The 72,089-nt window shown below is 35.6% G+C and overlaps 2 protein-coding genes and 1 long non-coding RNA gene across 4 annotated transcripts; 1 reads left to right on the forward strand and 2 right to left on the reverse strand.

Annotated features, from left to right (window-relative positions):
- Positions 1–6,345: 6,345 nt before the first annotated feature.
- Positions 6,346–20,017, reverse strand: LOC115986609 (golgin candidate 4-like). 2 transcript variants are annotated; one of them, XM_031109805.1, is made up of 15 exons: positions 19,592–20,017; positions 17,265–17,363; positions 17,024–17,152; positions 14,613–14,759; positions 14,264–14,396; positions 14,118–14,182; positions 13,191–13,358; positions 12,945–13,058; positions 12,563–12,709; positions 11,549–11,845; positions 11,337–11,402; positions 8,304–8,506; positions 8,095–8,149; positions 7,364–7,549; positions 6,346–6,809 (listed from the first exon to the last, which is right to left on the reverse strand). In XM_031109805.1, the coding sequence occupies exons 1-15, from the start codon at positions 19,790–19,792 to the stop codon at positions 6,471–6,473; spliced, it is 2,349 nt and encodes a 782-aa protein (XP_030965665.1). In that variant the 5' UTR covers positions 19,793–20,017; the 3' UTR covers positions 6,346–6,470. The 2 variants fall into 2 exon arrangements, with proteins under 2 accessions (XP_030965665.1, XP_030965666.1); XM_031109806.1 differs by lacking the exon at positions 19,592–20,017 and having other exon boundaries at positions 17,024–17,181; positions 17,265–17,334.
- Positions 20,018–29,471: 9,454 nt separating this feature from the next.
- On the forward strand, positions 29,472–30,673 carry LOC115986968. Its single transcript, XR_004090949.1, has 3 exons — positions 29,472–29,617; positions 30,045–30,383; positions 30,522–30,673. It is a non-coding gene; the product is annotated as an uncharacterized LOC115986968 (long non-coding RNA).
- A 1,511-nt stretch (positions 30,674–32,184) lies between these two features.
- LOC115986967 (mitochondrial adenine nucleotide transporter ADNT1) lies at positions 32,185–47,507 on the reverse strand. The gene is made up of 8 exons (XM_031110400.1): positions 47,045–47,507; positions 46,062–46,110; positions 45,763–45,926; positions 44,518–44,555; positions 35,431–35,543; positions 35,151–35,264; positions 33,603–33,947; positions 32,185–32,609 (listed from the first exon to the last, which is right to left on the reverse strand). The coding sequence occupies exons 1-8, from the start codon at positions 47,203–47,205 to the stop codon at positions 32,526–32,528; spliced, it is 1,068 nt and encodes a 355-aa protein (XP_030966260.1). The 5' UTR covers positions 47,206–47,507; the 3' UTR covers positions 32,185–32,525.
- Between the last annotated feature and the right edge of the window lie 24,582 nt (positions 47,508–72,089).

A 72,089-nucleotide genomic window follows, 5' to 3' on the forward strand; every position in this document is an offset into this window, starting at 1 on the left:
GTTCAGCACCACTTTCTCTTTTTCTTGCCAACTTCCAAGGCCAAAAATATTCTCTTTAGATGCTTCACATTTCTTTTATTTGAATAGATCTTTATTTTCTTCAAATCTGGAGTAAAATTTAAATAACAAAAATCAAGTCTAAAATCAACAAAATAAATAAAATTAGACTAAAGTTTAAAGTTGAGAAGTGATAAATTACACTCAATTATGCAAGTCATCAAGCTCATTCAAGAACTCACTCCAAGGAGTCAAAGATTGCAATAAACCTACTTCAAGTTATCTTGTGGATGCAACATCTCCATCAATCAATATGAGACACTTATGTTAGACATGAGAATAGACAATTAAAAGGATGCATGAGGCCACTCTATTGGAGGAGGGCCTAGGTATTTCCAATTTTGTCGGATCTTCTTAGGACCAAGATTCCCTACTAACTTCAGTCTTTTGAATTTCCTTTTCAAGAATTGGCTTCGGCCTATCAAGTATCCAGAGAGGCATAACCTGAGTTGCCTACTCCAATGAATTCTACCCAATTTCCTTCAAGGAAACCACCAAGGGCTCTAAATTCCCTATCTCAAACATGATCAACAACCAATTCTATTAAAGTATTAACAACATGATTGATGAGATCAGTGATCCATAAGACGTCCATATGGATTGGAAGAAGGCCAAGCCTTTAAGGGCTCTTAATATGATATTGGAGCAGATTTTAAGTGGTCTCATTCCCATTAGACTAGTAAAAAATCCATCTTGTGCAACCTCCACATCATCCACGAAAGGCTCGATATTGTAAGTTTAGGAGCAAAATTCAGTTAAAAGTGGGATTCGACTCGGACAGCTTACAAGCTCTTCTGTCAAAGCATCTCTAAAGGGTGAAAAGACCCCAACATCTCTCAGTCAAGATCAGCCAACTCAAAATTGGTTTTCTTTAGCTTGCCTTAGTAGGCTTTTCCTTCGGGTCTTCAAAAACTCTCCTTGCCTTTGGGTAGTCTAAGTGTTTCGCTCGAGTATCCCCTAAGACAAAATCCCCTTTCTCCTTCGGGTAGATTGGGAAGTTCCTTTAAAAAAAAATAAAAAAAAAAAAAAATGATCTTTTTTTGCCTTCTGGTAGTCTAAGTGTTTCCTTTGGGTATTTTCTAGATAAAATCTTCACTCACCTTTGGGTAGACAAAGCAGTTCCTTCGGGTCTTCTTAAAAAAAAATTATTTCACCTTCGGGTCTTTTTGAACAAAGTCCTCCCTTTCTCCAAGTGTCTTGATGTCTTTGGTTTCTTGATACCTGAATCCCCACACCCTTTAGTTAAAAATTTCACCAAGTTGTGAAAGTGATTGAGAGACCATGGAAAACGCCACATAGAGGCAAGTTTTTTTTTTTTTTTTTTTTTTTTTTTTTTTTTTTTTTTTTTTTTTTTTTTTTCACACAATCTCTCCCCCTTGAAAGGACTTCTTTACAATAGCCTCGACAACATCTTGAGCTTTAGCAAGGGCCAAAGTCACAATTTCTTTGCAAGGCCATCAGAAGATCTTGTAACTCACTCGAAGCATTCCTTGGAAGCCAAACTTCCGCATTGACAATAGAAAAGGGCAAACCAAGCCTACATTCGGGGAGAATTATGAACTATCTCCAATTTTATTAGATCCTGCCATGAGCAAAGCCTTCATCTAACCTGGACCACTTCCGTCTCAAGAACATCCAAATAGTATTGGGACCACCTTAGTCATGGTTATTCACTTGACAAATCTCAAATCCATGAGAAATCATCTCCGGCTACTTCAGCAATACAATGTCAAAACTTGCTCTTAATGAATGCCCACATGTGAACCATGGAGGAAGAGTAAAGGGATTAAATTTGGTCGAATGAGAGCTAAAATGCTTCCAATTTTATCGAGTTTGTCATAGCCCAGACATGTGACTAACTCCCTTCAATCAAGTTCCTTTTTAGGGACATGCTTTAATCAAGCCAACGAGTCGGCATCTAAGCATTTGTGATAGAACCATTCACCTGCTCAACATTTGGACGATAGTGCCCATCAAAATTTCAAGGAATTGTATTAACATCCCTTCTTGTTGTACTCATATTGCCTTTATTAGGTCTCTAATGTGGCACATTGCCTTAACAGGTCATTTTGATGATTGACATGAAAATGAAGTTTGTTACTTGTGCCTCACAAGAATCTTCACCATAGATCAGAAAAATCTTCATCCCAAGAAGTATGCAAGTGTGGAATCAATCACCTAAGGCTTATTTACAAGGGGAAGACCTCCATCCCCTAAGTAGGTCTTTGCAAAAGCTTTTGGATATTGGGAATGCCATCCATCCAAAACACTGGATTCAGATTTGGCCTGTCACTACATCCCAAACACTATCTCAACAAAACCTTCTCTCATTTCAGTTGGCTTAGGTTTGTTGCAATCTTGTACACACTTAAAAAAAAAAGGGATTTTCCAAAATAAGAACAAAGCATAAAGGTTAAAATTAAAACATCAAATCATGAAAATCTGTGTTTTGAAACGCGTGCATCTTTCAAGAGCAGAAAGTCAATGCCAAAACCCCTTTTGTTGGAAAAGAGTTGTTTAAGTGAAGTGGTTGTCCCTTACTAGGGATAAGGGGCATGTGATCCTCAAATGCTAATTTCATGATATCACATCCCAACAACTCCACATGCATAAAACATTCCCCACTTTTGCAAAGTGTACATTAAATTCTTGACAATCAACCCCCCATAGGGAGGTTCTACCCAAGATTGGTGTGGACCCTGAATCAATAAATGACCATATGTTCAAGTTTCATTGACCAACTGATTAGATTTGAAATGATAGAGGCATTTGTTTCAGCTATCCAAACAGTTATATCACTTGATAGCCCTTTTAAGCTAGAAAGAAAATGTTTTTCAAAAATCATCCCAATTTATAATTTGGCACATAAGCTCCTAAGGCTAAGGAGTAAGCGTTCAAGATGACAAAGAAAGGCATTCATTTCACTACCGTCTCGCTTGCAAAGAAATATCCCTTGTTAGCCCAATAGAGCCTGTTGAATTCTTTTCTTGATTTAACCTAGCCAAGGATTACCCCCCACACTGGGGCAGGTTAGATGGTTACAAGGATCTCATGCTAAGTGATCTCCAATTTAAGCCCATCAAATGAGTCCATAATTTATAAATTAAAAAAAAAAATGATAAAGGAGCCGAAATCAAATGACAAACGTCATGGGCCAATCAAGTCAAATGAAGCCCCAAGCAAAGAAAGGGCAAAATAAAATTCAGCTCGAAACAATCAAGAAACATGGGCTAAAGAAAATAAAATGAAAGCCCCAAAAATGAAATGGGCAAAATTCAAGAAATGGACTCAAATTGAGGATATAGCCAAGCATTAGAGGCACCCCAAAAAGATTCTCGATGAAGTGTAATCCTTGACTTTAGGAAACCCTTTAAAGAATTTCACAGCCCAAATATCCTCCCGTGAGCCTAGGAAACCCATATCCTTACATTACAATCCTGAGAAAGTCCTTCTTGATTGAGAGCGACTACTCAGTCAATGGAGCTAATGCCAAATAATCACCCACATGTGAAAGTTTTGAGTCTAATATCCTTCATTTCAAGCACCTAATTGACCCCAAGGCCACATTACAACCTAATGAAAGACCTCACTAATCACTGAGGATCGGTTGGTTGTGGCACATTGAACATTTGGTCAATCATTGATGATGAAATCATCCGCTTATGCCAAGGCGTCATGCCTCAAAAAGGATAGGGTCCTCTCCCAACCCACCCAATGAGTTCAAAAAGCCAAACACATCATTCATGTTTTCCCTATATAGCTTAAAAAGGGACACCCATGCATTTGGTAAACACAAGCACTTTGCTCAAGAAATCCTTGCTCACGAGCATGTTCCTTATTTAGGGTAAATGATATCCATCGAGCACATACACTAATAAAACACATAGGAAACATGGCCTTAACGAGCCCCTCTTGTGGTACATGCATTTAAACAGATTTTCAAGATCATAAATGAATTTCCAAAATTTTTGAACTGGGTTTTCAAAACCAATTTGTTAGGACATATATGAGACTTGTTAGAAACATATGTTAAGTAAATTGGCTAATCCTTTGATAAAACGCACTTTACTTGTAATTAGGTAGATCTATGATGAGTTTAGTACTTCAAGGAACAAGAGTTCAAGTTTAGTATTGAAGCCATGCAAATTTGTCCAAGAAACAAGTGAAGAAATGCTATTCATTAAAGCTCGACAAATCATATCTATCGAGGTTTAATGCTGATGCTCAACAGCAACTCGACAGAAGCTATATCTATCGAGAATTATGAAATTCAGATTTCCAGATCTGATTTCACGCATATCCATGTGTATTTGTGTAGTTTTTTTTTTCTCACAATTCTAGACATATATAAGGATTATTTTAAAGGTTGTCAAAGGTGATGCAACTTGATGCAAAGTCATTGTGCATGCAAATTGTGATCAAAGACAGAATTTGCCCTAGTTCATCATATTCTCATTAGAAGATACTGCGTCTTTGCGCCAAGAGTTTTGTGACCAAGGAGCTTCTTGATCTTCATTGTTAGATGAACTGAAGAACTTTACAACCGACATCTTCCTCAAGTTAGTGTGTTAGTCACGTACTGGGATCCGTGTATCATTGGTTAGTCACATATTCGGATTTGTGCATTAAAAGGAGAGATTGCCACTATATTACAAATCTAATTGGATATTGGGGTAATGGTTCAACTGTAGGTTGGTGTTAGGTATTGGGATTCCTATTACATGTAACCGTTTGTTTTGATAATAGTGGATTCTCGGAAGTGGTAACCTTAAATTCGCCCAGTGGAGTTTTGCCTCAGTGGTTTTCCTCATTCGTAAACAAATCACTTATGTCAAATTTATTTTCTGCTGCATTAACTTAATTGGTGATTTATTTGTGCTACCACGCTTATTATATGTAATTGAATCTATTAATTTCACTTGGCTAATTAATTTGATTAAGTTACCAAAGGAGTCAATACATTCTTGACCTATCAAAGTGGGCACATTCTGATTAGGTTTAATCTTTGCTGTGTGATCTATTGACCCCTATCTGTCATAGATAGCGGACAGTCACTTATTATACCTCATTTATTTGATGGTACTAATTATGCATATTGGAAAGTACGCATGAGACTTGCAGTCTTTAGATGAGAATGTGTGGCAAGCTGTGGAGATTGGCTAGACTAAGCCAAAGGAAGCATTGGCTAATTGGGATGATGCCAAGATCAAAGCTGCAAATTTCAACAACAGAGTATTGAATGTTTTATTTAGTGTGGTCACCAATGAGGAGTTCAAGAAGATATCCTCTACTGAGATTGCTAAGGAAGCATGGACTATCATCTAGACAACCTATGAAGGAACTAAGGCTGTCAAGGATTCAAAACTCCAAAGGCTCACTACTAGCTTTGAGGAGATAAAAATGAAAGAGGATGAGTCATTTGATGAGTTCTATGTCAAGCTAAAGGACATAGTCAACTCAGCCTTTAATCTTGGGAGAACCATTCTTGAACCCAAGGTTGTAAGAAAAGTGCTAAGGTCTCTGCCATTGAAGAAACAAAGGATATTGACTTCATTCCTTTGACGGAGCTGGTTGGCAACTTGCAAACCTATAAATTGGGTTTGACTAGAATCGTGAAAAGAAGCAGTAGCAAGAGCATGGTACTGAAGGCCAAAAGCAATGAGACCAATGAGTCTTCCAATGATGAAGATTCCAAGATAAAATCCTACACAATTTGAAAATCTTGTTAGTCTCCTTTTTGGATGCTTGTTTTTTAAATTACATACCCCCATTGTGACACTACATCAAGACCATTTAACTGCAAAATTCTCGAATATATAAAACTACCAATAATACATCTTTTTTTGAAACATTGATAATGAGATTAAAGTGTTACTAATTGGTGTAATGCTAATGATAATTACACTAAATATAAGTTGAACGGTTGAACCTCACACACACATGCACTGTTACTAATCGGGATCCGTGTATCATTGGTTAGTAGCACACTAGACTGCATAGCACCCACATTTTTTGTTCCAGTAAACAAAATTGAAATGAAACAATACAATGTCGCTTGAGACGCTAGAATTTTTTCAAGCCCTAAAATTTCGTCTGAGAAAGTTCAATTTGTTTATCCATGTTTGTTTATCAATGTGAAACTTTCAATTTGTTTAACCAAGTTTGTTGTCGCCTTCACCCCCACTTATAAATGAAGAGAACGTAGGGAAGGTGTTACCTGTTTTGGAAAGGAAGGGGAGCGGGTTGGTTCTCCCGAATTACACACACAGTTACATTTAAGATCCAAAAGGAACAGTCCGCACAGCTAACGGAAGTAACTCTTTATTTGAATGTAAAAGAATTGATTGAAAAAGATTGCTACAACATGAACACATAGTAATCTATACCTTTGATTAATTACATCCATTTCATTTTCAATATTTTGGAAGCAGTCTTGAGATTTGTGGGGTGTTATCTGATGATGTGAGAGGTACTGTTGAAAACTCAGAATCAAAATGTTCAGAATGCCGAAAATCTCCACGAGAGGGATAAGGACTAGAGTTCTGGTTAGGTGAGAAATTTAATCTTGAGAAACTTGATGACGCAGTACCAGCAGAATTTGTTGTATGGTTGGCCATGAATGCATCAGCAACTCCAGCATTGGAACCTCTTCCATGTGAATCTTCCTTGGATCTTCCAGCAAAATCTGCCAAATCCCTTCTCTCTCTTTCATTTTCCGTGAGAAGAAAATCAACCCACAGATCTGCAAAAGACTGGTAGAGAAAATATATGCCTTAGGCTAATTATTGCCCTTGCTTAGCGGACAGAATTCACAAATGCATACTTGATATCAGACAAGAATGTTAATGCTTGCAGTAAATGTCAGAATGGCAGTATTTTATTATTATTATTGATAAGTTACATACACCCAATGGATCTTGAACTCACCTCACCCACTATCTCATTATTATAAGAGAAGAAAGTGCCCAGTCATGCTAACCATTGCCATCAAAATGGCAATATAAACAATAGAACAATTTGATTAGCCTCAATTTCAACATTGGGGGCATGTTTCAGGTCAGCGTATTTTGTTGGTAAGTATTTTTCGGGCCATCATATCTGCACCAAATCTAGCCTAGAGTCCAGAGCATGCACTAATGACCAGATGCACACAAAAAAAAAAAAAAAACAAATGCACAAAAAAAAAAACCAACAATAACAACAACAAACAAACCCACCAACAATGGAAAGCATTAAAAGACCATGAGCAAGCAAAATACATTTTTGTAGATATGAATATCAGTCAATCTTTAGAAAAAATGATTACCTGGTTTTCAGATGCCATTGTTGCAGCTGATTCAGCCGAACCTCCTCCCAAGATACCACCAACTAGGCGGCCAGGTAGCCCTAGTACTCCACGAACAACACCTTTGCCTGCACCATGTTGAGCAACACCAATCCTTTGCTTGTCTTCATCAGAGAATCCCAGCATGCGAACCATAAGATCCAGAACCTGCCCAAATATATAATAAAAATTTCTGAGGACAACTACTTCAACCAGTATGGAAGAGTAAGCAATTAGCTTCCCCAGCAATAATAGTCAACATGAGACTGCTGTAGGCCAGTGGAATTTATGCGGCCAAACTGTCTTAAGTGGCTGCAGGAAACAACTGTCAAAGTCAAGATCATTTTCAGTGAAAGGTCCCCACCTCAATCTAGTATGTTAACAAATGTTTAACTTCTGAGTCTGGGATGTCAATCTAGTAAATGTATTTTCTCCTTTGAATAGTTCTTTATATTATCTTTTTCCGCTTTCCCCTTTACTTCCCTTCCTTCCACTATGTGCTCATTTCTTTTAGAATATTCAACTTGGAAATCCAGACCATCTAAAATGAGAACTTGATAATCATCCAAGGCCTTGGTGATATCCAGATAGAAGTCACCCAATTATATACCTCACTAACTTTGGCATGAGCAATTTTGCACATGTTGGGAATAGAGATTCATTCCCAGTGTGCATCCTGAAGGAACTATAATCTTAATATGAAATAAACATACCTCTTTGCTGTGATTTCTTTGGAAGTATGTCACCAGTAACTTGATCACAATGCGCCTGCCAACATTTACCAGTCATATTATTATGTGTATAAAGTCTCCACCTCACACAAGGCAATGTAGTAGTGAAGATAATGTGTTCATATACAATAATAAACTGATAACCAATGTTAAATGGCAATAATTTTAATTAAAAATTTAAACCTACTAACCTGTCAACAAGATAATCTGAATCCACTGACATCCGATTAAGCCTTGTCATACTCTGCTCAAGAGCACGCCGTACTTTTGCATTGTCTTCCTCAAGCTTATTTACTCTGCTTTTCCATTCTTCTAGCATCTTTTCAGATTGGGAAAGCTTGGCCAAAATTTCTTCCTTTTCCTCCTTTGATACTTCTGCCCGTTGATCTGCATCCTGAAGATGACAAAGGAAAAATCATTGTTTATAAGAATAGACCATTAAGAAAACTATAAAAATAAGTGGTTCAAGATTTAGAGATCCAACCAAAGGTTCAAGTAAAATCAAACCGTACCACCATAAATAATTTAATTAACAAACATTTCAGGCTAAAATCCTATTACATCCTCTAAGTTTGGATCACTTCTAAATTGATCCTTGGCTATGAAAACTAGCAATTTACACCATCAAATATATCAAGAATTTCAATGTGCCCCTTCCATCAACATCCGTTAAAATCTTGGACAAAGTTTAGCTACAAAATTGGTTGTAGCCTAAGGCTATAACTTTACTTAATAAAATAAACATTATTTCATATTTTGAAAATCTAATTGTTGAATTGCATGTTCTTTACATTCTTAATACACATGTTTTAAATTTTGTATCAATCGGATATTATTTACTATATGATCTATAAACTTAAATTTTATGCATAATTTTAAACTACAAAAACTTGCAATTTAAACAATTTATTGATGACATAGCTATTGATTTTTAATTTTTTATAAATTTTGCTAGCATGGAGGATATAAGAAGATGTAATCCAATGGTGAATTTGTCAAAATTTATCTCCAATAAAAAAATATTGAGTAAGGTTGTAACCTAAGACTACAACCAATTTTGTAGCTAAACTTTGGCTTACAGTTAACCACCCACAAGTGACATCATTTTAAATAGAAAATAGAAAAATGACATCATTTTCGAGTGGGTTAACAACAAAAACGTGATAGATCATAACAAAAGGAGCACATTAATAGCACAATAATAGTCAAGGGTATAAATTGCAAGTTTTGAAAGTCAAAGGACCAATTTGAAAGCAACCCCAAACTTAAAAAGTGTGAATAGTGCATTTTTGCCTTAATTAAAATGAAAGTAGAGGGACCGATTTCAAATGATCCCAAACTTAGACGTTGTATAGTACATTTTAGCCTTTATTTATTTATTTATTGATTACAAGGATTGTCAATAATGTTATTAAAATTGTATTTCACAGAAATATATGTATATATAAAGTTTTTATGTCATTAGCGAAATGGTACCAAAAATATTTCTTAAATTATATATAACTAATAAAATGACCTTGGCCAATAGTCACGCCCCCCCCCCCCCCCCCCCCAAAACCTTTATGTTCTCAGCAACCTCTGTCTCTCTCTCTTTCTCCCTCATATATTCCCCTTTTCCCTTTCTTTCTCACTTGAACAACTAAAGCTGTGAAGATAAAGGCCACCCAGGTTAAAGAGCAAACAGGCTATGAAGAACAAAGCAGTGTTAAAAGTGTGTATGAGACAGGTTAGGATCTTTTCTGAATGAGCCAGATCTTGGGGAATTCCAATTTAATTGAGAAGGGGGATGGGGTCTTTGCGGGGATGATTTGCATCTAAATGTTGCTGTTATCTGACCTTTTGCAGGTGATGAAAAAGTGAACAACAAACCACGTTTTGGACCAAATTTTAAAAGGGACAAAAGTTTTCCTCCAAATTGGTTTGGAGGAATCTCCTCCAACCCATTACATGGTGGTTCATAGGACCATCCATGTGTATTAAATTACATAATTCATTACTTCATCTAAAAGAGTTACATTGGCTATTAAATAGGTCGTGTGGCATGTATTAAATTACATGATTAATTAAATTATTTAAACAAGTCACATTGACTATTAAGTAGGTCACGTGACTAAAAGTAAGTGAATAGTCTTCTAAATTGACACGTAGTAAATAGGAGGAACTTTCCTCCATAATGGTTTGGAGGAAAACTTTGTCCTTTTAAAAATTCTACTGTGTTAGATTCTGAATTCCCATTTTTATTAATACACACACCAAAATTTTATGTTAATCAGATGTTATTTATTATTCGATCCATAATCTAATGTTTTGTGAAGAATTTTAAGTTACGAAAAACTTTTATCATTTTCTAAATAAAATAGTTATTGATCTCTAAACATGTTTATATTTTGCAGGCCAAAGTATAAGTAGACAATATAATTAATGAAGGACTGGTCAAAATACATATCCAATAAAAAACAATTGAGTGATGTACCAATACTAAAAGTTACACTAAGTGTAACTTGAAACCAACCAATATGTATAATATAATCAATATATATGTATATAGTAATTAATTTATTAGAAGAGTGTAATACGAGTGCAACCCATATACACTGGAAGTTTGCAATAGATACACCAACAACAACTAATTAAAATTTAAAAAAAAAAAAAAAATGAAATTAGCGAGTTGCATGAGCTCATTGTGGCGTCCATAGTAGAAAGTGCACACCAGCGAGCTTATAAATTAAATATAACAATGACTTTATGAAACAAAATCATAAGACTGGAAAGAAGGAATCCTTACTTCATTTTCTAAATAAAATAGTTATTGATCTCTAAACATGTTTATATTTCACAGGCACTGAAAGTATAAGGAGACAATATAGTTGATGAAAGACTTGTCAAAATACACATCCAATGAAAAAATATTGAGCAATGTACCATTACTAAAAGTTACTTGAACCCAACCAACACATATAATATAATAGATATATATATATATATATATATATAAAGTAATTAATTTATTGGAAGAGCGTTATACGAGTGCGACCCATATACACTGGAAGTATACAAAAGGTAAACCACCAAAAATCAGTTAAAACTTTAAAATAAATAACCAGTTGCATGAGCCCATTTATTGTGGCATCCATAGTAGAAAGTGCACACCAGCTAGCTTATAAAATAAATATAACAATGACTCATGAAACAAAATCATAATATAGGAAAGAAAGAAATCTTACTTTCAACAGCTTGGAAAGTTTAGCTGCTTCGTCTCTTGCCCGTGCCAAATCTCCTTCTAAATGTTCCTATACATACAATAATCAAAGCGAAATAAAAACCATGACCTAGAGACAGCATGGCTATTACCAACATGTCTGTGAGTTTCTAATGGTTACAAACCCCAAAATCACACACACACACAAAACAGAAAACAAAGTATTCATTTGTTTACCTTAGCTTCAATTTCTGCATAGTACTGGCCAAGAGCAGTTTGAAGATTAAGAAGCTCAACATTTTTGGCATCGATAATGGCTATACAGTTCGCAAGTTTTTTATTCAGGTCATCAATAATATCCTTTGACTTCAGAATTTCATTGTTGTTGGACATCTTAATTTCCTCCTGACTCGCAATGGCATGCTTCAAAGCCTTTTCCAAACGTAATATTTGAGCCCTTTGATGTTCATTATTTTCTCGGAGTTGTTCAATGATTTTGCTGTCCTCGTCCATCTTTTCAGATTCTTCAAATTCCTATATTATTTAAGCAAGAAAACTACATTTAGCTTTGGCTTTGGAAAGTTTTAAAACTAGATATATTGAGAAACAGCCAGAGTCTACTAAAGCAATGAAAAGTGAAATTGACACAGCCAGAGTAAAAGTTAAACATCCAGACAACAGAAACATTGACAGTCTATAAATGTAAATTAGAAACATTTCCATGCACACAGATAGAGGGAAATATTACACCAATGCAGTAAAAACAAGCTCAAAATAAGAAGCTTGGTCATTAAAAAATCAAATATCGAAGTCCTAGTTAAAGAAAGTATACTGAAAGGGCCAACCACTGTATCAACTGCTTATTTCTTCTAATTATTACAAGTGATGCAGCAACATATCATTGGTATTTATGAATGGTCCTTACATATGCCTCTGATCATTCAGGCCACCCAATAATATGTCATCTTAAAATAGAGATGAAATGCATGCAAGAAAGACTGAAAGAGATTGTTCCACTGCATATTATCCTCATTTTTTTCATTTTGATACCAGTGATAAGTGCTAACAGTTGAAGCTTTGTAAAGCATAATCAGTAATTAACCCCAAAAAAAAAAAATTAATATAAAGATTCACCAAAAAAATCACTACAAAGAAAAATTAGGAAATTTCACATTGCTTATAACTAACATGTTAGTGCAGTTGAAAAAATTGGGTGGATCTTGATATAATGAAAGACTTAAGGCATGTGACCTTTTCTAACAAATGCTGCTTAAGGCGGCCCAATTCTTGTAATGCTTTGTCCCTTTCACGGCGTGTTTCCTTTAAATCTTTATCCAGTTTTTGCAAACTTAGCTCCATTTCTTCCTTTCCAGGGAAACTTCTAGATGAATCTTCCATCTGTGAAGAACAACAATTAATAATAACTCATTTACAAGGAAAGGAGACAATACAAGTGCATATCAAAAATTCACAATGATGTAAAATATTTCACTTAACATCATTACAGATGGGGGCCCAGCAAACATGACCTGCCAGAAAAGGTCACAAATACTCGCCAGAGAGGGGACAGAGTGAGAACCATCTTAAGCACTAACAGAAAAGTAAGGCATTGTGTTCCCAACAATTTATATACCTCATTCACAATGGTTGGATGCTTAGTCAAAGACTCTGAAGGACCTGACAATACTTTCTCAGTTAAAGAGTTCCTGCTCATTTTCAAAGAAACCTCCAGTTCATCTTTCTCCATCTATACAATGATATATAATTTGAGTGGATTCAGGGGCTCATCATTTAATAAAAAGCAATATAAAATATTTTGAGTAATACGATACGATTCTTCACAAGTGAAACACAAGCTAATGATACACAAGCTACCAACCTTAAGACTACTGTTTTCCTTTTCCAGGCTTGCAATTACTCTTTTCAAACTCTCCAAAACGTCATCAGTACCTTCATCCTCCCGTCTATTCAGCTCCATTTGCAGTCTTTGTATTTCTGAAATTTTCTCACCCAGTTCATTACGCAATACACTCATTTCCATGGAGGTCTGCCAACAAAGAAGATTACATGCCATACCAAAAGCACAGCTTAGATGCCAAAAACAAGAGAAAATAAAATTAAGGAAATAAGAAATACTCAAATACGCCTGATTGCTCATGACATGCAAGAGGAAAACATCCCAACACTGTCAGACACTAAGACTACATTTAAAAAATGTATATATATCTAAAACCCTATTTCTATGTGTAAGCGATGCAAGAGTATGCTGACAGCAGGGGTCATTCACAAAAAATTATATCAGCATATATATGTTATACAGACCCTAAAATTACCTGTTAAAGAAACAGCCTAAATTTCTAAGTGTAAGCCCAACCAAAAAAAAGGTCCAAAATTTTGTCAAAGAAAACTGAATATAGAAATTCAATTTAACAATTTGTGCATATAAGATTGTTACATCTCTAGTTTTATAGATGCCTTTTCCAGAAATATTAATCAATTGGTAGTCAACTAGGAAATTATATTTAATCTAATGCTATTAAAAATTAGTATATTCTGACCACCCTCCCCTCTCCTCTTCCTCCATCTCTCTGTGTCCCCAACATACCCCTAGTAACTTTTAAACAAAGTAGTGTACATATTTTTCCCTTTTTAAACAAGAATTAGACAATTCCAGTACCTAATACTTAAAAACAAACTGAACATATGAAAGCAGGGGTAAATGATGAGTGCACCATAGCCTTACAAATGAAAACCAAACAAAGTCAAAAGCCTATCAAGCAAATCATAACCTGATTTCAAAACTCACTTTGTCTCTGTCTAATTTTAGTGATTTGAGTTCCTCCTGGAAAGATTCATTTAATTTGTGTTCCTCTGAGAATGGAAAAAGAAAAAATCAGACATATTAAAACAACTTGTGAATAATTTCTGAATCTTCAGAAAGCACAAATGTACCATGTAATTTTGACTGAATATATGCCAACTTATCACGTTCTTTTTCAAGTTCCATCCTCAATTGTTTTATTTCAGTATTAACTTGCACTCCTGCAGTGGACCTATTGCTCTCTTCTACTGTATCTGCAAGCAACTAGAATGCATTCATATATCTGCCGTCAAGTTCATTCATTATTAAAAATAATAAAGGGTAAAAAGTATTAAAAAGAGAAAAGAGTAGAAATGAATAGACAATTGTAGTATCAAGATCCAACCAAAACTATGGAACAGAGAACACATATAAACTAACTATGAAGTTGCTCAAACTTCCTCAGAAAACTCAAGTTTTCAGAATAAAAGGTGCAATTACCTTCTGACCATTGTGTGTCTGGTTTCCAGCATGAGTGATTCCATTGCTTATTCCATCCTGACCATTGTGTGTTTGGTTTCCAGAATATCGGTTTTTCACTTGAGTTGTGAATTTATGTTGTCGCTTTGGTGATTGATCAGGACTTCCCTGCACAAATTCAAAATAACCCAGCCTGTCAAATCATTTTTTTAACTAATAAACAAAAAATGTGATTTTTCTAACAAGGTGGAAGCACTCTATTTTTTTAGTAAATATAAGAATTCATTGATTAAAATGGGCGAGGCCCCAATACAAAGGAAGTATAAACAGGACACTCTAAAAGATTAAAAAAGTCAATGCACATGTTTAATAAATAACATGATAAATTTGAAATAATTATTTAAGGACAATATAACAGTCAAGTGATCAACTAATCATATAAAATTGAAATATAACATTTTATATAATTGTCATGTTTTACAAAATATACACAAATATGACATTCAGTAATTATGAAATGAAGTAAATGGTTGAATCACTATATATATATACAGAGAGAGAGAGAGAGAGAGAAATGGGTTCAAGTTACACATTTTCTACACAATATATTTCTAAGAGATCTAACAGTTGAGAAACATTTCTGCCCATATCATTATTAAATATTTATTACCGTCTTCCACCTCAGCTTACCAATTAATAACATGTTTTTTTCTCTCTTATTTATTAAATTTAACCGTCTAACGTTTAGAGAGAGGGGAAAAAAACCCGTGTATGACAGAATTTTGATCAAAGAAGAAGTTTTGCACTAGTATTTTGAATGGACTACGATCCACAGAACACGATTTAGTAGTGTTGGAAGGTTTATTGTGGGAAAATTAGTATTTTTCACTCCTGGAAATATTGTGGGAATATTACTGTTGAAGTGCAAACCCCCCTCCAATTTTATAACTTCAATAATAAGAGAGCTAAAGTCTTAAAACAAATGAAAATAAAACAAAAAACAAAACCAAAAACACTAAAAAGAAACTTGCACTCAATCTAATTACTGCACGCTCCTTATGATCTCTTCTTCCATATCAAATACGATAACATGCCTCTTGACATGTAGCAGTTACTGTGGAATGCCCCAGCTTTGTTAACTAATGACTTGTTGGTCTACTTATTCACATATAAGACTGTACTAAACATCAAATATGAAGTGCATATATGTGTGCATTATAGGCAAAGTTTGGGAGACCAACAACAATGGTGAATCCTTCTAATCGCTTAAACTTTGGGGGTTGTAAAAAATAAAAGAGAGAGAGAGAGAAGAAAGAACTTATCAAAAAAAAGAGAAGAAAGAGGAAGTAGTAAAAATTAATTAAAAACTAATTAGGTTGGCTGGCTAGTAATAAATGTTTAATGATGACATTGATAGTAGTGTTTTTCTAACAATTAGATCTCATAGAAATCTACAATTTAAAAAAATATGTAACTTTTGTGGAGTTACACTAGGTGTAACTTGAACCTATCTTTTATATATATACACACACACACACACACTCTTGTACAAAACTTTAAAAAAGTGTAACAAAAAAGAAAGTGTTCACTTAGTGAGCAGCCAAGTTGTAAGGTTGTTCTTTGTAATCCTCATTAAAGATACTCAATATAGTGAAATAAATCTTACTTTCTCTGTAGACATAGATAGGCATATTGTCAAACCATGTAAATTCTTATCTTTCTTCATTGTTCTCCTTATTAAAACCATTGAGTGATTACACAAAACCACTTACTGATTACACAACACCACTTGTAGTCTCCTAGAGAGGTGTGCTGGTAATGAGCAATTACCAATTAAGTGTCAAGTCCTATTGGAAAGAGACCAATCTAACCAATAGCTAATTATTTATAGCAAAAATAATAATAATAATAATAAGCCCCCCAAAAAAAAAAAAGCTGATTTCAATTTACAAGCCCTCTCCTTACTTTCACAGCAGCAATGGTCATCTTATGAAGGACATTAACAATGGCTATTATAGGCAAAATTGTAGGCACACATTCATTAAATAATGTCAAGGACTCCACTATATGTGTACATCTTAGCTAGAAACGTTAATGAATAAAGGCTCCTCTTAAGTGACTCACTTCATAAGATATCTGCTTTAAACGCTAATTTAAGGGCATGTCTAGCCCAAAAAAAAACACACAAAAAAAAAAATTTACGTGGTAAGGGTAAGGGAAGGTTATGGAGCAAAGCCATACAAACTTTCGCCTAAACATAAGGTTTGGTGAACTACAAAGCTGACCGGCTTCTCTTTAAGTCATAGTGTGTCAAACACCTTTAACATACAAACAAAGATTTCCAAAATAGTGTAAAATAGCACAACATTGTCTTAAAAGCATATTAAATGCACAAATACACAATAGACTTCATTTTACTATAAATCAAGTACCTCATGCACATTAACACCATTTAATAATGCTTTGGCACTTTCACTTCTAGACGCATTCATAGCTGCATTTGTTGCATCCAAATTTTGTTTTAGAGAGCCATTTTCTTTACTCAATCTAGAAATCTGATCCTGTCAAATGGGGGAGGTGGAGGGAAAAACTTTAAAATGTCAAAGGGATTTAAAACAGTAGTTTAAAACATATTTGGGATAAATATTGAGATTCTTGAAATCATTAGAGTACCTCTCGTTCTTTCAACAAAGCTGCATAATTAACTGATAAAGCTTTAATTTCTGCTTCAGATTCCTGTAATCTCTTGATTTCAGCTTTGTACCCTTCAATCTACAATAAAGAAAAAAAAAAATAATGGAACAACATATCAGTTAAACCAAGTACTATGGCTAATAAACAACTCTGCCAGTGTCTGTGATTAGTGTCATATGTTTTGTTCACAGCCAATACAAAGCCCCAATAAAACAGAAGAGTTGTGATAGGTTGTCGGTTAGAGTAAAATTTAGCCACTTTTTAAATGGAAAGACTACAGGATACAATTTTTGATTGGTCTCAGTGTTGGGGTTTTACTGATTGTTCATGTTTTGTTCACAGCCAATACGAAGCCCCAAAAAAGGAGAAGAGTTGTGATAGGTTGTCGGTTAGAGTAAAATTTAGCCACTTTTTAAATGGATTGACTACAGGATACAATTTTTGATCAGTCTCAGTGTTGGGGTTTTATTGATTGTTCCTCTCTCTTTGAGTATATGTTTTTTCTTAAATTAGCTTCCTGATTTCCTTCTTTTTTCTTTGTTTGTTTTTTCCTTTTCCTGCTGTTCATCATCATGAGCAACGTGTTTTTTTTTTCCTTACTATTCTTATCAATAATATTTCTCTGATTATCTACAAAAACAAATACAATTTAGGATGTCCCCTACTGGCAAACACACTACATCAGACCCCAGATTCAATGAAAAGTGGGCCAGGTTCGCTAGGTCATTCCCTGTAAGTGACAAGCTACATCATTGCTCAGGAAATTATAAAAGTAAAAGCAAGGTACAGACAGCCTTATTTAAGTCTTAAAGAAGACATTTTTGAGATTAGGGGGATAAGGGATAGAATTTGTTAATAAAACTTTTTTAGGAGAAGAAAAAAATAATATAATCAGTGCATACACTCCTCCAATTGGTTTGGAAGAATCCATTAAGAAAACTTTTGGAAGGAAGTGGCTAGTTGTATTAAAAGAGTGACTAAAGAAGCGCTCGGATAATCTAAAGAATGTGGACAACCAACTAAGGAGACTTGGTGTTGGAATGAGGAGGTACAAACAACAGTAAGATCAAAGAGAGAGAACTATAAAAGCCAACTTAAATGTAGAGACGATGCATGCCACTCATTCAAATTATAAAGTGGCAAAGACGGAAGGAAAATTAAATGTCCAATGTCCAATGTGCTAGGTTTATGATTTATGATGAATTATTCAGAAAGTTGGGGACGAAGGATGGACAAAATCATTTTTGTAAACTTGATAAGACAAAGGAAATGAAAACAAGAGACTTGAATTATACCTAGTGGATTAAAGATGAAGATCAAAGAGTATAAGTAAAAGAAGAAGAGATTTAAGAAAGATGACTTTTTAAGGGAAGCCATACAAGAGATCGGAGTGAACTAAGTAACCCAAGTAGGGATAGATACCGTAAATTTTTTAGAAGAATTAGGATGACCAAATTAAAGGACGCATTGAGGAGAATGCAAACCAGAAAAGCCGTGGGACCTATGAAATTCCTACTGAAATTTGGAAGTGCTTGGTTTGACAAACATTTTCAATAAATACCTAACGAGTGAAGGAGAAACACTCTAAGAACTATATACAAGAACCAGATACTGAAAACTGTCCAAATTCTGTGGAATTTAGCTTATGAGTGACACTATAAAACTTCGAGAAAGAGCAATTGAACATAGATTAAGACATGAAGCAACAACATTAAAGAATCAATTTGGTTTTATGCCAACATAATTTGCCATGAAAGTTATTTCTTGTGGAAAAATAAAGAGAAAGCTATTTGGTGGGTACATAGAGAAAGTATGATTTTTTTTATTGAGCTAGAGAAAACATATGATAGGGTACCTAGAGAAAAAGAGAAGCTATATTTTACAATTAGAGAAAAAAATATTAAGTTGATTAAGCTATATTTTGGTGGTTGTTTTTTCCTTATACTCCAACTAATGAAATATTGATTTGGTAAGATAAGGCAAGGTAAACATGATTCATACAACATCAATACATGAGAAGGAACGATTTAATAATGAAGATTTGTTAATGACGCAGCTGCAGTACATTCGTTGGTTGATCCAATATCGGGATTACTCAGACTCAGTGCACATTTGCGGAGCCAAAGTTAGTACATAAGATCCAAACGTGAGAGACCCCAAAATTGGAAGTTAACTCACAAAACTTCATCTATGGAGACTTCAATCAAAAATTAGAGGTTTGCTTAGATACAAAGCAAAGAATTGAAAATGAATTGGATGAAATTCGAATCTAATTTACATAGAAAGCGAAATTCAATGTGAAATACCTCGGGATTAAACGCTGAATCGATCCCATTCGAGAGGGACTGGGAATGCGCGAAAGTGTGTGAATTGGAATACGAATCGTGGAGTCCTCCATTGCGTGAGCCATAGATCCCGAGCTCCTCCTCCTCCTCATCGCCATCGTCGTGAACTTCGAGCGCGATCTTGCTCACTTTTTCTTTGAAATTTGCATACGAAGTCCACATCTCCTATTTCACAAACTCTGCTTATTTTCTTAGATTAAGAAATCGGAGAAGAAGAAATCAAATCTCAATCGGTTATGGCTATGGCTATGGCTATGGCTATGGGAGCGAGCGAGAATTTGATTTTGCGGGAGTGGGAAACTTTTGGTAGATCTGATCTCATCTCATCTCATCTTTTGAAGAGAATGGGAATTGGCTTCCAGTTCCACGAATAAAAATAAAATAAAATAAAATAAATAGGTAAATATTTGAGGAAAGGACACGTTACGTTTCGTGACTAATCAAATTTAAGAGAAAAATATATGCTTCTCAAAAAATAAAAATTTATGAGATAAATCATAAATCTATGTTTGGCCCGTTAATGTAACTGAAATTTTAATGATTTGGATTTACTATAAAAATACAAATGTACTCCCATAAATAAATATATATATTAACTCTCAAAAAAAAAAAATTTCTGAATATATATATATATATATATATATAAAACAAAAACAACATCAAATTTGGAAATGGGGTACGCTATGAGGTAAATGGTGATGAATAAATATCTCACGCTTATCTTAAATGCCTACAGAAATGGAAGGCTAATTCGAGATGATTTTGTTCAAGAGGTATAAAATTGGTTATTGATTTTATTTATTCCTTCCGAGATGCTTTTTATACACACTTGTGTGTGTGTGTATATATATATATATATATATATATAGTATATCTTAGCCTACCAACTTCAGTGTTATTTTCATTCTTATTTTTTGGTATAAGGTCTCATCACACTTCTAGCTTTCTAGCTATATATAGGGACCGAGCCACTATTGAACTAGGGGCCATGGCCCCCTACTTTTTTTAATATATTATTATATGTGTGCACTAATTTTAACAATTTTATTTAATAAAATTATATTTTACTCTTCTTAAACAATAAAATTGATTCTTTTAAGAGTAACGCTATACTTATAAACATTTTTTAAAAACTATTTTGGTAGCAAATTTTTATTAGTTTGCATATGGACCCATTACTTACATCATTTTTTTTTACTTATTAATAGCCACTTATTACCTCAGCAATATATAATAATAAAAAATTTGTAACTCTAGCATTTTCCTCATTTTAGTGACAAAAAAAATTTATAGATCTAAAATCTAAAACAAAATATACAAGCCAAAAAAAAAAATTAGCTCAACAAAAATTACCAATAGTAAAACTAAAAAAAATTAAATCTAATCAACCAATTTTATCAAAAACAAACAACCATACCCTTTAAAAAAATTCTAAACAAAAATAATTTTTTTTCTTACCCAAAAAAAAAAAAAAAAAATCAGCGATTAAGTAATAACAAAGTCAAAGGTTGAAATCGCCGTACATAGTCAACAATAAAACCGCCCCCTCTAACTCATAGTTCTGGCTCCGTCCCTGGCTATACAGGTGACTGAAAACGCATAAATATCCATGGACAATCGCTTAAACTTTAAATTGGGATGACTAAAAAAGAATTATATTAAACCAAAAGCAATATATATGTGTGCACTAATTTTAGCAATTTTATTTAATAAAATTATATTTTACTCTCCTTAAACAATAAAATTGATTCTTTTAAGAGTAATGCTATACCCACAAGCCTTTTTTAAAAACTATTTTTGGTAGCAAATTTTTATTAGTTTGCATATGGACCCATTACTTACATAATTTTTTTTACCTATTAATAACCACTTATTACCTCAACAATTTATAAATAAAAAATAAAAAAATTGTAACACTAGCATTTTCCTCATTTTAGTGACAAAAAAAAAATTACAGATTTAAAATCTAAAACAAAATATACAAGCCAAAAATAAATAAATAAATAGCTCAACAACAAAAATTACCTATAATAAAACTAAAAAAAAAAAAAAAAATTAAACCTAATCAACCAATTTTATCAAAAACAAACAACCATACCCTTTAAAAAAATTATAAACAAAAATAATTTTTTTCTTACCCAAAAAAAAAAAAAAAATCAACAGTTAAGTAGTAGCAAAGTCAAAGGTTGAAATTGTCGTACACAGTCAATAGTAAAACCACCCCCCTAACTTAAAGTTCTGGCTTCGTCCCTGGCTATATAGGTGACTGAAAACGCATAAATATTTGTGGACAATCGCTTATACTTTAAATTGGGATGACTAAAAAAAAATTATATTAAACCAAAAGTAGTATATAGAGTTTTTGAGGAAACAGTAATACCTATTAGAATACACGAACACGAAAGTAGTATATAGAGCTATGTTGCACGGACACGGATACGGACACGGACACGACACGGACACGGACACAGGGATACGCCAATTTTTTAAAAATAAGGACACGACACGGCGGGGACACGGCGGTTAAATAATTAATTAAATTTTATATTTAGGCATATTTTTAAATATTTTTAGACATAAAATAGGTTTATGTCTAGAATTTAAATTAGGCAACTGACTGAACTGATTTTTCACTTTCAATATTCATTTTAGTAAAATCACTTATAATATTTAACTTTAATAAATAAATAAATAAATAAAATTATAGCAGGACATACAAAAACAAAAATCACTAAATTTATAATGGATTTTACTAATATGTGTCCTAAGGGTACAAAATAATAAACCAATTTTAAAAAAAAATTATTAGGAGTTGAAAAAGTTTTGACAACTATTTTAATTCTTAATAAAAATTTTTCAAAAATAGATTTGTTAACCGGACCCATTTATAATAAACATTATAATTTGAGGCAAAACAAAAGGCTGAAGGGCTGAGTAAAGAAACACAGTAACGGGACAGTGAGAGTGGGATTAAAAAAAAAAAAAAAGCGTGTTATAAGGAACCCACTAACCCATTCAGTCATTCACCCAAACCAAATGGCCGAATATCTGAAAAAAGAAAAAAGAAAAAACAGAGAGAAGCTTAAAGAGGTAGGACCTGACGCTGAGAGAGAGAGAGATCGGAAGGGACAAACACGGCGTCGACGTCGATGGAGCTCGCCGATCAGCCCGATCTAGCTCCGGCGAGGAACAGAGGGCAGCGGCAGCAGCGGGCAGATCAGAGGGTGGGTGGGTTGAGAAGTGAGAACTTGAGATGTGGGTTTCGGGACTTCTCAGGCTTGTTGTTTCACAAAATCAATGTTATTGGTAAGTCAAAATCTGTGATTTCCTTCTTTTTTTTCACCGCTGGCGTGTCGGAGAAGCGAAAAAAAAAAAAAAAAAAAAAAAAAAAAAAGAGACACTCGCCGGACACCGGAATCTAGCGAGTCGTACCTGTTCCGGTGTCCGACACGTGTCCGACACCGACATGACGCCAAAAATGGCGTGTCCGTGCAACCTAGATATAGAGTTTTTTAAATAAGCTTATAATATATTATATAACTAGAGTATCATTACAAAAGGGTCTAACATTTGTAGTAGTAGCTTGGAGTTATAAGGACTAAAACTCTAACACACACACACAACCAATGTGGGATAAACATCCCTATTTTTTTTTTTTTTAGGAAACAATAATACTTATTAGAACACATGAATACGAAAGTAGTATATAGAATTTTTTAAACAGACTTATAATATATTACATAACCAGAGTACCACTACAAAAGGGTCTAACCTTTATAGTAGTAGTCTGGGGTTAAAAAAAAAAAAATTGTATTCAATATAATATAATATTTGCAGCTTTGCTACTTGTCTTAATTATTACTCAATTAGAGAAAGTTATTAATTAGAGAAAATGAATAGTAACAATAAGATTCATAATTAGAAGTTGGAAAATTATTGAATACTCCGGAAGTACCATAAATACGTACTCTCCCCTCTCACATGAATTGTAAGTCTCACCATTTAATTAGTAGGACCCACAATTATATGAGAGGAGGAAGTATGTAGTTTTGGTACTCTAGGAGTACTCAATAATTTCACTTAGAAGTTGAGCTTTGAATTAGACTTGGACTTGGTGCTATGTCTCATCATATTATTGGTTATTTTGGTGATTGAAAAATATATAAACATAATTAAAAATGTGTATATACCTCAAATTGGGATTAATGAGAAATTTTGACAAAAAACCTATTTAAAAAAATAAAATAAAAAATCCTTTTAAGCAAGCTAATATATACATACACACAATTACACTTACCTAAATCGCATAATGTTACATTATTAAAAAATGTTATTTTTATTACATTATCAAAAATATTTTAAAATAAAATAACATTTTGAGATATATATATTAATAGCCATAACTTAGAGAAAATCTAATTAGATTTTAATTAGATTCTCAATTTTACGCCATGTGTACATTTAATTTTTATTTGGTACCAATTGAATTATTGATTGTAAAAGTCGAAGAGTCCAAATCCAATTAGATTCAAATTTGGATTTCAATTGAAGTTCAAATTCCGTCATGTATCCATCTAAATTTTTAATTTTTGTGGCAAGTGAATTATTAAGTGCAAAAATCAAAAAGTCTAAAACCAATTAAACTCTAAATCATATTGTGAGAGACATGACACTATTCTATGAACCAAAACCTATGGTTCGGGGGCTAGGTTACAAAATGGGAAGGTATTAGGCACTCATTTTACCCGGATAAATTCTGTTCTTCTAGGCTTTACATGATCATTTAAGTACCCATTAACATACAATGATGAGATGCAACATGTTTGACTGATATATCTAAAATTAAATCATGAAGTGAGCTTTATGAATCTACTCTTTTTAGAACAAGAGGAAACTTTGAAAAAGACTGCATTCTAAATATATTTTTTTATTTAGGAAGAAAACAGTAAGTTGAATGGAAAAATCCAGATCTGTCTTCATTATGAAAGGAAAGCATAAGATTTAATAAGAAAAATCCAGATATGTTTTTTATTGTTGAGAAAACATGAGTTTTGATAGAAAAATTTCAAATATGTTTTTTTATTATTTAGAAAACATGAGTTTTGATAGAGAAATTTCAGATCTGTTTTTTATTATTTAGAAAACATAAATTTTGATAGAAAATTTTCAGATCTGCATTTTATTATTTAGTAGACATAAATTTTGATAGAAAAAATTCAAATCTGTTTTTTATTATTTAGAAATAATGAGTTTTGATGAAAAATTGCAGATCTGTTTTTTTATTATTTAGAAAACATGAGTTTTGATAGAAAAATTTCAAATCTATTTTTTATTATTGTTTAGAAAACATGAATTTTGATGAAAGAGATATAGATTCACAATGGAGACTTCATAAATTATCTTAGATCTATTATGATGCATGAATCACGCAAACACATGAAAATTAGTCATAAAATATGAAAGGAAGACATGAATAATCATGGATTTATATGCAAACAAACATGTGAATTAAAAGATCATGGAATTTTTTATGATGAAGCAAAGCTTTAGAATCATATAAAAAATTACTTTTCACATATTGACATGGAAAGTATAGCTAGATACACATGCTCATAAAAGGAAAGAACACTCAAACATGCATATTAAATATTAATAAAGGAGTAAAAGTGATACATGCATCAATTACATGAACAAATTCTGTAGGGGAATTACTTTAGAGTTAGAGAGAGTGAATATCTCAAAGTCCTAAAGAATTATCACTTAACAAGAAAAAAAAAAAAAAAATCTTAAAGTCAGACTTCCAGAGTTTCTTTAATGTTAAGGGGTAGAGGGGTGTTGAATTTTAGATTTTCTCCTCTATTTATAGAGGTGTGTTTGCTTAAAAAATAAGTTAGGGTTGCTTAGAAAATCAGCAAATACGAATTAGGTTAGGTTTTATTCCTAAAAAATCGAATATGATGGGTCTAGACCTGAACTAATTGCATCTGGGCCCAATTTACAATCTATGCCAATCAGCACTATGGAAGTGCCGATTGGCACTACTTAGTGCTGGACCCAATTTCCTTTTCTTGTAAATTTTGGACTCTTTTTTGGGTGTTTTTCTGAGCCAAGAATCGTACTTGGATGTACTTTGAATTTGTATTCTTAATAAAACCCATTTAAACTTGATAATTAAATCTTTAAAAATAATTATCTTAGAGATAATTATCTGAAAAACTTAATCATATATCTAATTCAACATTATTAGATTATTCCTTTTATTTCTATGCAACCAAACTTATTTTTAATCAAAACCACCAACCAATCACATAAATTTATTTAATTAATTTTAATTATTGACAAATCAAAATTAATTTCAACTAGTCGCTAACCTGTGTGATGCACGGGATAGTTAAATAGAAATTAAATATATTTATTTTGTTCTAGGTATTGACTTGAAAATATATGAAAATAAAAACAATTTGTTCAAAATAAAAGTTCACATAAAAATAAAAATAAACACAGAACTTGTAGAAACCTAAAACAACATAATTTCAAAAGATCACAAAAGTAATACATGTAAAATTTCATAAACTTAGAAGAGTAGGTGTTATCTATGCTAATTAAACGTTACTTTTATGAACACCACCACAAATTGAATATTTCTTTTATGAACACTTAGAAAATCTATCATTGTACATGGACAATTTTCCATTTGCATAGTCCATATTTCTATGGTTTATGAACTGGTTCTAAAATTGTGCATGTGAAACTCATGAGATGTTTATCTTCTTGTCCTCATTTCCTCCATGAAAGCAGGATCATAATTTAATTATCTACTTTTTGTCAATGCTAAATCAAATCTTTCATACCTCTAGGAATATCAGCAACCCCTTCAATTAGAAAAACAATCCCAGTAATTTAAAGCAAAATCATCAACATCCTTTTAAAATGATTGGAATGTGTAAACCACTTTTAAATTAGAATCTATATTTGCTTAAAGGATTAGAAAATGGTGTTTTTTCTCCAAAAATTTGTTACATATTTTCAAAAAGTCAATTCTCAATGCATATGATGTTGTTAAGAGTCACCAGTCACCAGATATGTTAGTAGTATAGTGTAAAATTTTGAGAGAATGACCATAAGAGATCTCATTCATGCAATCTAATAATGTTGTAAAAATTTAAATATTTTTGCTTTCTTTCGCTAACAATGTAATTTATTTGAGATTCTAATTTGAACTTGATTTCCTTCAGCAACCAAATAGATTTTTTTTTTTTGGGGGGGAGGGGGAGAGAGAGAAAAAACGAAGCCCAAACAGCTATATAAAGAAGATGCCCAAATCCCAACCAAACTAAATAAAAACCTAAAACTATATGTATTCTATTGCTACACTTTCTTAGTAACCAAACAGAAATCATTATTAAAAAAATTGCAATGGCACAAAAAGAGAGAAGGTTTAAAAGAAATCTCATATAATATGTGAAGGTACTCATCAAAATCCACTGGTAGTCCATGTAGAGAATACTTGTAGTCAACAACATTGCAAGGCTGCAAGCAATCTGCTATACAGATTAAGATCATTCCCCAGGAAAAATTTTATCTAAAATGAGAGAAAGGAATGGGAAGGGACATAAATCATAAATTTGAACATCTTGTTTGGACTACATGATCTATATTATTAATTTAAAATTTCAAAGTTTCCTGGCTTTCATATGAAAGGTGTTAGAGCCACACATCAAGGAAGTTAGGATTTTAAACATAATAAAGAATTGTATCAATGTACTACCATCTCTATCAAAATTTTAAGGAGAAAATATAATAAAATATATTGATAAAAAATAATATATACATATATACATATATATATATATATATATATGTATATATATCAACTTTATAATTGATGTAACGGTTTCTCTAATGTCAAAGTAAAAAAATAATATTTAGTACTAAAACAACTCAAAGATAAGAAAAGAAAAAATCTCATTCCTAAATAGCATTTACTTAATACATTATATCATCCATACCATCTGGTCACCACTTCCATTATGGGTTATCATCTCTAACCACCCTTGAAATTTTGTGGTTGCCTATGCTTCTTGCCTAACACAGAATTTTGTTTACCACCATTAAACAAACTTCACAACTTTGCAGATAATTCTTGTCATCTTTAGAGATCTTAAACCAATAATTTTCATTGCAGAAACCAAAATACACACTTAGTTGTTCCACCACTATAAACTATACAACAAACTGAGCTATAGCAAATCTCAATAACACAAAATCTCATAAAGGATGTAAAAGCATATTCCATAAGGTAAAAAACAAAAAATTTTAGTACATGTTTTCTTAAAGAATACAATCATGAAACTTGAAAGCAAGTTCAAAGAATAGGTGTAGCAAATTTTAGTACATGTTTTCAGCATCTCCTCCCCTCTAGGGAGTTCCCTTCTTTTTATATCCCTTTTCAAGGCATCCTAGCCCTTCACTTGTACGTCAAGGGGCCTTTCCCAGGATACTTGTCCCATCAAGACTTTGCTGAAGGTGGTAGAAAGTGGTTGTTAGCTATGGAGTGACTATTCAAGGGTCATTTCCACATTAATGCAGCTGATAAGGTTGGTGTAAAGCATTGAATGCGGAGGTGGGATGTATATCCTTCAGAAAGCTTCCCCCCACCATCCCTGTTCTCATTATTGTCCTTTCTCCTCTCCTTAGGCCTTCGTAAGATACTAACTACCCTGATTCTACTTCCATCCTCGAGTAGGTGAAATCCTCGGAGCTTATTTACCCCTTCAGGCCTAGACTATGCAAGCTACTCCAAGATCTAATCCTCTTCGGTCCTTGAAAATTTGCAGATTCTGGCAACGTTTTGCAAATTCCGGAAAATTTCACCACTAACCAAATCAACCCAACCAACACCCAAACCCGAAACCAACTTAACCGATTGATGTTAGCCGTCAATTTTGAGTCCCTCCACCTTCCACTTGATGCTGGCGGGTCAAGTCTGGGTTAGGTCCAAAACCGACCCTACCCGACCTGACCTGTGGATAGGCCTAGGTACATATAATGAAATATATTTTAGGGGAATAAGTGTAAAATAAGATATAGTTTATGGGATAAAGTGTAATTTCCCCAACTATTTAAGCTTATATAAAAGGATTAATAAAATTTTTGTAAAATTTAATAAGTAATAATAAATAAATTAATAATAAAAGGATTAGATGAAGAATTTGAATCCTAATCAACTTAGGATTTTTATTAGGATTAAATGAAGAATTTAAATCCTATATCAATAATAAAATAAATGAAGAATTTGAATCCTAATCAAGTTAGGATTTTTATTATTTAAAAGACAATAACACATTATTTTTATTTTAAAAAAATTACTGCAATTTGGTGGTACAGCCACTTATGCGGCTTCTAAACCCAAATTTTATTATATAGTGTACTATATATATATATATATATATATATATAGTCATATAGATTAGAGATTATGTATCATTATTATAATATAAATTAGATATTAGATTTAACATGTAATATATTCATACATATTTTATTTATGCTTTTTTAATGCCAAAATTGAATACGTTTCTTTAACCTTAAACCCGAATAAGGAAGAATTTAACTAAATCAACGGAAAGCCCCAAGTTGCCAAAAGACTGAGTAATGCACGGTTAGTTTCTCTTCTTTGACATTACACGCAATCAACGGTCATCTAATGCTCTCAATATTTTGAACCGGATATTTCTGAACCTTCTTGGGCTTTGGCCCATTTTGAGCCTCTGTTTACCTTCTATTTATTTTCCTTTTTCTTTTCTTTTATTTTTATTTTTTAGCTCTCCTTTGGGGTAGCTCGTACTTCGTACTCTGAAAATTATGTAAATATTAATTAAGAGCACGGAAATCGTTTATTACAAAACATTTGTGCAATCTGAAGTCATTGAATTCAGCCACTTGCTTTGGTTAATCAGTGGAGTGCGATCCTTCATTCTTCACCAGGTAAGTTTTTTATTCTTTTTTTTTGTCCTCTTTGTATTATTCCAAGTTTAAAAAAAAAAAAAGTTTATTCTTAGAAACCCAAGTGATTCCCATAGAAAAATACAATCAACCTTTATAATACAATGCAACATGGATGCAAAACAGGAGCAAGAAATCATTTGCCTATTCTTCAAAGCCTTTGGTTGAATGATTAGTTTAGGCCATTTTACATACATGTGGCAAGTGGAACTTGTTGATGACACGTTGAATTTGCATGTTCATTCTGTTTCTGATTTAATATTTTCCATGAATGGACACCACTATGAAATTTTTTAGTATTGGGCTCAATTTCGTCTTGTGAATATTTTCATTCATTTCTGCAATTTCTCTTCTTCCTTGTAAATCAATGCAACAAAAGTAAACATTAATGACCATATTCATTATTCAGGTTGTTACTCACGGCATATATGGAAGAACCTGCTAAAGAAACAAATCATGAAATTGGGATGATGCAAGAAGAAGAGAGAGAAAATGATGATTGCAATCCTAAACAACGGCCGAACACATCTTTTCTATCTGAGCTGAACCTCTTAATGGTGTTATTTTCAGCATTTTCTTTACTTGATGATGAAAGATTAAATTACATGGAGAGCAAAGGCAAAAATGCAAAAGACCAAGAAGCTAAAGTTTGCATATCAAGAATACACAGCAACAGACGCGAAGTAAATGAAGTCAAGCTCATGAAGCCATCAGCACCTAGGATTCACACAACCATACGCGATTCCAGGTACAATTTTGGATGTCTTTCACAAAGATTCTACAAATTTACATCAGAGTACTTTACTCTCTGTAGCAAACAAAGCTGCAATTTTCTTGTCATCCAAAATCAAGATTTAATTATGTCTTCCTCTTGCTATATGTTCAGGCATGGCAGAAGAATGTAACAGAAAATGTCTACCAAGAAAGGAATGCCGGTCACCAGGAGAAAAAAGAATGCAAAGATCTCACTCATGATCTCTATTTGTATTGTGTATGACCATTGGTAAAAGCAAACCGCAAAATGTTATAAAATTTTTTTGCTCCATTAAGTTCTTTTGTATATTTTTAATCAAATAACTATTACATTATCCTTATTATTTTATTTTAAATAAAAAGCTTAAATGATAAATAAGTTTCAAATTCTGGAATAATAACTCCAGATTTTCACCAAAGGAGTGACACATACATGTTGGCACCAGCTAACCTCTAAACAAAAATAACTACAGGTGAAAGGTGATTGGAATCTTCCTTTTGCAATGAACAAGGGAGAATTTAGTGACCATCTTTCAGACACTTAGAATCTAGAATTAACTATAAACTCAACAGGTTTCTTGCACAGCAACTCATCAGTAGTTCTTATTCTACCTTTTAGATAGTTCAAACTCATCAAATAAAATCACACAACATACGATACCAGTTGGGAATAGTTCTCAACTTCTCATTCCATCATTCTCTGCTTGTAAACTTTTCTATTCATCTTCATCCACAATTAGGCCCCATTTGGAACATCTACATTTAAGTTACCTTTTGACTTTTGTCTACAAAAAAACTTGTTTTGCATCTGAGACCTTGCTCTTGGACTTTGGATCCTCTACAACAAAGTCATTCAGTCGAATGACACCTATTTTAATGGCTAGAAAAAATGGAACTGTGACTAGTACTTCAAAAGGTTATCTTTTTTTGTTTAACATTAATATCTGATTTTTTTTTTTTTCAACCTCTTCCTCTCTCGACCCACTCTTTGTTTCTAATTCATATCTGTCCTGTTAGTGCATTTGGTTCTGCTTCTGCTAAAGCTGTGAATAATATGTTATTAAATTTGTGAATATTGCAATTGAAAAAAAAAAAAGTTGTGAATACTGTGTTGTGTTGTATTAAATTTGCATCACAGTCGCTCTCTAAACTTCAATTCTTCTGTATGTGTATGATCATACGCATTATGTATGGTAACTTTTCAGGAACTTGGATTGTTATGTGGTGTTTGATATAATGCACATTCAAGCATTGGATAATAGCGTATGGTTGAACTTAATGACGATCTATTTGATGAGCATGCATGTAAATGAAGGAATGAGGAAGGCCCTAGTACCACTGATCCAGATGAAAATGCTTGAACGAATAGCTAACATGCTTTAGAATGCTCATCATAATTGATTTTCCCAGATGGAAAATCTTTTGTAAAATTAGTTGGACCATGAGTTAGATAAATTTCGTGAGAATTTGTAAATTATAATGTCTTCTTACAATTTTTTTTTGGCTGAAAGACTTTTCCAAGTACTATAATTATACAAACTTCAATTAGAGAATTAATTTTTTCCATCATTTTTTTTTTTTTTTTGATAAATAGAGAATTAATTTTTTCCATCATTAAACAAAATGTTATTTATAAGCATAATAACTTCACAAAAAAATAAAAACAACTTTGTAAAAAACAAAATGTCATTAAAAAGAATAACATTAAGGTAGAAGTTATAACCAAACCAGTAGAGAATCTAAATGGGGGATAAAAAACTATCTACAACTAGAATGGATCCACTTGAGAGAGAGAGAGAGAGAACCCACTCAGGAACATGTCATTGCAAATATTCTCAAGAAAAAAAAAAAAAAAAGCTCTCTTAGCTCTTATGGAAGGCATGCAAATGTGTTCTTGCATTGTCAAAACATTTATTGACACAGCATATAAATGGGAAGCTGAAAGCTACAGCATATTCATAGGAAAACATAGAAAGGAAAACAGGGGAAAACAAATTATAAACACAGGCTTAAACGTGCTTCTAACTCATTCCTGGAATAACCAGGAGGAAGAAATTACCTAGTTTACCGTCTCTCTATCCCCTTGCCTACAAAAATAGCAGACTTGTCCAATAATTATCATTGAGTTCCCTGCACTTCAGTCTGATATTCTGATCTCAACTCCCAGAATGTCCTTCACCACCTCGTATGTCACAAATGCAATTGCTATAGATGGGACTACCTAAATAAGACAGGCAGTGCATCAAACAATGTCCTTAATGCCGTGAATGATATGTTCATTAAACATTAATGGATGATTTATCATTTTTATCAACCAACTAAAGGATATGAATCTTTTTCAACAACATTTAAATGACTTGATTTGAAAGGAATAAAGTCTATGGACACCTGTAAGCACCAAGCAGAAAAGGGAGATTGGAGGTGATACTGATTGAATGCTAATCTCAGGGGACTACTGATTGATTACATTTGAGTAATTCTGGAACCAATTTGGAATATTTAAGAGCTGAATACACTAGAACATGCTTTTACAGATCCTAAAAAGAATACAATTCTGAGGCTCTGAAGGACCAGCGTCAATGTACAACTGCTGTTCACTTTAGATTCTGAACATGGAACCATAGAAATTTACACACCTCTACAAAGACCCAAATTCAAGACTGGAGAATAAATACATCCACATAAAAGGCATATATGCATTACTTCAGGCCCACATATGGATGCACCTTATGTTAGACATCCTTGGGCCAGAAACAGAAGGATGGTTCTAAATCACCTCATTTGCAAAAATTCAGGAGCACTCTCTCTTATAACAAGTTCAAAGCATCAAACCCTATCAAATATTTCAAAACCTCTTAAGTGACCCAGTATTAGAGGCATAACCCATACATCATGGATACTTGGCTTGCCAGCCAAATAAAAGGTCTGCAAGACACAGGAATTTATAAGATGTAGAGGCTTTTTTTTTTTCTCCCTTCTGGCCAGCAGGATTACAGCCCTGAATCTTGATGTTTCTCTGTTTCTATAAAAGGTGAAACAATCCTCCCAGCATAGGGAATTATGACAATTTCCTCATCCAGGTGTGTCTAAAATATGAAATTTGATCAAACAGACAAATTTTACTCGGAAAGTGTCAACTGTCAAACTAGATAAACCTAAGGGTACTCCCTACATTTCAAAAGACAGAGATCGCAGGTAATATAAGGGGACTGACCTTAACAGAATTGGGGACCAAACCCTTGTACAATGCACCAAAGCCCTCATGTCGAACGGTTTTCCTGAATGCATCAATCATACCAGTGTATTCAAGCGGGGCTGCACTCCTCCCATCACCAGTGATAACAGAAGCAGCATTATTCCACCCCACCATCTGCATTCGTCGACGTATGACATCAAGAGGATAAGCAACAGTTTGTCCAACAGTGCCAGCAGCAGCTCCACATGCCAGCCGTGTTGTCACACTCAGCTCAGAGTCTTCAATTAGTCCAAACGGTTTAGCTTTAACCAACCAATCCTTTAGAGATTCATACACAGCAAAGTTGAGACCCACATATGGAATCTGTAAGCATCAAATGGAGAATATAAGTCAGCTAAGTTTTGAGATTTATCCCACCAAAGCATTTATGTGTGTGCGCATGTCCACATGCATGTCTGTGTGAAAATTACACAATAGTTAAACCACGAAAGATCTAAACAAAGATCATAGTTAAAAGTGCAGAATATATTGAAACTTCTACAAGGATTCTATCCAGCCTTCTCTTTCTCTCTCTGTACATGCTTTCTTTTTCATTCTTAACAAAGAATAAATATTCCTCCACTAATCCCATTGATGCCTTCTACCATATTCAAACAAAAAGCAAGAAAATCTGAGATCCAAAATTCAAATCAGGGCTTACAGCTGAATGTGGCATGTTGTGATATGAAGCTCTACAAACTTATATTCTAATCTGAGGATGAAAATTGTCTATTCCAACAATTTGAATAAGAGCCATAGGCAGATGAAACATGTGGCCTTCTTAATTAGTTATATTATTTAGTAATTATTTTTATGACTAAAAATTAGCATAAGGATTAGGGTATACTTTAAAATATTTATTTACTAAATAATTAAGATATCCATGTCATATTGTACCCCAATAATGACATGTTGCTGTGTTTGTATTGTATATTGTATCCATATCAGTGCTTCCAAGAGAGGCCCTATTTAAAAACTAAAAACACAATAATCAACCAAGATAATCAGACTCAAGTAAGACACACCCCACTTGGTCATGTAAGGCCAAAAATTCCCACGTAACAAGGATCTTTATTGTTCTCCTTTTGAAAAAGAGATTAAATTCAGCAAGGATGTTGTGTAAATCCCATGTTTTATCCATCCAATGCCAACATGCCACATCACCTTATCACATATTTAAAAATAAGCACAACCACACCCAATCAATACTAATACCCATATATAAATCTAACCAAATTAGGAGTTTATTAAGATGTTATTAAGTATGGCAGAATGTATTGAATTCTAAGTAAAATGTTGATATAACAATCTCTTATTGATTGGTGTGAAACATAGGTTTTACACCCCATTCTTACCAAATTCAGACTCTTTGAAAAAAGTACGAAATAATATTGAAGGCAAATTCTCAACAAGCAGGTCAACATAATTATTAAGACAACCATGCTTTTAGCTGCACATGGCTGAAGCTATTATTAAACCGGTAGAGTAACATATTAAAAATGAAAAAATAAACAAGATATTACTTACAACTCCAATAACAGAAGGAAGCCATCCCTTGTACAATGCCCGTGGGCCTTCTTCCCGGAGCACGGTTGATAGAGCATGGAACATTCCTCTATACCGATAAGGAGAATTCTCTGTCTGCAAATATAAGACCAATGAAAATTTTAAATATTTAAACTGCTAATCAACCATGCACAAATCCCTGATGAATGATAATTACCAAAAAAACCCTTAAATGAAATGAAGACATTATTCTTCCAGAAACATATTTGCTTTAATCTATTGGGGTTAGAAGACTAAGTACCTGTACAGTTAGCCTGCCCCGTACCATGTCCATTGGGTAAGTTGCAGACATGGCAATTATTCCAGCACATGCCCCAGCCCCAAGACGCAAAAGAGGAGTGAGCTGAGCATCCTCTGCAGAAAACAAGAAAGGTGCATTAGATAACTCATATGTCCTCTATCAACTCTTTCTAAATCCTACGACACACAAAATGAAGTTCATCTAAGTTGTTTTATGATCATGTCTTACTAACAAAGTTTATGTTGGCATAAATTTATCATTTTCCACTTTTAATACTAGAAGCAGGTGCAAAGCAAGATATCCCAATAAATTTGGTAAATTGCTAACACACAAAGGACTCGTGAAAGTATAAAAACAAATCTGGTCACAAGTACTATTTAGTCTAAGAGAAGATTAGCAAGACCTTATTTGACCTAATAAGAATGTGTCAAAACTTTAAACCCAAATCATAGTGCAGTACCAATCCACATCACAAAGGGAACACAAGTAACAGGCAACATGAAAATTGCTAAAATTGCACAATTGAAACGTATGCAATAACACTAGATGAAAAGGCATGAAGTAATATGTCAATGCAAATGATACTAGAAGAGCCTCATGAGAGTAGATTTGCAATGAGAAAATTATGATTACATCAAAGAAGAAATAGAAGTTTCAACCTCCCACAAGCCATACACGCTCATTGTGCTTGAAAGATGAGAAACCAAAAGAGTGAAAAAAGCTCAATCATAGAATATAATAAGAAAAAAATAAATAAATAATCATCTTTCATTCCTTATTTACCACGGAATATTTGAAAGCTAAAAGTCCAAAATATAATACACAGCTATGCCAGAACAAATAACTAGTTTTAGTTGTCACTGCAGGCAGTGGAGGAGCCAAATGTAGACCAGAACGGCCATGGCTACCCCAAAAATTTTGAAAATTTTGTAAAATATTAAGCCTTTAGGAAAAATAGCACTTGGCCTCCTCAAATAAAATTTGTAGAGTAGTTGATGCGGGAGACGCAAGAAGATTATTATTTATGTTTGCAAGTCAATTGTATTTTTATGTTTTAGGTCCTATTAGTTTATTGGGCTATTAGTATGTTAATTTAGAAGCAAGGTTATTTTTGTAATAAGACAATTAGGGTTTCCTAGCTAATTAGAACTAGGGTTTAGCAATCCTTTATAAGCAACCTATTGTACTCCTTTAGGAAGTAGTTGATATTTTGATGAATGAAAAAATGGTCGTTTGGCCTTTTTTTGGTCTAGTGCTGACTCCAAGTCTACCCTTGGTGCTGACTTTAAGCAAGGCCTAGGTGCTGACTCCTAGGTCATATCCCTTTATTTTATTGTTGTTTCAATTTTGTTCTAGTTGTCCTACCTCAGTTTTGGTATCAAAGTAAACACCAATTTGTTGAAGTATCACCGCAGGAAAGAATCAAAAAAAATCACACACCCCAAAAAAAAATTTCCCATCACTGCCGTGTCTTTCACCACTAGAAAGTTGTCTTTGTCATTTTCCTGCTTAGTACCAAAAAGCTGCCCTATAGTTGTACTACCCATCAAAAGACTACACTAGATATTCATGCCAACCAAAGACTCCAATCCAAAATCCCACAATCAAGTCTCCAAATCCCTTGCAACCGCAAAGACAGAGCGGAGAAATAAGAGCTTATTGCTGCAATCGTGCCACACTACCACCAACAAACCACCACGTTCAAATCGGGTCAAATCCTTTTAGAATAGTTGCTACACATGCCACCACCACCACCTCCATGAGCCGCCGCTTCAACTGGTTGTCCTCACCATCACCTTTTTCCGCGCCGCCATGATTTCAGTTTTGCCCAGTGTCATGAAGCCACAATCTAATCAGACTCCATCGTTCAAATGTCATGAGGTAACCCACTAGCTTGTCTAAACCCATTCTCTTTATTTTTTAAACCATCAAGCTAACCCAACCCACTTTTATAACCCAGACCCTTACCTAATCTGGCCCATTTGTTAACAAGCCCAAAGCCCACATTTTACAACATCGGTTTTCTTTTAAAAATAATAATAATAATAATACAAGACCCAGCCCACGAAATCCAAACTTGTCAACCAACCTAGTACCAGCAACTATTTGAGAGAATAGTCTTGGAAGCCTATTCCAACGATCTGTCCAGAGAACATCACAGCAACCTAGGTTCTTGTTCCAACTTCCAACTATTTTAGAGAATCATGATAATATCAAAAGCACCTTATTTTGATGGTTGTAAAACTAATCCACGGGATTTTGTCAACTGGATGAATGGGATGGAGCAATTCTTTGAGCAAGCAAATTTTGTAGATAACAAAAAGGTTAGGTATGCAAAGTTGAAGTTAAAAGGTGGAGCACAAATGTTTTGGGAGAATCTTGAATATTTCCACTATCTAAAGTATGAACCTGCCATTAGTGTGTGGGAAGATATGAAAGAAAAGCTTTATGATGAGTATCTGTCATCATACTTTCGAGCTAAGTATCTACCACAATCTCAGTGTGGTAGATACTTAAAGGAATTATCTGAAAAGCTCATGAAGGATGTTCAAAACATGATTGCTCATATGAAGCAAATGAAGACTAAAACCGATTCAATAGGAAAACCAAGGATAATTGATCACAATGAAATTATTGCTGCCCCCATAGAAGACAACAATGATGATGATATGTTGGTAGTGGAGAAACATCAACTGACACCAAAGCCTAATGTTGACAAAGATGTACAAGCCTCGGCAAGTGTTGCTTTAACATGCGTGCAAGGAAACAAATCTATTGAAGAGCAACAAGGTGAAGAGATGGTTTCTAAAGAGAGTATTATGTTAGAGGGTACACATGATGTGATATTGGAAGCTAATGAATCTGCTTTTAATCAGCCTTCCATGGTGTATGAAGACAAACAATTTGCTAAAGTGGAGAAAGTGGATAACATGGCGCTTCCAATGGTTCAAGATAAAATTATGTTGATTCCACACATTGATTTTGTTATTCCAGAGGAGTTTGACATGATGGAATTCAAGATTTTTCTCCTAGGGTGATTCCAGACTTGAAGCAAGTGTTACTTGTCAGTATCCTAATCCTTCAATGCTTTAGAACTCAAGGTCGAGTTTTCTCCAACTAGAGGAGAATGATGCGGGAGACGCAAGAAAATTATTATTTAGTATTATTTATGTTTGCAAGTCAATTATATTTTTATGTTTTAGGTCCTATTAGTTTATTGGACTATTAGTATTTTAATTTGGAAGCAAGGTTATTTCTATAATAAGGCAATTAGGGTTTCCTATCCAATTAGAACTAGGGTTTAACAATCCTTTATAAGCAACCTATTATACTCCTTGAGGAAATAGTTGATATTTTGATGAATGAAAAAAATGGTTGTTTGGTCTCTCTTTAGTATTCCAGGTCTACCATAGGTGCTGACTCCTAGTGGTTTCCCCACTTGGTGCTAACTCCAAGGAAGACCTAGGTACTGACTCCTACGTCATATCCCTTTTATTTTATTGTTATTTTAATTTTGTTCTGGTTGTCCTGCGTTAGTAGTAGTAAAAAAGGACATGTCACGAGGTGACAAAGTATGATTTTGGATAGGATAGAGTAGTGAAAAAAAATACATGTGGTTGGCTCTAATTAGTCTGTTGGGGAACCATAACAAACCCAACTTTTTGGGATTAAAGCTTGGTTGTTGTTGTTGTCTATATTCTTGTTAGATTAAGCATATTTATAGACAATGCCCAAAAAATATTAACACATAAAATCCGCTTCAAATATGTCAAGTGATGATATATCTGAAAGGAAATAGGAAAATATAAAAGGTTGTAAATTTAGCATAAAATCTTGTGTGTAAAATATTATGATTCCTCTCCAACTTTGACTCCTTTCTTATTATGCCATTTAGTTTTGTTTTTATCACACTATTTAATATTGAATTAATCACAATCTTAGTCCAATTTGCTATAAATAAATTTCTGAAAATTTTTTTTGTATATATATATATATATATTTGATAGGTAAGTAAGTAATATTATTGAAAATAAAGAGAAAAAAGAATACAAAGTGTTCACGATAATGAACAAGGAACAACACAAAAACAAAGAAACAAAGGAATCAAGAAACTAAGCTAAGAGACAAAAGAAATTTAGTAAGGGAAGAACAATCCGAGAGAACCCAACACCCTAACCAATCAAAAAGAGTCCGCTAGCCTGAGCCAAAGAATTCACAATATCCTCGAAAAGTACGCCGATTACATTCCGTCCAAATAATCCATAACAAACAACCTAGAACCAAATTCCAAATATCAGAATTATGTTTCCTAAGCCATTGCTATCAACTAAATAATAAGTCAGTAGCAGAACCTGGCATGACCCAATGGATCCCAAACAGTTGAAGCATATACACCCACAAAGAATGAGCTAATGGACAAAAAAATAAGAAGGTGATCCACAGATTCCTCATTACAACAACACATACAACACCAATTTGCCAAGGGGCAACCTAGAAGCATAAGATTATTCAATGTAAGAATCTGGCCATGAGTTGCTGTCCACTTAAAAAAAGCCACCCTTTTAGGAATCTTTACTTTCCAAATACCCTTCCATAGGAAAAATGAAGTAGAAGCCACCCGAATCTTATGGTAGAAAGACCAAATATCAAACTTCCCACTACCATTAAGGCCCCAACAAAGACTGTCGCTTCCAACACCCCTAGGAATCTGAGATTGAATCAAGTGAAGAAAGGAGAAAGAAGCCGCTAACTCCCAATCATTGAACTCCCTAAAAAATGAGTTCCACACTCTAACATTACCACCCACTGGAAGACACAAAACATCCTAAATACAAGCTTTCCTTATTGGCTGAACAAGCAAACAACTCAAGGTAAAGAACTCTGAGAGAATTATCCCCAATCCACTTATCATGCCAAAAAGGAATACGAGAACCATCACCCACCACAAAATACAAGTGCTTAGAAAAACTCACCCACCCTTCACTAATGCTTCACCATAAACCACACTCATGGGCCCTTCTACAAACTATAGTACTCCACCCCCCTTTCCCCTTCCCATATTTCATGGTAGTAACCCTCCGCCAAAGATGACTACCTTCATGACCATACCTCTAAAGTCATTCCCCTAATAAAGCCTGATTAAAAAGACACCACTTTCCGAATCCCTAATCCACCGAACTCAAGAGGTAAGCAAACATTTTTCCCAAGCCACCAAAGGGTATTTGAAACACTCCTCTGAGGATCCCCACAAAACATTTCTTTGAATACTTTTTAATCTAGCAGTCACGGCTTTAGGGACAATGAAAAGAGAAAGATAATAAGTCGGAAGACTTGAAAGGGTACTTTTCAACAAAATGAGCCTACCTCCCTTTGATAAATAAGGTCTCTTCCAACCCGAAAGTTTTTTCTCCATCCTCTCCAAAATAGGATTCCAGATAGATGTTGTCTTATACGAAGTACCCAAAGGAATATCCAAATATTTCATAGGCAAACTACCCACCCTGCATCGAAGAATATTAGCCAAATGTGAATGTTACTCACCTCTCCAATAGAGGCAATCTCACTTTTCCCCACATTCACCTTCAAACCAGTAAAATCCTGAAAAGAAGACAGCCAACCTAATCGAAAGCAACGGCTCCCTAGAAGCATTGCAAAAAAGAATAGCATCATCAGCATAGAGAAGGTGGGAAACATGAATACCAGTAGAGTTAACAGAACCCACAAGAAAGCCCAAAATAAAACCACCATCCTCAGTTTTCTTCAAAATCCTACTTAGAACCCCCATAATCAAAAGGAAGAGAAGAGGAGACAATGAGTCACCTTGTCTTAGACCTCAAGAACTTCCAAAGAAACTAGTAGGAGAACCATTCACTAACACTGAAAAGCAGACAATAGTGACACAGGCCTTTAACCAACTCCTCCATCGTACCCCAAACCCCGTCCTATCCAAAAGATAAAACAAGACATCCAAATTCACAAGATCATAGGCTTTTCAATGTCTAACTTGCACACTACACCCGGTGTACGACTCTTCAATCCACTATCAAGACACTCATTAGCACCACACCCGGTGTACAAATCTTCAATCTACTATCAAGACACTCATTAACAATAAGCACAGAATCCAAAATTTGTCTACCACCCTTAAAAGAATTTTGGGACTAAAAAATGAGTTTTTCCAGCACCATCCTTAAATTGTTTGCCAACACCTTTGATAACAACTTGTACCCACTAAACTGATAGGCCGAAAATCTTTAATATTCAGCGCATTATTTTTCTTAGAAATTAAGCCCTCGTTTGAGAGGAGGGAATGGAATGGAAATGAATAAAAAGAAAAATTTTAGAATATTCTTCCCTTCCTTTGTTTGGGAGTTTTAATGGAGGGAATGAAAAGTCCATTCCCTTGTTTTGGAGTTTAAGTGAGAAGGAATGGAAAAGGTAGGATGGAACGCTCATTCCTCTCTATTCCCTTAAAACCTCAAATTTTCATTCTCTCCAAAATTGGGAGGAATGAATGGGAATGAAATTAAATTTAATAAATTTTTTACTAAAACTCCCAAAATACCCCTTATATTCAACCCTTTATTTTAAAATAAGGGTCTAATTGTAATATTTTTTTCATAAAATGATTTCATTTCATTCCCTCTATGTTACTCTCAGACAAGATTACTTAAATTCTATTCATTTTCATATCTTTATTTTAAAATATCCAATTAAGGTTACTTAATTTCATTCCATTCCATTCCCTTACTTAAATACATTCCATTCTTTTCCATTCCTTTGCTTAAATACATTCATTTCCATTCCTTTGTTTAAATATATTCCATTTCATTTCATTCCCTTATGAACTCCCAAATGAAGCCTAAGGATAGGAAAGAAGCATTCAAAGACCATTCAAACTTTGAATTCCTATGAAAGTGATCAAAGAAGGCCATAACATCCTTATTCTTTTCCACTACACTCCAACATTTATGAAAAAAGCAATAGTGAAGTCATCAGGACCTGGAGCCTTATCACCCTCCATCTCCTTTAAGAACCTGGATCACCTCCTCTTTAGAAAAATCTCTCTCAAGAGAAAGCCTCTCATCCTCCTCAATACTAGCCAATTCCAAACCATACATAGTAAGATGCCACGTGTCTATCTTCATGTACAAATCCTAATTAAACTAAACCACCTTAGAATGCATAACTATCTCATCCTCATATAGAACACCATCCACCTCTAAACCTCTAATATGATTAGTTCTTCTGTGAGAGCTCGCTACCTGGTGAAAGAAACAAGTATTATTATCACCCTCCTTCACAAACAGAACCTGAGACTTTTGTCTCCAAAAAATTTCCTCCAAAGAAGCTAAATGAGCAATATCGCCTTTAATCAAAGTACGACAAGTTTGTTCCTCATGCATGAGGCCCAAAAAATTCTCTAGCATCCAAACTTATAAGTTCAAATTAAAGGCTCTTCTTCCTAAATGCTAGGTCCCCAAATTCCTCCTTATTCCACTTCTTTAAATCATCTTTAAAAGCTTTTAATTTTTGAGCCAAAATAAAAACTTGAAGAGCCCAAGAAACAATACCCACCCCACATTTGCCAAACTATCTCCATAAAACACTCATCTTTCAACCGCATATTTTCGAATTTAAGAGCATTGCGACCTTTACTAACACCACCAACTTCCACCAAAAGTGTACAATGATCAGAAACCACTCGAGGGAGTACCTTTGAGACACATTCTGGAAATGATCTACCCAATCCACCGAAACCAGAGTCTTGTCAATTCTTGACATACAGTCTGTCCTAGAGTCTCTGAACCATGTGAAATACACCCATTCAAGGGGTAAATCTTCAAGATAATTGGCCTCAATAAAGTCTGAGAAAGCAAACATAGCCAGGCTAAAAGACTCACAACCAAATGTCTTACTCGGATACCGAATATTATTAAAATCCCCAATCAAACCCCATGCCTTGTTCCACCCAGCACGCACCCTAGCAAGCTCCTCCCACAAAGTACCCTGTAGACTATGATCATTAGGACCATAAACACCAATACAAGCCCAAACAAAATCATCCACAACCCCCTTCAATAAAACATTAACAAAAAACTGACTTATAATATGTGATTTGAGAAAAATATATATACACTTACATAATTATCTTTCTGGTCTAAAAAAAATTAAAACATAAGAAGAATGGAGGTTGAAAAAGAATGGATCCGAGTTTGATTTTCATTCCTAATACAATGCTTTGGGGGGTTCCACTTCTATCCTTTTCCCCTAGAAAGGCATCTAGAGAGTGAAGGCCTCATGAAGGCTCTCCTTTTTCACTAGAGATTCCATTTCCAAGGTTTATAGAGTCCTTGTATTTTTGTAATTTTTTAGTATACTTTGTGTTATTGTACATGAAGTATTCTTTTTTAATAAAATTATTCTTACCTTCCCTGCCACCCTAGCAAAAAAAAAAAAAAAAAAAACATAAAAAGAATATTTTAAATTATTCTACAATTTTTTTTCCTTAAGGCATCCCAAAATAATATTCCAAGAACAATGGAGGAAAGTGGAATGATCAGGTAATTCTAAATCACGTGATTCTAATAAACACAATAGCAAAACACATAGGGTGTGATTAGAAAATAGTCAAAATTTGAGGGATGTACATACATTTTACTATATTATGCATTGTATTTATTTAAATATTATACAAAACAGATTATTTTATAAGAATAAGAATATATTGTGCACATTTTAGTAAAGCAATATGTCATATAGTTGATGCAAAGAGTAAAGAATTTGGGAAAAAAGAAGATTAAATACTAGAAGATAAAAGAATTGGGGTCTAGTTGCAATGTGGGGCTTTCTTGACAACATTTATAGGCTACTTTAGTTATTATTGAGTTTTCTATTAAGTTTCTTTAGGTTAAAAAGGCTTCTGATTCAGTTATAATAAAATTTTGCGAAAACACGATTCCTTGCTAATTTTCAAAGGCTCATAAGTCTTATTTTGTGTTTTGAATCACTTCCCTATTTGGTTTTGAAGCATAAAGAATTACACAACACATGAATGTGACAAAATGAGGCTAAAGATGGACACACCATTGCCAGTTTGTTGCTGATACATATACAAGATTCCCCTGTCATAAAATAATAAGGGAAACATATTAATCAATTGTCTTCACTAGTTCAACATGAAAACATGACTAATATAATTTTGTAGAGTAGGAGAGTGGAAGCTTGACCGTCTCTTCTTTCCCAGAGATACATAGATGAAAAAAGGTTTAAACACATAAATGAATATTTTATTCAGTCTTATCATTAAAGTTCAAAGGATTTATGCTTCATCTCATGTTATCCCTATTTCAAAGTGACAAGACACATAATATGAAGTAGCTGAACAGACTGAAATAGTTTCTGTCCTTTTGAATGTCTGATAAGATTTGGCATTACACATACAATCAGCACCTTCACACATGACAGCAGCATGTTTAGAATCAACAGTAAAGTCAACCAAACTCAAAAAACACACTCCCAAACAATTCAATTTGGCTGAAGAACATGATTCATAAACATGGCCAGGTCATATCATAAACGTGCTTCATAAAAACAACACTAATGCTCTTTCATTTCTTTCTTTCAATTTGTTTTTATATATTCTTTGATCTAACTTTTAAGAGCTTTATGCATACAAGAAACGTGACTGCCTTTTTAAAGGTTAATTTCATCCCATCACCTTTTTAGTTATAATCTTTATTTTTTTAAATAAGTGCCTTTTTAGATATAATCTACTTGTCTTTTATATTATTTACGTTTCAAAAACATAATATAAGATTACTTTCTTCATAAACAAAAGGCTGTGTTGCTGAGAACCCATAATATAGACAAGCAAAGAAGGGGGAGGGGGGGGGGGGGAACCAAATTAAATCATTTGTTGAAATTTAAAAACTGTAATGCTATTGAGAAAAGGTCCAAATAAATATTAAACTCAAATGATCAGTAAGTTCTATAAAATTTTTATGAAAATAATTTAGTCATACTTCATAAACTGTCTTAAAAAAAAATGCATAGATCTTAATAATCTTATTGGCAACGATAAGAATAGGGTAAGGTTTAGTGTTCAGAGTGAGAAGAAGATAACTAATTTGCATTTGTTTTTATTGGTAAGTTACACACACACCCAGTGAGTATCACCCTCCATCTTACGCTTACAGGGGGAGGGAGTGCTATTTGAGCTAGAGCTCATTAGCACACTTCACCAATCTTGGCAACATCACAAAATTTAAATTATAAAATTGAACAACAAATTAAAGGCCAGGAACATAGATTGCAAGAATAAAATTTTACTTTGAAGCCTGCTCATAGCTGAAGAACTTGACTGCAGAGTTTGGGACAATACGTGCACAGTTAGTACCATTTCCTTTGAACAATCCACGAAAACCCTCAGTTCTCCATATATATTTCAAGCCTTGAATTGTTCCATTGTATTTTATGTTATGGGGATTCTGGACCTGTACATTACAAAAGCTAATTAACATGTCATGAATTTTGATATATTAGTTGGTGTGTCTCTGCATATATTAACAAGTATGAAGTATTCAATTGTGATTGAGAGAGGGAAAAATATTAATTGAATACAAACCAACCTGTAGCAGTATCTTCAACCTTTCCAATGGAGCAACAGCTGTGCGTGACCTGCATTGACATGAAACTTTTCAGTCAATATAAAATGATAATGGCAGTTCCATGAAATGCAAATGGGAAAGAAATTCACAGCATGGTCTTGCAGCCATCAATCAGCTATGCTAATAGGAATATTTCCACTACAAGTTCAAAGTTAGTGATTTTCTTTTTATATAGAGAGAGATAAGTTATACACTCACACACAATGGGTCTTGAACCCACTACCCCACCCAACACTTGCATGGGGGAGGAGGGGTTAGTTAAGCTAGAGCTCATTGGCCAAAATTAGCGATACCATAGTTATGGAGGAAACAGAGTTTTTCTGGCCATCATCTCTTATATATTTAAGGTCCTTGGCAGAGTGAGAAAAAACATTTGCAAACTATGGACAAAGTTTTCCGGTATAAAAGAATCATATTCTAAAAAAATCAAACCTATAGATCACATTATTCCAATTCCAGTGCCCCAATACACATTTTCTAAAACATCAAGTGAACAATCTATAAAAACAACTACACAACTCATGCTTAAATTTACTATAAACACATTAAAGACACCTTCTTCTTTTTTGTGATTTTATATACATTATAATCAATCTCCATTAGAAACACCAGAAAATATCACAAACACATAAAAATTTCAAGTCTTGAAGCAATGAGTCCGTTACTTATAGACCTTTGCTTCATATTGTTTATATAAATTACAGAATACAATATCCAAATAAAATTACTTTTTTTTTTTTTTTTCATTTCTTTCTTATTTCATCATTCTCAATCAATAACCAATCAAAATATTATATATCCAGTTTAGGAGAATAAATATATTCAATGTCTTTTTCTCAGCAACCAAACAGCAATTTTTCGTTTTCATTTCCATTTCCATTTTCGTTTCGGTTAAAAGTAAAAATAAAATTCATATAATCGAAGAAGAAGAAGATGGAACTGACAATCCTCCGGCGACTCCACCAGCGACGAGAGACTTGCAAATACTGAGAACAGCTTGGCTGCGAGCCTTCACGACGCCTTCTCTCGCAAGCTTCGCCTCCTCCGCTAAGTTCACGATGGTCGACACCGCCGATTCGCTCGTCTTCACGTCCTCCGAAGCCATTTTCTACGGACTAGTGAGAGCAAACCAAAGTTTTCGCCTGATCTCGGCCTCGTCGATATGAATCGGGTCGGATCTCCGGCGATAATACCGAAATGCGAGACTCTCTCTACTACTGTACCGTACTGTGCGGTACTGTGTGAAAGTTGCAGAGAGTGTGGTAGTGACGGCTGCTGCAGCAGAAAAAAGAGCTTAGTATGATGTGATGAGGGCTTTGCTTTTTTCTTTTTTCTTTCACTATTCTTGGGATTTGCCTATTACTATTAGACGCCGTTTGTTTACGTTTGGGACGTGCGGCACGCGCTTTTTTTGGAGATTGTATTGTACGCGCGCGATATGTGGTTAGTTAAAGCGAGAGTGTAGTGTAGTGTTCCTTCCGTTGCATCAATGCTGAGTTGATGTGTCGCTGCTGTATTCGGTGAACACGTTTTTGGGGGAAGAAGGGGTTTGGTGGGGTTTTGCGGTGTTTTTTTTTTTTTTTTTTTAAAAAGAAAGACTATGAACTTTTATTAAGTAATTCCAACTAAATCAGCTTAGATGACAGATAAATAATGCGGTGGAACATCTTCTATTTACACAACAAAGTCAAAAATATGTTTAGCATACTCAACAAAGTAAAAAATATGTTTAGCATACTAGCAAGCTTGTAAGTAACCTTATTACCTTCTCTCTTCACATGAAAGTAACATAATTGATTATAAAAACTAGAACAACGACACACATCATTAAGCAAAGCTCCACTGTAGGACAGCACCTCTACACTCTCCCTTAACCTTTTCATAAGAATTTGCGAGTCTCCCTCTAGGACAGTAACTCTAATACCAATATCAAAAGCAAACTGAAGGGCCTTACACGCAGCTACTGTTTCAATCTCTTCTGCAGAATATGCTTGACGAAGTTGCTGTGACATGGAAGCAAGAACGTTGCCAGCACTGTCACGAACATTAACACCAATTCATGATGTGTTTGTCTCCGAAAAATTAGCCCCGTCGAAGTTTATCTTCACCACATCTGCCTGTGGAGGCTACCAATGAACCTATGGCTGTAGAGAGCGAGGCCGAGATAAAGGATTTATGTCCAGGAACTCAGCCAATCTTCCTTCACACTCTTGCGCCAGCTGATGTAGATTATAGCAAGGCTGTTGCTGTCATGTTTGATTCCTTTGAGTCCATATCGCCCAGACCGTTATTGCAAGTAGTTCAAGCTTATGGTGCTCCCTCATAATCCACGAAAGTAACTCCCTAAAGTCCAAAAATTGTGTGGATGTTTAGCATGCCCACTGCTCAGAGTCCGACCAAACCACATCAAGCATTGGACACGACCAAAGAGCGTGGAGAGTATGTTCATCAGCTTCACGACATCTATCATAGTGGGGGTCTTCGATGACTGTTTGGCGCACTAAGTTTAGCTTGGTTGGTAGTGAGTTTCGACAAGCTCTCCAAATAAAATTCTTCACCTTATTTGGAACATGTAGCGACCAAATCCTTTTCCAAAGGCTTTTATCCAACCCCTCGCCATCATCCGAAACTACCAGCTCTGCCTCCTCCTTCAAGAAACGATATCTGGATTTACATGTGTAAATTCCATCCTTCGCCCAAGGCCAAAAAATTATATCCCCAAATTCAGCTTGTGCAAGAGGGATTGATTTTATTAATTCAACTTCTTATGGGGCAAAAAAGCCATCAATCATCCCATGGTTCCATTGCCTTTGTTCTGCCTCTATCAAAATATCTATTGTTGCATCCTCCATTAAGGGAGTGGAGGTGACGACAGCAAAGGTGGATTTTTTTCTTGGCAACCAATGATGTTGCTAAATTTTGATAGATTTCCCATTCTCTATCCACCACCTTGAACCCTTGAGAAGCACATCCCTACCCTGCAAAATACTTCTCCAAGCATAGGAACCCGATCTTGAATCCTTCACCTCCATGATTGAGCAATTGGGGAAAAATCTTGCCTTGAAAACCTTGTAGAAAAGAGAGTTCGTATTTTTTTTTTTTAGTCTCCATGCTTGTTTTGCCAACAAGGAGTCATTAAATAAAGCCAAATCTCTAAACCCCAATCCCCCCAATGATTTTGAATTTGTCAACACTTCCCACTTCACCCAATGAATTTTTCTCCGATCTCCACGGTGGCCCCAAAATTTTTTTTGATCAAGGCTTCAATGTCATTACATAAACCCAACAAGAGCTTAAAACAACCCAGAGAAAAAGTTGGAATAGCTTGGATGACGGATTTTAGAAGCACTTCCCTACCTGCTTGAGACAACAATTTCCCTTCCCAACCCTGCAGCTTCCTCCAAATTTTTTTCTTTTATAAAATTAAAGCTCTTTTTTTTCCTCCTCCCCGCCAAAGAAGGCAAGCCAAGGTATTTTTCACGCTTAGTGATTTCTTGAAGTCCCATGGCAAATTTGATTGCTTGCTTTACAGTATCTGGAGTGGCTTTGCTGAAAAAAATGGTTGTCTTATTTCTGTTAACTTTCTGACCTAAGGCTTGCTCATAGGATTCCAAGATCTAGAGAACCTTTTCACAATCTTCTGAAGTAGACTTACAAAACAGAAGACTATCATCTGCAAATAACAAATGGGTTAGTTCCAGTCCTCCTCTACATAATGAATATCCTTTTATATCACCCCCTCCTTGCTGCACTATCAATGAGTCCATGCAGCCCCTCTGTGCATAGGAGAAATGGAAAAGAAGAAAGTGGGTCTCCTTGCTTGATTCCTCACGAAGGATACACCAACCCCTTCGGTTCTAACACACTCCATTGATTAAGACGGAATAAGATACCGTCCTAACACACTCCATCATTAGGCCAATCCATTTTTCACAAAAACCCATTTTTCTCATCAAATTTTCAAGAAAAGACCATTCCACCCGATCGTAAGCTTTACCCATATCAAGCTTGAAAGCCATAAAGCCATTATCTCCAGAATTATAATTTTTCATACTATGAAGGGTCTCAAAAGCCACCAGGATATTATCAGTGATGAGACGGTCCTTAGTAAAAGCAGATTGGTGTTCAGTGATAATTGTGGGTAACAACTTCTTCAATCTATTAGCTAGAACTTTTGAAAAAATCTTATACAACACATTGCACAAGCTAACAGGTCAATACTCAGTAATATACTCTGGATTTTTTATTTTTGGAATGAGAGTAGTAAAAGTATGGTTAACAAGATGAGGCAATGTACCGGAATTTAGCCAGGAAAGGATGGAGCTAATAACATCTTGATTCACTGTTTGCCAAAAGTGTTGGTAAAACAATGGAGGCATGCCATCAGGACCTGGTGCCTTAAGCGGTGCCATTTGTTTCAAAGTTGCTACAACTTCATGTTCCATGAATTCTCCAATTAGCAATTGATTCATCTCTTTAGTTATGACTTGTGGTATATGATCCATCGTAGCGGCTTGATTTACTGGAGTGGAAGTGGAGAACAAATTTTGGTAGTACTTCAGAATAATAGATTCTATATCTTCTGGATTTTGCTGCCAAGAATTATGATCATCCCTTATGCCTCCAATAATATTTTTCCTATGTCTCTGGGTTGCTTTAGTGTGGAAAAATTTTGTATTGCTATCGCCATTAGACAACCAAAGAACATGTGATCACTGTTTCCACATCCAGGCTTCTCTATCTAAGAGAATATTTATCTCATGCTTTAGTTCTCTGACCGAAAATTTAGTCCACTACTCATTGCTTCCATTTCAGCTTGAACCAACATCTTCCTTTTCCTTCCTAATTCTAATCTAACATTCCCAAAAATATTTCGATTCCACCAAGCCAAATCTTTCCCACACCTTTCCACCTTTTTAATAATAGCACTATCATCTATTTCACTGATTAAGGAACACCAAGAAGCTTCAACTGTCTCCCCACAACGATTATCTGAAAGCCACATCTCCTCAAACCTGAAGCACTTTTTCCTTGGTGGAGGTTCTAGGCCTGACAAATTTATGAATAATGGAACATGATCTAATGAATCACAACGGAGGTGGTGAACACGTGACCCTGGAAATTTTTGGAACCAAGCATTATTTGCCAAACCTCTATCCAGTCTTTCCCAGATTGACTGTCCATCTTCAAAGTGTCTATTCCAAGTGAATTTAGGACTGACAAATCCAAGGTCCATAAATCCACACTCATCTAGGACATCTCTGAACAACTGCATCTGATTATTGGATCGGATTGCTCCTCCTAATTTTTCGTCTTATCGTACTAATTCATTAAAATCCCCCGCATAAAGCCATGGGGTATTTGGGTGGTGGTTTGACCTACGTAAACTGTCCCAAGCTTCACTTCTTCTTGATGTTTCTGGTTCACCATAAAAACCTGTAAATCTCCATTCTTGCTCAGTATTCTTGTCAATACATACATCAACATAATACTTAGACGAATCTTCCACTGTTAAATTAATTGATGCTTTCCAAAAGAGAACAAGACCACCCCCACGGCCTTCCTTAGGAACCAACCATTTTTATCAAAATCAATATCCTGCAATACTCGATCTAGCCTTGCTTCATTTGTAAGTGTTTCGGCTATAAACACTACAGAGGGATCTTTTGCCCAGATAATATCTCCAAGCTCCTTCCTTGTACGTAAGTTCCCAAGCCCACGATAGTTCCAAACAGTGAGATTCATGATTCTTGGCAGGGCTAGTTACCAACCTCCGCCATTGGTAAAATTGAGACTTCATCCTCCCTTACAACCTACTTCTTCTTGCATGGTAATTCAAAAAGATCACCAATTTGTGAAAAAACTCTCTTCTCAGCACTTTTGGTTCCTGCGTTGCCCTCCCCTCTTTTCTTTGCCTTTTTTTTTGTGTTTCATTCTCTGTGTCTTTCCTTGCCACTCGAGTCCACTTACATTGAAATTGTGGTGACTTGTCTTGCTCTTGCTTCTCACGTGACTTACTAATGGCATCTTGGGAAATATTACTATATTCAGCTGGGTCTTTAATGGGATCAAATTTACTCAGCTCGGAATCAATCCCATTAATTTTGGCACCAAATAAATCGAGTGAGGATACAATTCCTTGATTATTAGAGTAATGAATCCCCGAAATCAATTGAGGATTGAAAAATCACCGATTAGACCATCTTTGTATTCCCATACGTTATGTGTTACTTTTCCCGACTCCATGGTAACGGTTTCATCCCTTAATTTCTGGTAAGTAACATGACCTGGACTGTCCTAATTGTTGAACTTCACCGGATCGGAATCAGGAATCGGGGCGTCATTATTCATCACCACTAGTTCAGCCTTACTCTCTGTCTCACGATGAACTACTTCGACGATGAGCCCAATTTGGATTTATAGAATCTTGGAACAGAGATGACAGTCTTCCTTGACGGGGCAAACAGCGTCGCATGGAGACTTTGATCGAATTGATTTTGATCCTCAGTTAACCTACCTTTACTCTTTAACCATAGATTACAATCCCTACCATCGTGTTCTAGACAACCACACCAGTTTCCTCCCTCAATTTCTGTAGGATCAATGGAATAAATTACCTAGCCAAGGACTTCACATAGTTTTTCAACAGCTTTTACATTCATAAAATGATATGGCAACCCACAGACTTGCACCCAAAACAGTGTCTTATCGAAACTAAGTTCTTCCACCGCCTTACTTTTATCATAATGCTACATGATCACAAGGTGTTTGTTGAAACTCCAAGGTTCAGCACTTAGCACCTTATCAACATCAGCGGCATTGTCAAAGATGAACAAAACTTTATGCTCTCCGACGTTATGAACCTGAAACCCATTTCATAATTGCCAAAGAGGAGTAAACGTTCTTGCTATTTGTGGGTACCCAAAATATGGCTGTTGGGCTCAACCTCTACTTGGGCTCACAATGTATTTGTATTGTGGGCTTTGGGTTTCCTACTATGGGTGGTCCTATGCTCAGCAACCTGAGTACACTCCTATTTCCTCTAACTCTTCTCTTTACCTCAAAGTATCACTCCCTTTCTTCCTCAGAATAATTGTTCTCTTCCCCTTCTCTGTTCTCTCTAGAATTGCCTACCCCCTTTTTCTCATTCTCTTCTCTTATTTATAGGCTAGGATAAGTGGAGGAGCTATGATTACTCCCTCTTACCGGTGCGAATAGGGGTCCAATTCTATCATCTCAAAGCAGATGCTCCATCGAGAGGTGGAAGTGGCATTGGAACTAATTCCCATTTTCAAAAGCCTGCTCGGTAAAGGCACTATCGGGCAACTGAGTGCAAGGCATCTCCAAGCAATAACTCTCCCGACTAGGTCAAAAGTGATCGGGGGGTTTGCTTGAGGTATTCAAGCTAGCGTGGTCTTATTTTAGCTCTTGGGCCCAAATTGGATCTTAAGGTGTCCGGGTCGAGGATAAAGGTCCAAAGTGGGGATGAGAGGTGGGTTGGGCTGCCAAGTCAGGTCCCTAGGCCCTATGGGCCTAGGGCCTTGGTGCCCGTACAATAGCCCCCCCTTGATTCGTGCCTGGCTTCCGAGAGCGAATCAATGAAAATTTGCGTGGTGCTGGTAACTCCTTAGGAAGCCCAACCATCAGCTATTGAATGGACGAGACAACCATTAATGCTTTCTCAAAAAGAGCGCTATGCCACCCTGTTATATCTAACCGTCGTCATAATCTGACGGTTTGTAGCTTGAGCTCACGCATGTGGTAGTTACAAGTAGAATCCAAAAGGGTTTTTCCCGCCTCTTTCATTATATGCCTTCACTCCTATAAATAGTTTCCACAGTTTTTTCATTTCACTCTTTACATCCTCTCTCCTTCGATTTCCTCTCTGCCGAGCATATTCCTCCTGTGCGTAAAACACTTCAGTCCATATCACTTCTTAGAGCCCAAAGTAAGTTCTCTTTACTCCTCCCTTTTCTTTCAATTTTTCTTCATTCTAGAATTTCGGAATGGGATATTCTCACCTCCTTGCGTCTGAGGCAGCCTTGGCTGATTTTAGAGCAGCCTTTGGCATTTTTGGAGATGTTGATATCACCTGTTGTCATGAAGGCGATATTGCTCTCCATAGATATTCCAATCCCAATGTAGCATTCTTTCCTTTGATGTACATTCTTAAGGGTGGGGTTAGGTTCCTTATGGACCCTCTGATCATAAGTACCCTTAGGTTTTATGGCCTTTGCCCCGACTAACTCCCCCCCAATTTTTACTGAGTTATGAGTTGTGTAAGTAGACTAAACCAAATATACGGGTTGCAATTAAACCATAACGACATCAACTTTATGTATAGTCTATGCAGAAACATTAGGTTCGACTATTATTTAAAAACTAGAGACATGCGGGTACGGATTATATCATGCTTGCCTGATTCCAACTGAAACTCAGTAGGAGAGTTTGTCCTGGTGAGCGGTAATTGGCTTGCCAATGAGCTCCCCTGTTTGCTATCGCCGCGCGATGTCGGTCGGTTTCGAGCATCTATACTTTTTTTCTTTTTAATTGTGTTTATCCTTGATTATTTTGCCCAAGTAGGCACTAACCAAATTTTGTTTTGTTTTGATGCAGAAAGCAAAAGGTTCAGGCCAAATCTTAGAGTAGTGCACGTGAGAGACTTGAATTTCATACTCCAGTCAGGAATATTCGTGCACACTGATGGGCAACTCCGGGAATCGCATTTGATCCTCGGCTGCAACCCTGTTTATACCACCTGGTAGCCTTTTGGGTCAACTTTGTTGGTGGATAGCCTGCTGCTGTCATATATTGACATTCGGCATGCCAACTTCCTACTGCCTTCCCTGACAGTCAGTGAAGCTCAAGACCTAGGCCTTAGATACATCATTGCAGAAGATCTTGCACCAGTGAGAGACGAATCAGCTAAACGAGTGCCTCGAAGCCGTCGAGTCCACATGCCTGTTGAGGAGCCTAAAGCTTTAGTGTAAGTTACTGAGCCGACAACAGCCGAATTCATATAGTCCTCGGGAGCTGAATCCGATTTTGACGAAGAAGAAATGGTGACGAGACGTGCACTAACAGTTGACCGGTTCGTGCCTGATGCCCGGTCAGCAGTCCAACAGCAAGAACCCCAAGGCAGGGATCCGAATCCCTTTCCACCTCCTCTCTCCAGCTGCTTCTGGAAAAGGTAACGCACAATTGAGCAACCCGTCGCTGGTGTAGGGGACACGCCATCAAGGACCCTTCCTCGAGCCTCTAGTGGGCTTACTATCCGATAATCCCGTGGTGATGCCCAGCCAACCTCATAGGTCGGGTCTCACATTGCCTCCTCTTCACAGTAGGAGCCTGGCTGGTGGCCCACCTACACACTTGGTGGTAAGCCATTACCGATAACTACGGGTGTAAGGGTGTAGGCACAGGAAGAAAGGGAGCGAGTGGCCCAAAGTCTGGTCCATGGACTGCTGCTACCCGAAGATGTCCATTTCTTCTCGGGTGCGGATGATGAATTGTTGGCCAAGCACTTACAGTGGCATACTATAGCGGTAACATATCTTCCTACTCATCTTCCATTTACTATGAAGTGTGCATATTCTCCTTTTTCTTTACAGTTGTGGCTTTTATGTAATCATGCCTCGCAGTTGACCCATTTTATTGATGGGAGGTTGAGGGTGGCTACTGAGGAAGCTGAACGAGAGAAGGCCCTCAAGGATGTAGTGGAGGCCATAGCGAAGGACCAGAAAAAGGTTGTCGAGGTTGCTGAAAAGAAGGTGCAAGCATTGGAGAAGGCTCGAGCATTGGAAGAAAAAGGGAGGGCGGAGCTGGAGAAAAGCTCGGGGGAACCGAGCTTAAACTGGCGGAGGCAGAGAGCCTGAATCTTGCACAAGCTGACGAGATTGCCGACCTGAAGGCGGCTTTGAAGGCTTGTGAGAACAAGTGGTACAATGAAGGCTTCGTTGATGCAGAAAATTCTGTGGAACTTGTCATCCGCCAAGCTTAGAGGCTCGTGTTCAGGGAGGGGTGGCTGGCCACCCTACAAGCTGAGGGGGTTCCTGAGGATTCTCCATTAAGGAACCCGACCAGATCCCTTTCCTGAACCTCGCTCCCCCCATTCAGAATCCCCCAAATGTCGATGAGGAAGAAGAAATAGCCAGCATGAGGGAGCTGGTGCAGGAAATTGACTCCTACGTGGAGTTAGTTAACCTAGAAGTCACTAGCGACCTCCGTGCTGGAGATCACCCTAAGGGCGCTCAAACCCAGCCTCCCACAATAGCTCAACCACCTGAAGATATAACCGACCAACATACTGGAGATGTAAACTTTCTCCTGCCCACCGATCCTGCCGTTTGATACTTATGTCTTTAACTTGCTTTTATGTTTTATCCCTGTTTACTTTTCTTTTATTTGTTTGGTTTACCTAGAGTCACCAGGTTGTGGTGACGGAACAATGGTTTAACTCTTACTTTCCTAAGTTTTATTTCCCTACAGTCACCGGGTTATAGTGACAAAACATTGGTTTAATCTTTATTTGCCTGCTTTAATTGTGTTTATGAATGTTTGCTACTAAGTTATTATTTCGGTCATTTTCTTTGATTGTCTTTTTCTTTTATATATACACATATTCCAAATGACCGGGTAGTTTAATCCCGGTTTGCCTCTGATCGGTGATTGAAATTGCTTTCTTATTTATCTTCAAAAGGCGGGGTAATATCCAGGCATGCATGGTGGCCGGGACCAGCTTGGAAGAGATCACCTGTGTCTAGAAAGAATTGGCTCCTCAGCGATAATATCTAAATTTGACATACGTTGACTCTAGGAAAATGTAGGGTAATTATTTGCATGGATAAATATCACTGTTGTATTAATCAATAATATGCACACATCACATTACACTCAGTCCATACCCCCGCATATTGATAGTCAGTGGTAAAATTTCTTTAGATTGTGGGCGTTCCATGGCCAGGGAATCGGTCTATTGTCCAAGTCCTCTAGCTAGTACGCCTCCGTACCAGCGATGGCGATAACTTTATAGGGCCCTTCCCAGGTTGGGGCTAACTTCCCCGCATTAGTGTCCCGCATATGTCCTATTGCTTTTCGCAACACCAAGTCCCCAGCGCCAAATTCTTGTGTCTTCGCATTCTGGTTATATCGTCGGACAAGCTTCTGCTGATACTCAGCTAGCCATATAGTTGCTGACTCTCAACAATCCTCTAGCAAATCCAAATGCTTCACCATCAATTCGTTATTCGGGGCAGGGGTAAACCCTGTAACCCGTGTGCTACATAGGTTTATCTCGGTTGGTATGACAGCCTCCACCCCGTAAGTTAGGGAGAATAGGGTTTCTCCCGTGGACCTTCTAGGGGTTGTTCAGTATGCCTATAGAACGTTTAGTAGCTCCTCAACCCACTTGCCTTTCGTTCCTTCCAATCTTTTCTTCAATTCATTCATGATTGTTTTGTTGACGGCTTCAACCTGGCCGTTGCTCTAAGGGTAGGCCAAGGTGAAGTATTTGTTTTTGATGCCAAGATCACTACAAAACTCACGGAAGGCTTTACTATCAAACTGTAGCCCATTATCAGATACAAGGGAGTCCGGCACCCCATATCTCGTGATTATATTTCTCCACACAAACTTCTTAACATTTACGTCCTAAATATTAGCCAATGCCTCGGCCTCCGTCCATTTGGTGAAGTAATCCATAGCTACTAGAACAAACCTTCGATTGCCCGTGGCCCGAGGGAACAAGCCGAGAATGTCCAGCCCCTACTGTGCGAAGGGCCAGGGGTTGCTAACTGAGTTTAGATAACCTATTGGCTGGTGGATCAACGGGGCGTGCTTTTGGCATTGTTCACACTTCCGCACGTATTCGGCAGCGTCCTTCTGCATCTGTGGCCACCAGAACCCTTGGGTCATCGCTCAGTGTGCCAATGATCGTCCCCCTACATGACTGCCGCACATCCCCTCGTGTAGATCGACCAAGAGCTCATTAACTTTCTCGAGGCACAAGCATAAAAGATATGGCCCCCCAAAAGACCTCTGGTACAGTTTGCAGTTTGTTGATAACCAATACCAAGCGGCAGCTCGACGTACCTTGCTAGCCTCCTTTTCATCATTCAGAACTCGGTCTTCAGCTAAAAAGTCAATGATTGGGTCCATCCAACATGGCTCTAATGTTATTACCACTGAAACACCTATCGCGGCATTGATACTTGGTTCCACTATGAGCTCCACCTTGATTATCCGAGGTACCTCCTCCGTCATCGACGATGCTAATGTGGCCAGAGAGTCCGCATGTCGATTCTGCCCCCGAGCCAATTGGATCATTTTTGCCTTTAGAAACTAATTCATAACCCGCCTTACCATTTTCAAGTACTTCTTCATTCGAGAATCTCGGGCTTCAAAACTGCCCTTCACCTGACTAACCACCAATCAGGAATCTAAGTAAATTTCTACTTCCTATGCACCCAAATCCAGAACGGCTCTCAATCTGGCAATGAGGGCTTTATACTTGGCTTCGTTGTTGGAAGCCCTAAACCTCAACATGAAAGAATGTTCCAACCTTATCCCTTCTGGAGTGATGATAACAATCCCGGCCCCAGCCCCCCTTGCACTAGACGCACTGTCCACAAATACCCTCCACGTTTGGATATCCACATGACAAATCACTTCGACGTCCTTCCTCGAGGAAAATTCCGCAGTAAAATCGGCTAGTACCTAGCCTTTCACTGAACTTCTTGGTCTATACCTAATTTCAAAAGAACCGAGTTGAGTCCCCCATTTAGCTATCCGGCCTGTGAAATCAGATCTCTTCAGCAAGGATTGTAAAGGATATTCAGTCAGCATATAAACGGTGTGGGCTTGGAAATAATGGGGTAGCTTCCATGTAGCATGTACAAGGGCTAACACCAACTTCTCCAGTGGTAAGTACCTCGTCTCCGCGTCGACTAGGGTCTTGCTGATGTAGTATACTGGTTGTTGTACTCTTTGGTCTCTTAGAAGCACGGCACTTATGACATGCTCGGATACTGAGAGATACATGAATAAATCCTCCTCAGGTTTTGGGGCTGTCAACATAGGTGCCTGCACCAAATATTCTTTCAATTCCTGAAAGGCTCTTTCACACTCTTCACTCCATTGGAATTCCTTCCACTTCTTCAAAAGCTAGTAAAATGGATGGCAGCGGTTGGCGAACTTGGAAATGAACTGATTAAGGGCAGCTAACATTCTGGTCAGTACTTGGACTTCCTTTGGATTGCTCAGTGGTTTAAGGCGTTTCACTACTTCAATCTGGTCGGGATTGACTTCTATTCCTTGGTTAGTGATCAAATACCCTAGGAACTTGCCAACCCCTACTCCGAAAGCACACTTATCGGCATTGAGACGTAGCTTGTGTTGTCGAAGTACTTTAAACACCCCTTTAAGATCATCAATGTGCTGCGTTTCCTATTTACTTTTCACCACCATATCATCAATGTACACCTCAATTGTACGCCTAATCTTGTCCCTGAACATTCTTGTCATCATCTATTGATATGTGGCCTCGGCGTTCTTTAACCCGAACGGCATCACGGTATAGTGATAGTTGGCATTAGGGGTTATAAATGCTGTCTTCTCCTGGTCCTCAACAACCAGGGAAATTTGATGATAACCCTGAAAAGCGTCCAGAAAGCTCATCCTTGAGTGCCCATAGGTGGCATCTACCAGCTGATCAATTTTCGGCATTGGAAACGGATCCTTTGGACATGCTTGGTTTGGTTAGTAAAGTCAATGCAGACCCTCCATTTATCGTTCTTTTTTTTTACTACCACGGTATTTACAAGCCATTTTGGGAAGAAAATCTCTTTTATAGCCCCGACTTCCTTCAACCTCTTGACCTCTTGCCTGACAGCATCGACATGCTCCTTAGTTGATCTCCTCGATTTTTGCTTCTTGGGAGGGTACAAGAGATCCACGTTGAGCTTGTGAACTATGAACATGGGGTCCACCCCGGGTACCTCGTACAGGCTCTAAGCGAACACGTCTACTTTCTGTACAAGAAACAACAACATTTCTACCCTCTCTTCGTCCTTCACATTTGCTCTAATCAGAAAACTCCTGTCATCATCCGGTAATATCTTCACTCTTAGTAGGTCCTCGACACAGCTAACCCCTACTTCCTCTTAGGGTACCTGTAATTGCTATAAGGGAGTCTCCTCAGTTGACTCCTTTTGCTTGATTCCTCGGTCAACTGTGGCCACCAAGCACTGCCTGGCCACTTGTTGATTGCCCCTTACTAGGCAATTCCCTGCTTGGTGCAGAACTTGGTCTTTACATGCAGGGTGGACGGTACAACCCCCATGGCATGAATTCACGACCTTCCAAGGATCGTAGTATACGGGGAGAAAGAAGCGACCACTATGAATGTTACCACCACCTCCTCACCTTCCATATTCACAAGAAGCGAGATCTGCCCTTCTAGGATCACTATACGGCCGTTAAACCCCATCAAGGGTGTATCGTACCTGAAGAGATCTTCATTCTTCAGGTTAAGCCCTTTGAACAGGTCGGGATACATCACCTTGGCACCACTCCCCTGATCTATCAACACTCTCTTTACTATGAAACCATTTATTCGAGTTGCAACCACCAAGGCATCATCATCATGTGGTTAACAGTCTGCACTGTTCAGTGGTGTGCCCCTTGTCCCTATGATAAGTATAGTACAAATCCTGATTCCTCCTTGAAAGGTCGCCCCCCCCCCCCCATCTTGTTCGGCCACCGGAAGTATGGCTTATTCTTGATTCGATCCATAATCCTGTGCACCGGCTCCTTGAAGGCTACATTCACTTCCCCCATCTGTGGCCCTGGCTCTTGAATCCTCAAATCCCTCGGGGGTTTGGACTGTAAACCACTTTACCGAGGATGATTTATGACTGGGGCCTTGCCTTTACTCTATAATTGATCATCCTCCAACCGTTTATATTCTTCAATATGCCTCATCAGCTACCTCATATCTTCGAGAGGCCTTCTTGTCAACGAATCTCGCAATTCGGAATCCTCGGGTAACCTCATCTGAAAAGTACTCGCCGTGATTTTTTCATTATCTCCGCCAATCTCATTGTACAGCTCCCAGTATCGGTTAGCGTAGCTATAGAGGGTTTCCCCAGCCCCCATTTTCATTGACAACAACATGTCCACGGGTTGTGGAACCCGGCTGCAAGTCATGAACCAGACACCAAATTCTTCAATCAACTTGGGAAAACTGTGAATCGAGCCTTTCCTTAACCTATTGAACCATCTCAGCGCAATGGGATCGAGACTTGAAGGAAATACCTTACACATTAACGCGTCATTGTGAGTATGCAAAGATATCATTTGAATATAGTGGCTTACATGCTCTACGAGATCTATCTTTACATAGTAAGAATTGAATGGTAGCCGTGTAAATCTGCTTGGCATAGGGGCCCGTTCAATTTCTCTTAAGAATGGTGATCAAGCCGCTTGGCGTAATGCGTGGCTCATAGCATCCATGGCAGCGTTTCGGGGTCATCGCTCCTTCGGGCAAATCGAATCTTGGTCTGCATATTCTCGCAAGCGATACCGATGGCGATGAGATCCAGATTGATGTGAACCTGCTCCATGATGGCCCTTACACTAGCCGACCCTTCCTGTAGCTCCTCGTGGTCCTTTCTTCTACACCTACCTCTTGCTTCTAACTCCAAATCCCTCACCAACCTACGTAGACACTTAAGCTTTTCATCCCTCTGCTCAAGCTCTTCATCCCTTCTGTTGAAATGGTTGCGCCTCGAGGCGCCAGACACTATCTGATACGTTTGAAACGACCCCTTTCGGAATCCGGACTGCCCTTGCTCCTTATACTCCCTATCTTCGCATCGCTTCTACCTTCTTTCCTGCCAGGTGGATCCTCGAGAAGAGCTCCCAGAGCCATTTTCAGCATAGCTCCCAGATTGTCCTCTTGACATTTTCCCGTGCGCGCCCTGGCAGAACCACAGCTTCGTAGGAGATCCCCACAGACTGTGACAATTGTGGGTACCCAAAATATGGTTGTTGGACTCATCCTCTACTTGGGCTCACAATCTATTTGTATTGTGGGCTTTAGGTTTCCTACTATGGGCAGTCCTATGCTCAGCAACCTAAGTACACTTCTGTTTCCTCCAACTCTTCTCTTTACCTCAAAGTATCACTCCCTTTCTTCCTCAGAATAATTGTTCTCTTCCCCCTCTTTGTTCTCTCTAGAATTGCCAATCCCCTTTTTCTCATTCTCTTCTCCTATTTATAGGCTAGGATAAGTGGAGGAGCTATGATTACTCCCCCTTACTAGTGCGAATAGGGAACCAATTCTATCATCTCAAAGTGGACGCTCCATCAGGAAGGTGGAAGTGGTATTGGAATTGATTCCCACTTTCAAAAGCCTGCTCGGCAGCAATGTTCTCAAAGGCACTACTGAGCAGCTGAGTGCAAGGCGTTTCCAAGTAATAACTCTCCCGACCAGGTCAGAAGTGATCGGGGGGGGGGGGGTTTGCTTGAGGTATTCAAGCTAGCGTGGTCTTATTTCAGCTCTTGGGCCTAAATTGGGTCCTGAGATGTCCGGGTCAAGGCTAAAGGTCCGAAGTGGGGATGAGAGGTGGGTTGGGCTGCCAGGTCAGGTTGGGCCTGGGGCCCTAGTGCCTGTACACTATTAAATCAATGTTGAGGGCCCTTTTTCGTTAGAAACTTTACTGCAATAAAGTGGTCTTGAGAGCTAAGATCATTCTCTAGACAACATCCAGGTCCCTTCCTCTCTGAAAGTGTAAACTTAGTCCAAGTTTGTGTCAGTTCCTTGATTGTGGACATATCAGACTTTGAACCGCAGATCAGGAAGAGGAGAAAGAAAAATAATAAAACTATTTCCCAAACCCCTTGAAAGAAAACCCAACTAGTCCACGTATTAACACTGTTAATACGTGGAAAAACAACAAGCTTTCAAAATGAAGGAACTCCAATTCTACTACCTAAGAGAAGTTAGAGCACTTTCTTAGCGATAGAGAAACCTTTTTTAGCCGATTAAAACTTCAATGAGAAATGAGTTCTAATACTTTGTGGTGTATTTGGTTTTTGGTTTTTGGGTTTTGTTTTTCTTTTTTCTTTATTCTTTTTGTGCGTGTGTGTGTGTGGATTTAACCCGTTCAATACACAAGTAAGATATATTCTGAATTAATAAAAAATATTCTAACCTTTTATCAAGAAAAATAATAATAATTTAAATTAGATAATTTACTGAAAATATATATATTGATAGTATAATTAAAATTTATTTAGATAAAATTTGATCTAATTTAATAAAGATTTGTTTGGTTTCCTATTGTTTTATTAAAAATACGGTGAATTCTAACATCATTAATGAAAGATGTTATAGTAACCTTAACAAATATTTAGAACCCTAAACCATGTTTTTTACGGCTTAATCACTATTAAACTAAACTAATGATATTTGTCTAAGTGCAAATGATTAGCCCATTTCCATATAACAAAAGCTATACTAAACAATGCATAACAAAACTAAAGCACAATGAAAATGAGGGAAAAGCAAGCAAACCAAACCAAACACCAATAAGTATTTAGAAAGAGGAAAACCTATAACACTAGCTAGAAAACCTCTCCCCCCGACCACCCGTCAAAAACATCCACTAGACAAGATAATTGCAATACATAAGAACACTATGAACGCTCCAAGCCCACAAGCCTATATGTATTTGAGCCCTCCAAGCTCCAACTAGCTACCAACTGCTCTGAGTCCTCTCTCTTTCTAGCTTATTAGAGACCCTCCATTGAAGCATTAATTAAAACACTACCAAAATGAATTGAATTTTGAATGTGGCTTCTCAAGTTTCCATGAACCTTCACTCAACTCACAAGGTCTATTTGTTTGGGTGAGATGAAGGAATATAATATCTCAATCAAAGATTGAAAGAGATGGAAAAGAGATAATGAAGTTTATTTTTGCTCAAACAAGAAAGCTCTCTCTTTTCTTACATTCAAATGGCCTCTCTTGGATGTGTATTGTATCAACTAGGGTTTGTTAAGACCCTTATCAGGAGCCATTAACATGCCTCTTAGTTGTGTGTGTGTGCTGACAGATATACACTAGCTAGGAAATGTACAAAGAGCAGAGTACAAAGATCATGCAATTCGAGACCTTGTCACAGTTTGGTGGTCGCGAATTGCCCATCCTGCCACATGTGTCTCATGGGCTATGCATGTCACCTGAGGTCATGAGATCACTAGGAATGCAGCTTTCCAAAATAGCAGATGAGGTTCAAATACATCTACCTCAAATTACAATTAAGTCTTGAAAAGATACATTAAAATAATAAATAAATACATACCAATTTGTCACTGAATAAAGTCAACAAACATGAACTTCTCAATTTATCATTATTAATATCTCTAAAAGAAAGTTATCATTATTTATAATTCTAAAATTTTATTTTTAAAAATATATATACTATATTTAAATGATGACAAAATATAATGCAGAGATTTTCAAGTTTCAAAAACTTATGTGAAAATCTTAAAGAAAGTAAGCAAAAAAGAAATTAAATGTTGGATCCACATCCTTTCATAATATACATCTCATTGACGTATTAAGGGGCACTTATAAACTCATTCATACCACAGTACACCTTTGAAATAATGGTATAAGTGCTTATAGGATGTGTGGGACAAATGTCATGGTTCAAATCTCCAGATATACACTTAGATCATTCTAGAATAGAATTCCATCTCGGATAAAAATAAATAAATAAATAACTCGATCATGGGTCATAGCTTGACATCCGCCGGTGAATTCAACCACTTCCTTGCTTCAATCTCAATTTACCTTCAATTAATTTTATAATAATATATTAATATCTCTAGCAGAATTATATTTAAGTTTTTAATTTGAATGGGCAAACTATAAGAAAGTGTCTATTATCTTTTCCAAGAATCTATGGGCCCATTTGGTTGGAGATTTTTAATATCGTTATTTAAAATAATGTAAAAATTGTGGTTTAAAAAGTGTCATCTTTATATGTTTTTGTTCATGGATGAAGAAATTTTATTTGTGGTAGGGTGTAGGCGAGAGTAATTCATTCCCTGATCAAGAAGCTTGAGCAAGAAAATCATGGAACAAATCTCTACTCTCTAGGAGAAGGAAAGGCAAGACTCTATCGTCTTTCTTATTACTTGGGAATCGAGGGACTAAACAAGTGCGAAACTACAAATACGCAAAAATAAAAATATGCGAAATATGGCCCCAACAAAGTAGGCCAATAGTAGAACCTCTTTTTTTTTCTTTTTCTTTTTTTTTTTCCTTTTCCTTTAAATGATTCTTCAACATTTTACCGTTCTTTTTTCTTTTAATAAAGCCCTAGGAAATAGGAATAGCATTGTTTAGTATAGTAATTTTTTTTATGACATAAAAATTATGGATGTGGAGATCTAAAAAAACTGTATATATCTAAGAAAATAACGTTATTTAAATTAAATTGTAATTCACTATACCTTGATGATTTTTTTTTTTTTTTTGAATAACTCCCATATCTCTAAATTTTAGTGATAATAATACTTGATTTCATTTGATAGCAAGGGCCAAGGCAGTAAGAGAAGTAGTTGTCCTAGCTTTCTACATCTTCAATATATTATTATGTCTTTTTTTTTTCTTGTTTTTAATGAGGATTTTTACTTTCTAGAACTTTTCATTTTTTTTTTTTTGAGAGTGAGAACTCTTCAAGTTTGATTATTCTTTCAGATGTATGTAATTCCCTGCCTTATACACTTCAAGTAATTATAAGATGGAGTTAGAAAGAAAAAAAAAATTATATAGTTATAATCCATTGAAGTGGTCTCAAAAAGTTGACAATTGAGTATAACATTTCTCTAAAAATGATTTTGACTGCTTATAAGGTATAACGGTTGTGGCAAACCATCATTGGCTCTTTGGACCCGCCTTCGGTTTCCCTACCTATTGCATTCTATAATGAAGAAGTGAAAATTTGGTTCAAGTTAAGGGTGATAATTAAAAAAAACTTAGGGCACGTTTGGTACATTATAATAGTAATTACATAGGAATATGAATAAATATTACAAGGAATAAAAGAAGTTGTAATGAAATAATTATTACTATTCATTTGTTTGGTGAGAACAAAATAAAGATGTTGAAGTGAAAGCCCAGTTAAATTAAATTTCCTAAAATACCCTTCTTTTTTAAATTTATATTTAGAATTTTTGTGGTTCTACTGTTAACATTTTATGACTATAAATTAAATAATTTTACAATTAATACATGTTTTGTTTGTTCAAAATTAATATCTACATAAATGTTAAAAACAAAAATGATTGAGAGGAAAAAGCTAATGATTCAAAAAAGAAATGGCAAATATCCCCATAAAAAATGGAAAAGATAAATTAATATAATTTTTTTATTAATACTAATATTAAAAAGAAATGGCAAATATCCCCAACTCTCGTGGATTGTAATATTGTTTTCTGATTTGGACCTTCATTTGTACTTTGTTGTTTTCATTCTATAATAAAATACCTAGTTTTGTCGAATTATCTTTCTCAAAAAAAAAAAAAAAAAAAAAAAACTATTGTCAAATGTCCAACTGCAATCCTTCAATTCCATAATCATCTATTAATATCCCAAGGACTAGCAAGATATCAATACTCGTTGAGGGTGTTTGCTAGAGAAATATAGCAGTTAAAAAGGGACCTACCTAATTGTTGTTTGTGGGTCTAAATCTAGCATGGCGAGAGAGAGAGAGAGAGAGAGAGAGAGAGAGAGAGAGAGAGAGAGAGAGAGAGAGAGAGAGAGAGAGAGAGAGAGAGAGAGAGAGTTGATGCGGGAGCCAAGGAGATTTTAGGAATTTTAATTTGCAGGGTTAAGGAATAGAAATTACATAGTTTTTTAAAAGAATAACTATTCCTTATTTTAAAGAATAGTCATTTCTTTATGAATAGCTATTCCCTGCAACAAAACACAACCAAACAACTGAATACCTATTCCCCATGAATAGCTATTCCATTACAGGTTCTATTACAGTGTACCGTGCCCTTAGTAAAAATAAAACTTGAAAAGTTAAGAGTGGTCATCAAAAAAATTTAATAAAAATAAAACTTGAATATAACATGTATATTTTTTCAATGTACACAACCAAGTAATTATTAAACTATTGATCTAGTATTTAAACAAAATGCATTAAAAAATTTCATAATTTTTTTGGTTCAATCTTTAATGAAAAATATACACAACCAAGTAATCATTAAACTATTGATCTAGCATTTAAACTAAATGCATCATAATTTTTTTGGTTCAATCTTTAATGAGCCAAAATTTTGGAGAGTTCAAATTTTATTTTTAATGAGCTCAAATATTTATTTAGGGTATTCAAGTTTTTTTTAAGGTGGTCAAGACTTTTTTTTTTTCTAAAGTGGTCAACAACTCATATTAATTTAAAATTTAATTTTTTTAAAGGTATATTAAAAAACTATCTCATGTCCAGGTTGGTCTGACCACCCTTAGTTCAAGTGGTTACAACTCATATTAATTTAAAATTTAATTTTTTTAAGGTATATAAAAAAAATCCTCAAGTCGAAGGTGTAGTAGTTCCGTTCCTAACATATCAAAAACTCATAGGAAGAAATCCCTTGAACGGGTTATATTAAAGATAACAAAATATCTCCTACTATTTTTTACTATTGTTTGAGATTAAAAATGTATTTTTTTTTTTAAATTTACGTTTAACTTATTCAGACCCTTTCCAAAAAAAATTTGAGGGGGGAAAAAGGAGAGACAACAAGATAGCAAAGGAAAAAAACAAAAGAATTATAAAAAAAGGGAGGGGTGGGGGGGAACTAAATTTACATTAAATTTTTTTAATGGTATTTGAAACATTTATTAGAATGGAGTACTTAGAAAAGATATCTCTTGTGCTTATCTTATGGAGTGAGCCTCTTACGGGTTGTGACCTAATAAAAGAGTGAGCCTACAAATGTGTGTTATATATACATTACTTGGGGTGGGTTACAAAAAGAAGTATAACGGGGTAACTAATGAAAACAACAACCATAAAAAGTTCTCTTTTCCTCCATCATTCTCAAGCTTTTTTTTATATTAATTCTCTCCCGTGGTTTTAGGCAATATAATTTGTGTCTTGCACTTATTGTAAGCACTACCATGAACAATAATTATTTGGGTCATGACAGTATCATTTACAACATGGAATAACCACATACAAGATCTTAAATGAGAAATTATTAAACCCAACGGAGGACCACGTGGATGCGATGAAGTAGTTCTCCCATCCAATTATAAACTACCATTTGTCTATGTAGCTAATGTCAGATTTAACCCCACAAGAAATAGAAACTTAACTTTAGTTAAAACAAATCTAACCGGCTTACCTCTCAAAACCAAAGTAAACCTCCTTAACCCAAGCCACCAAACCAAACCCAAGCCCACGTGTTTTTTAAAAGATAATAGTTCCCTCATTTAATTGGTTTTTTAGCCAATAGATAATAGTTCCCTCCTTTAAACCCAAATTATTTTTTCAAAAATCAATAACTATCTTGTGGTTCTTGCAATACAAATCCTTCATTCCTTCTCAATGACATCTTTTTAATTTTATAGTCTTGAACTAATTGTCACAAATATAAATCATTATCATCACATATCTTACTTTGCTTGACTTTTTGAGGTGACTGTCTAAACACCACCATTGCCACTAATCATGACTAATCAAAATATGTTATAAAGATTCATTTCACTCTTCAATGTATCTTTTTCTTGCTGTGATTTAATTCTATCTAATTTATTAATTGGTGCCTTCTATGTATTTGATGAAATTCCAATGTGAGATAATACTAAAAAAAATAAATTTTTATGTGTTGTCTTTTCTATCTAGTTTATATATATAAAATATATAAATTTTTAAGAGTTTGTAGTGTGCATTTATGTTCAAACTCATTCCATCTCCCTTGTATGTGTGTGTGTCTGTAATGTAACCCCTTCAACTATTTTATAAAAGTCCAAAATGTGAATAGTAAAAAAATGAATTATTTTTTAATGTTAATAGTTTATACACGCACACACACCCCGTTCTCATCACTCTTCTTTTTTAATATGCTTTTTGATTTGAGTTCCCTTAGAAACGTGTTTTGTGGTGCTTTTTAATCATAGATATTAGAGCCAATGATGAACACCTTCAAGATATTGAAAATTTGCTTGGAATGGTGATACACAATAAGGATGAAGCATATAAGTTGTACAATGATTAAGCCATACGAATTGGGTTTATTGTTTGAAAAGAAAAACTTAGATATGCAAAAGATGGTGTAAAACAACAAGAATATGTATATTTGAAAGAAAGATTCTCACAATATAGTGACCATTTGGATGATAAGAAGTTTAAAAAATTACAAACTAAGACTGGTTGTGAAGCTAGTATCCGGTTTATAGTGACAAATGGTGAGTGGAAGGCTACTCACTTTAATCCTAATAATAATCATGAGCTTTCAAAACTAGAAGAAACACCAATTCTAAGGTTGAATCTAAAAATAAATGATGCTTAGTTATGTGTAGTAAAAACTTTCAAGGAAACGGGTATAAGAACAATAAGTGCATATCCTATTTAGTTGAGGAAGTAGGAGGGTTTGTAAATGTTGGATTTTTAAAATGAAATTGCTGTAATAATGTGGTAAAAAACAGAAGTTAATCAATGTTGAGGCTAAGGATTCTCAAAGTTTAGCAAACCTTTCTAAATAGAAGCAAGCTAAAGATCCTATGTTTTTTTTATGCAATTCAAGTTGACCATGAAAATCAAATGATTTTTTTTTTGTGGAGAAATGGCAGATCAAGAATTGATTATAACTCTTTTGGGGATGAAATATGTTTTGACACTACATATTGAACTAACAAGTATAATATGATATGTTTCTCATTTGTAGGTGTAGACACCTTATTTCCCTTTACAACTCAAGTCTTTGTTCCCAAATGATGATATCACTAGAATGGTTTAGGACTGATCTAGGGCCTTGCAAAAGAACTCTTTAGTTTACGGATATTTTTGGAAAAGAAAAATATTGCATGAACCCTAAGCATGCGTACGCACGCTTGACCATTCGTATGTATACTTAAGTCATGCATATGCATTAGGGTTTCAAAAAGCCATGCAAATAAAATCTTTGATGAAAAATGTGGCAGAGCTAATCCTACATCACATGGAAAGATCCCTACCCCTCCTCTATGAACAATATAAAAAGGCCTCATGACCCTTTTCCTAATAGATACCAATCCTATTCCAAAAAAGTTATTCAAGAGAGATTTTATACTTCAAAAACCATCATAAACTAAAGTTTATTGGTTGTGACCTATTTAAAGTCTAAGCCCTCTAGTTAAACATACTAACCTTCTAGATATATATAACTTTTTTTTTTTTTTTTTTTTTTTTTAAATTTCAAGATTGACCAAGGAGAATGGTCAAAATCAAGCTCCAAGATTTCTTGTGTTTGATGTAAGGATCTAACCTAATCTCTTTCATTTCTGTAATTTTATTCCTATTTTGGCTGCTTTAACCATCTATTTTTGTAGCTTAGGTTTATAGCTTTAATAGTTTAAAAGCATGATAAGTGTAGATTAGATGTAGTTTTCTGTGTTGGTTGTTGAGTGTTTTTGGGTAGGGATGCGTACGCATGCTCATGCATGCGTTTGCACTTCTATGAACATGTGTACCCATGCTTCTGCATGCACACACAAATTCAACTCAAAATTGTATGTTCGTTGTTTTCTTTCTTCTTTGCTTGGTTTAAATGCATATGTTAGCCTCTATTTAGGTTAGTTTATGTTTGTTTATGTCCGGAATAATTTTGATAACATGTTTTATTGCTTTCTTAGTTCAATCTAGTGATTAGGATTTATGTTTTGATGAAAATGCATTGATGCATAGGTGGTGTGGTGATGATGCAGTAAGGTAAGTGAGGTAAGTACATGCATGGTCACATGAACATGCATATTTGTCTAAATGATTGGCATGATGCTTACTTGAATATTTGAAGATGCAATATTTGGATGATGAGCATGATTGATTGATACCATGAATGTTTATTGCCTTTGGATAATAAAATGCTTGTTGCCATGTGATATGTACTGTTTTGATGAAAAGTGTTGTAATATTAGGTATGACATGTGTTGTAGACACCTCATTTTGTACTTGGTTAATAAACTTTAGTTTGTAGTCCCAATGAGCTTGAAATGTCTACAAAAGGTAATTGAAGTTATTTTAATAGTTTGGAAGTAATCACAACTCAAAAGTGCTTAAATCGTTTTGAAAACGATGCTGAAAAATGACCTTTGCTCATTGTTTTGACCAAACCTTTTGATCCACAAAGAATTTTTGAGTGAGGTTTATTTCATTGGAAATTAGACATCCTAGGCTTCAATTTAAACACATATTTTGCCTAATTTGGACTCATATTGAGTGAATTATGACCGCTTGAAGTTGGGCGAACCTTCCAGTCAAAATTAAGGTTTTTGGGGACACATGCATATGCATGAAGCATGCATACATGTGCATGCAATTGCATGCGTGTGCACACTGCTTTCTAGAACTTCAGAACATTAGTTTTTAGGGCCCAAATCCTCCCTCTTTGATGGCCCCAGCCCTTAGACCCTTTGGAACGTCTAAAACCCTTTAAATGAGTATGAAAATCCTAGTTTAAACATATAAATACAACCTTATGCCTCCAAAGTCAAAACCTAGTTAGAGAGAGTTGATTTTTGACCTAAAATCATCCAAGAACACTCTCATCTCTGAATTTTCTACACATATAACCATGAGAATGTTTTTTAAACGTTTTTCTAGTGTTCATTCAAGCAGAAACTAAGTCTTTCAAATCCTTAAATCAAAACCTTTTCAAGAATCATTTTTATTTTGAGTTGTGATGACTAAGAACTATTGAAATCTTCTATTT

This window comes from Quercus lobata, chromosome 4, assembly GCF_001633185.2.
Source record: "Quercus lobata isolate SW786 chromosome 4, ValleyOak3.0 Primary Assembly, whole genome shotgun sequence".
Taxonomy (NCBI): Eukaryota; Viridiplantae; Streptophyta; class Magnoliopsida; order Fagales; family Fagaceae; genus Quercus; species Quercus lobata.

Coding starts and splice junctions, on each gene's coding strand:
- LOC115986609 (XM_031109805.1), bottom strand. CDS start 19,792: ATGTGGACTTCGTATGCAAATTTCAAAGAAAAAGTGAGCAAGATCGCG. Junction 17,364..19,591: donor ATTCAGCGTTTAATCCCGAG/GTATTTCACATT, acceptor TCTTTATTGTAG/ATTGAAGGGTACAAAGCTGA. Junction 7,550..8,094: donor AAAGAAATCACAGCAAAGAG/GTATGTTTATTT, acceptor ATATTTGGGCAG/GTTCTGGATCTTATGGTTCG.
- LOC115986967 (XM_031110400.1), bottom strand. CDS start 47,205: ATGGCTTCGGAGGACGTGAAGACGAGCGAATCGGCGGTGTCGACCATC. Junction 35,265..35,430: donor GGGGCAGGCTAACTGTACAG/GTACTTAGTCTT, acceptor TTATATTTGCAG/ACAGAGAATTCTCCTTATCG. Junction 32,610..33,602: donor TGGTCCCCAATTCTGTTAAG/GTCAGTCCCCTT, acceptor TGTCTTATTTAG/GTAGTCCCATCTATAGCAAT.